Source organism: Moschus berezovskii, chromosome 1 (genome assembly GCF_049115385.1).
Source record: "Moschus berezovskii isolate FMDL1 chromosome 1, NW_MosBer_1.0, whole genome shotgun sequence".
Classification (NCBI taxonomy): domain Eukaryota; kingdom Metazoa; phylum Chordata; class Mammalia; order Artiodactyla; family Moschidae; genus Moschus; species Moschus berezovskii.
The window spans coordinates 92842736-92902098 of NC_142460.1; the positions used below are offsets into that span (position 1 = coordinate 92842736).

The 59363-nt window shown below is 38.7% G+C and overlaps 2 protein-coding genes and 1 pseudogene across 6 annotated transcripts; 1 reads left to right on the plus strand and 2 right to left on the minus strand.

The window, feature by feature from the left end:
* Window positions 1-24141: 24141 nt before the first annotated feature.
* Window positions 24142-30072, minus strand: CEP19 (centrosomal protein 19). Of its 5 annotated transcripts, XM_055404804.2 has the most exons (4): window positions 29733-30072; window positions 29535-29649; window positions 26194-26393; window positions 24142-25485 (listed from the first exon to the last, which is right to left on the minus strand). In XM_055404804.2, exons 3-4 carry the CDS (start codon window positions 26321-26323, stop codon window positions 25124-25126), a joined length of 492 nt encoding a protein of 163 aa, XP_055260779.1. In that variant the 5' UTR covers window positions 26324-26393; window positions 29535-29649; window positions 29733-30072; the 3' UTR covers window positions 24142-25123. The 5 variants fall into 5 exon arrangements, with proteins under 5 accessions (XP_055260779.1, XP_055260690.1, XP_055260567.1 ...); XM_055404715.2 differs by lacking the exon at window positions 29535-29649 and having other exon boundaries at window positions 26194-26390; XM_055404592.2 differs by lacking the exon at window positions 29535-29649.
* PIGX (phosphatidylinositol glycan anchor biosynthesis class X) lies at window positions 29501-54200 on the plus strand. Its single transcript, XM_088832264.1, has 7 exons — window positions 29501-30004; window positions 30060-30252; window positions 32772-32835; window positions 39762-39903; window positions 50236-50449; window positions 52028-52128; window positions 53201-54200. Exons 1-7 carry the CDS (start codon window positions 29501-29503, stop codon window positions 53342-53344), a joined length of 1362 nt encoding a protein of 453 aa, XP_088688390.1. The 3' UTR covers window positions 53345-54200.
* Window positions 35760-37431, minus strand: LOC148778772 (ras-related protein Rab-5A pseudogene; annotated as a pseudogene).
* Window positions 54201-59363: the final 5163 nt, after the last annotated feature.

A 59363-nucleotide genomic window follows, 5' to 3' on the forward strand; every position in this document is an offset into this window, starting at 1 on the left:
CTTGCCTCCTCAGTGCCTTTATATTACGATTAGTACAAACACACACTGCAGGAAGTTTCAGAAGTCAGCCAATTACCCTGGAGAGACCGTAGTCTATATATTTGTACTTTTCTTTCTCCTCCAGATCACAAGGATTTGGGGGGCATATCCATAATGTCTTATGTCTTTAGAATCCCTTTTTAGGAGATGTGACCCCAGAGTCAGAGCTGTGGGAGATATACAAAATCCAGCTGGAGGTCATTTAAATATCAAAACTTCTGGTACCAGCAGGTAGAGAAAATATGAAAATAATTTAGATTGAATGAAGCACTAAATAGATTAATTGGATTTAATTAAGAAGTGAAGCAATTGCTTAATCCAATCTTAATTATAAAAGGGAAAGAAGCTCAAATAATTAGGAAGACTTGTAATTGGAACCCAAAGGAATAGGATTATTACTCCAGCTCCATTGAAAAAACATATTTATTTTTTAAAGAATATCTTGCATTTTCCCACTTTTCCTGACTGTTAGTAATATGAATTTGGAATTGGAGTGGAAGAGGGAAGAAAAGAAGGAAGTGAAAAGCACTGGAGGAAGATCCTAGAAATGGGGGTGCAGTGGTAGTGAAGTCCTGGCAGGTCGATGCCACAGTCAACTCATCCTGCTCCTCAGCTGACTTGGGGCTAGTCCCTGGGCCTTCCTCCAGCTTGTGACTGGGCACCCTCACATTGTCTCTTGGTTGACCAGGGTTCCTGCTGTGGACATCTCTCAGTGGATCCTGGCCGGCGCCAGTTGCTACCCTTAATATTTAGATCTTTTGTTTGCTACTTTGTTCACTGATGCTGGCTCCAGCCTGTCTCTGAATAAGGTTGTGCTATAGCTGAGACATCAATATTTGGATGTGATTCAAGAGTCCTGGAAGGAGAATTGTGAGTTTTGGGTTCCAGCTCCAAATTGGTAAGTAACCAAGCCACGATCTTCTGGAGACTTGATTTCCTTATCTGTAAAATGAGTATGTCTATCTTCCCTAGCTCTACAAAGATTCGAATGTGTAAAATACATGGGCAAGTGCTTATAAAAGGTAAGACCTGTACCACTGTAAAGCGATGTCATTCATAGCTAGTTTATAACCTGCCACCTCCAGCTTTGCCCATGAGAACTCTATGGTGCTCTCAAGCAGTCTCCTTCCTCCATCTTTCCTTTTCCCTATCACAAGCTACTATTTGTATATAATTGCTATTTATACCTTGTTGTTGTTGTTCAGTCATGTCTGACTCTTTGCAACCCCATGGACTGCAGCACTCCAGGCCTCCCTGTCCTTCACCATCTCCCGGAGTTTGCCCAAGTTCATGTTCATTGCATCAGTGATGCCGTCCAGCCATCCCATCCTCTAATGCCCTCTCCTCCTTCTGCCCTCAATCTTTCCCAGCATCAGGAACTTTTCCAATAAGTCATCTGCGTGCATCAGATTACCAAAATACTGGAGCTTCAGCTTCAGCATCAGTCCTTCCGGTGAATATTCAGTGTTAATCTCCCTTAAAAACGACTGGTTTGATCTTCTTGGTGTCCAAGGGACTTTCAGGAGTCTTCTCCAGAACCCAGTTCAAAGGCATACTGCCTTCTTTATGATCCAGCTCTCACAACAATATGTGACCACTAGGAAGACCATAGCCTTGACTATACAGACCTTTGTCATCAGAGTAATGTCTCTGCTTTTCAATACATTGTCTAGGTTTGTCATTGCTTTCCTGTCAAGAAGTAATTGTTTTCTGAACTCTTGGCTACGATCATCATCCACAGTGCTTTTGGAGCCCAAGAAGAGGAAATCTGTCACTACTTCCACCTTTTCCCCTTCTATGTGCCGTGCAGTAATGGGCTGGATGCCATGACCTTACTTTTTTTTAATATTTAGCCTTAACCCTCTCCTTTCACTCTCCTCCTTCACCCTCATCAAGAGGCTCTTTAGTTCCTTTTCACTTTCTGCCATTCAGTGGTATCATCCATATATCCGAGGTTGTTGATGTTTGTCCCACCTATCTTGATTCTGGCTTGTAACTCATCCAGCCTGGCATTTCTCATGATGTGCTCAGCATATAAGTTAAACAAACAGGGTGACAGCAAATAGCCCTGTCATACTCCTTTCCCAATCTTGAACCAATCAGTTGTTGCGTACAGGGTTCTAACTGTTTCTTCTTGACTGGCATACAGGTTTCTCAGGAGGCAGGTAAGATGGGTATTCCCATTTCTTCAAGAGCTTTCCACAGTTTGTCATAAGCCACACAGTCAAAGGCTTTAGTGTAATCGATAAAACAGAGATAGATATTTTTCTGAAATTCCCTTGTTTTCTCTGCTGCTGCTGCTGGTAAGTCAGTTCAGTCGTGTCCGACTCTGTGTGACCCCATAGACGGAAGCCCACCAGGCTCCCCCGTCCCTGGGATTCTCCAGGCAAGAACACTGGAGTGGGTTGCCATTTCCTTCTCCAATGTGTGAAAGTGAAAAGTGAAAGTGAAGTCGCTCAGTCATGTCCGACCCTCAGCGACCCCACGGACTGCAGCCTACCAGGCTCCTCCATCCATGGGATTTTCTAGGCAAGAGTACTAGAGTGGCTTGCCATTGCCTTCTCTGCTTGTTTTCTCTATAACCCAGCAAATGTTGGCAATTTGATCTGTAGTCCCTTTTCCTTTTCTAAACCCAGCTTGGACATCTGGAGATTCTTGGTTCACATAATGCCGAAGCCTAGCATGCAAGATTTTAAGCATGACCTTACTAGCTTGGGAGATGAGTGTAATTATCTGATGGTTTGAACATTCTTTGGTTTGAACAATTCTTGAGAATTGGGATGAAGATTGACCTTTTCCAATTCTGTGGCCACTTCTGGGTCTTTCAGATTTGCTGACATAATGAATGCAAAACTTTGATGGCATCCTCCTCTAGGAATTTGAAGAGTTCTGCTGGAATTTCATCGCATTCACTAGCTTTATTCACAGCAGTGCTTCCTAAGGCCCACTTGACTTTACATTCCAGAATGTCTGGCTCTGCATGACTAACCACACCATCATAGTAATCTAGTTCCTTAAGATCTTTTTTATACAGTTCTTCCGTGTTTCTTTCTATCTCTTCTTGATCGCTTCAGCATCTCCTAGGTCTCTACCATTTTTATTCTTTATTGTGTCCATCTTTGGGTGGTTTCAGTCAGTTCAGTCCAGTCACTCAGTTATGTCCGACTCTTTGCGACCCCATGAGCTGCAGCACACCAGGCCTCCCTGTCCATCACCAACTCCCAGAGTCCACCCAAAGCCATGTCCATTGTGTCAGTCAGTGATGCCATCCAACCATCTCATCCTCTGTCGTCCTCTTCTCCTCTCACCCTCAATCTTCCCAGCATCAGGGTCTTTTCAAATGAGTCAGCTCTCCACATCAGGTGGCCAAAGTACTGGAGTTTCAGCTTCAACATCAGTCCCTCCAATGAACACCTAGGATCAATCTCCTCCAGGATGGACTGGCTGGATCTCCTTGCAGTCAAAGGGACTCTTCTCCAACACCACAATTCAAAAGCATCAATTCTTTGGTGCTCAGCTTTCTTTATAGTCCAACTCTCACATCCATACATGACCACTGGAAAAACCATAGCCTTGACTAGATGAACCTTTGTTGGCAAAGTAATGTCTGCTTTTTAATATGCTGTCTAGGCTGGTCATAACTTTCCTTCCAAGGAGCAAGCGTCTTTTAATTTCATGGCTTAATAATTGGGCAATTTATACCTTAATTATTATTAACTCAGAGATCTGGACAATTAAATCCAAGATAGTTATACCTTGTCCAGAGATATTTGCATGTTAAACCAAATAGGGTAGTAAAAACATTTTGTTCTTGTTTAAGAAATATTAACCAGCAGTTTGGGATAGAGAGGCAAGGCTTTCCTTTCTGAAATCACTTAATTCATACTTGAATTATCCCATCTGAGCTGGAAATTCAGAGTGAATCTTTGGATCAGTGTTCAAAGGATAACTTTAGAGACTTGAATTTCATTTGTTTTCTATGCATATGGTTTGTTTTTTAAACTGGGATCATTTTACAGTTATGGTTAACATCCAATGGCCCAACCTGGTCCACTGAGAGACAGAATAGTGAAGTGGTTTAATGCACAAATTCTGTAGCCAGGTGACCTCAGTTCAAATCCTAGCTTTCCTGTGTATTGCCTGGGTGTCCTTGGGTAGGCTATTTAACTGCTTTGTGCCTCACTAACTCTGTCTACAAAATAGGCTCATTGGGAGGATTAAATAAGTTAATAGGTCCTAAACACTTAGAACATGGGCATTCCCTGGTGGTCCAGTGGTTGGTACTCCATATTCTCACTGCTGAGGGCCACACAGCATGGGCAAAGAATCAAAGTAAAATTTAAAATTACATGTAAAAAGTCAAACCATTCAGATATTTATTTTTAAAAGCTAAAAAAAAAAATCACACTTAAGTTCCTCTGGACATAACTTAGCAATAAAACAACAACTCTCAAACTTCAGTTCCCTCTGCATAGGCAACGATTACAGTTAATGTGTCATGATCCTTTAAGAGTTTTTAACAGATTTTTTATAAAGTCATGGGAATATAATATACTTGCCAACTGGTTTTTCTCCCTTAACTGTGCAGCTGGGAGTTATTTCCAGATCCCTAGTCTACCTCCTTGTTCCTATGGGCTTCCCAATGTGCCACAGCTTGGACACTCCACAGTTCACTTAACCCATGACTTCCTGATGGATATTTGGTTTGTTTTCAATTCTCCATTATTATGTTCCCTTTTTACTCAATCTTTTCTTTTGGTAATTCAAAATCAACAAGTTGAAGCTTCCTTATTTCACCATCATAGCTCATTTCCTATTGAGCAAATCTTCTTCCTCAGGTCAGCTCTTGCCAAACCCTACAGGGGTGGGGGGCTTTTTCCACAGAAAGAAGAAGTGGAATTAACTCTCCTGGGCCTTAGGAGCAATATGCTCATCCCCTTGGCAGTGAGCCCACTCTGCCTGGGCCATGCAGCTCTGTTGCCCTTCAGGTTCCTGAACAGGTCAATAGCTTGAAATAACAAAATCAGTGTCACTTTGCCTCCAGTGTTGTTGATGGCACTTGATAAGTTGTAGTAGATGTGGAAACCGACAGGATGCCTTCTCATGACATACACCACCTCATGGAAGAGATGTGTGTTTCAGGGTGAGTCTGTTTCCTCAGCGTCATCCCAATACAGGCTCTTGCTTTCAGGGGTCACTGGCGATATGGCTCCCCTGTCAGAAATGCTCTTTCCTCTACCTTTGAAGATGAATTGAAATCTAACCGCTTTTGTGAAACTTTCCCAATTGCTGCGGCCTATGCTAGTACTTCCTTTCTCTGAATTTCTTCAGCAAGAGTGCCTTCTAAGAGCAGAACATCTTGCAAGGGTGAACCCCTGGGCCACAGAACCAGGAGGTGTGGGTAGATCTGAAATAGAAGGCCATCATATACCTGAATCTCATAGAAATAACGTGGTTATCAGAGGGGAGGCCTATAAGCAGAGAGACACTGTGGGATATAGTAGAATCATGTGAATGAAAGGGGAATGAGGGTTAGAAGCAGGAATACCAAGAACAAAAGAAAGCAAGAGTCTAGTGCAGTACTTCTCAAAATGCAGCCTGGGGACCTGGCTAGAAATGAAATCCTTAGACCCCATTGCAGACCTCCTGAGTCACAACCTCGAAGGGCAGTGGCCCTTCAGTCTGTATTAACAAGCCCTCCAGATGAGTCTAATTCACTCAGAAGTTTGAGAACCAGTGGGGTCACCTCAAAGTGTGAGACACAACTGAGCAGGCATGCACAATAGCAAAGAGGAGACTTTTGCAGCCGAAAGTCTCGGGAGAAGTAAACCAGCTAGAAGGGACCCCAGGTCTGCTCAGGCTTCACCCACTGTGGAATGTGGACCTGGTGGTAGGAAGTGGAGGAACAAATCTGAGTGACACATTGTCCTTCACTTTAAGATGGGACACATAAAGAAGACAGTAGCATACAAGGCAAGATGGGCTCCCTGCCAAAGTGATGGCTGAGACCAGTGGTTCGCCACTGGGGTGCCTGGGGAAACCTGTTATAAATGCAGATTCCTAGATCTCCACCCTGTTGTTGTTCAGTCGCTAAGGTCGTGTCTGACTCTTTAATACCCCATGAACTGCAGCATGCCAACCTTCTCTGTCCTTCACTATCTCCCAGAGTTTGCTCAAACTCACGTCCATCAAGTCGGTGATGCTATCCAACTATCTCATCTTCTGTCATCCCCTTCTCCTCTTGCCCTCAATCTTTCCCATCATCAGGGTCTTTTCCAATGAGTCACCCTGAGAGATTCTGATTCAGATTTGAGGATTGACTGAATCTATACTTTTAAAAGGTGCTCGACCTTTTATGATAACTATTAAGAGAAGACTTATTTGGGAAGCCTTGATATAAATAGTGGTAACAAGGAGGTTTGAGTAGGGAGGAAAGAACTCAAGCCTGGGGTGGCAGGGAAACCCAGCTAGCAGGAAGGGGAGAGCTCTCCGTTAAGGGCTCATGCCGGTCCCGCGTCTCCTGGAGGGCCCGCTGGGGCAGGAGAAGCACCAATGTCTGGGGCTAGATTTCTGTCTGAAACTTGGCCCAAGGAACTCTCTCCTCTTTGACAGAGGTGGAGACTGATGGAGGAGGCAAGACAGGAGGAAGATCTTTGGGAAAAGACAAGCCCAAAATGGGAGGGGGCATATGATGAAAGCTTAAAGGTTAATGCTAAGTATCCAGCCCTAGAACTTTTGCATAGCAAACACCCTCTTCCAACAACACAAGAGAAGACTCTACACATGGACATCACCAGATGGTCAATACCGAAATCAGATTGATTATATTCTTTGCAGCCAAAGATGGAGAAGCTCTATACAGTCAGCAAAAACAAGACCGGGAGATGACTGTGGCTCAGATCATGAACTCTTTATTGCCAAATTCAGACTTAAATTGAAGAAAGTAGGGAAAACCACCAGCCCATTCAGGTATGACCTAAATCACATCCTTTATGATTATACAGTGGAAGTGACAAATAGATTCAAGGGGTTAGATCTGATAAACAAAATCTCTGAAGAACTGTGAACAGAGGTTCACGACATCGTACAGGAGGCAGTGATCAAGACCATCCCCAAGAAGAAATGCAAAAAGGCAAAATGTTTATCTGAAGAGACCTTACAAATAGCTGAGAAAAGAAGAGAGGCTAAAGGCAAAGGAGAAAAAGATAAATCCAGTTGAATGCAGCATTCCAAAGAATAGCAAGGAGAGATAAGAAAGCCTTCCTCAGTCATCAATGCAAAGCAACAGAGGAAAACAATAGAATGGGAAAGATTAATGATCTCTTCAAGAAAATTAGAGATACCAAGGGAACATGTCATGCAAAGATGGGCACAATAAAGGACAAAACGGTATGGACCTAATAGAAGCAGAAGATATTAAGAAGGGTGGCAAGAATACACAGAAGAACTGTACAAAAAAGATCTTAATGACCCAGATAACCCAGATCACATGATGGTGTGATCACTCACCTACAGCAAGACATCTTGGAATGCAAAGTCAAGTGGGCCTTAGGAAGCATGACTATGAACAAAGCTAGTGGAGGTGATGGAATTCCAGCTGAATTTCAATTTGAAATCCTAAAAGATGATGCTGTGAAAGTGCTGCACTCAATATGGCAGCAAATTTGGAAAACTCAGCAGTGGCCGCAGGACTGGAAAAGATCAGTTTTCATTCCAATTCCAAAGAAAGGCAATGCCAAAGAATGTTCAAACTACCACACAATTGCACTCATCTCACATGCTAGCAAAGTAATTCTCAAAATTCTCCAAGCTCGGTTTCAACAGTATGTGAACCGAGAACTTCCAGATGTTCAAACTGGAGTTAGAAAAGGCAGAGGAACCAGAGATCAAGTTGCCAACATCCGTTGGATTATGGAAAAAGCAAGAGAATCTAGAAGAACATCTATTTCTGCTTCGTTGACTAGGCTAAAGGCTTTGACTGTGTGGATCGTAACAAACTGTGGAAAATTCTAAAAGAGATGGGAATACCAGATCACCTTACCAGCCTCCTGAGAAGTCTGTATGCAGGTCAAGAAGCAACAGTTAGAACTGGAGATGGAACAACAGACTGGCTCCAAATTGGGAAAGGAGTACGTCAAGGCTGTATATTGTCACCCTGTTTGTTTAACTTATATGCAGAGTACATCATGTGAAATGCTGGACTGGATGAAGCACAAGCTGGAATCAAGGTTGCCAGGAGAACTATCAATAACCTCTGATATGCAGATGACACCACCCTTATGGCAGAAAGCAAAAAGAAAAAGAGCCTCTTGTTGAAAGTGAAAGAGGAGAGTGAAAAAGCTGGCCTAAAACTCAACATTCTAAAAACAAAGATCATGGCATCCGGTCCCACACTTTATGGCAAATAGATGGGGAAACAATGGAAACAGTGACAGACTTTATTTACTTGGGCTCTAAAATCACTGCAGATGGTGACTGCAGCCATGAAATTAAAAGACGCTTGCTCCTTGGAAGAAAAACTATGACCTATCTAGACAGCAGGCAGCATATTAAAAAGCAGAAATATTACTTTGCTGACAAAGGTCCATATAGTCAAACCTATGGTTTTTCCAGTACTCTTGTGTGTGAGAGTTGGACTGTGAAGAAAGCTGAATGCCAAAGAATTGATGTTTTTGAACTGTTGGAGAAGACTCTTGAGAGTCCCTTGGACAACAAGGAGATCAAAACAGTCAATCTCAAAGGAAATCAGTCCTGCATATTCATTGGAAGGACTGATGTTGAAGCTGAAGCTCTAATACTTTGGCCACCTGATGCGAAGAGCCGATTCATTGGAAAAGACCCTGATGCTGGGAAAGACTGAGGGCAGGAGGAGAAGGGGATGACAGAGGATGAGATGGTTTGATGGCATCACTGACTGGATGGACACGAGTTTGCGCAAGCTCCAGGAGTTGGTGATAGATAGGGAAACCTGGCGTGCTGCAATCCATGGGATTGCAAAGAGTCGGACATGACTGAGCGATTGAACTAAACTGAACTGGTATATCCAGCCAGTTGTCAAGCCTTCTCAAAGCTTACTACCAAAAGATCGAGACTGCTTTTAAAAATAAATAAATAAGTGAGGTGGGAGAGATAATTTAGAAAGCTATAGAAGTGACTCAGCTCAGACTAAGCTAGGATTTTTCTAGTCTCTGCTCTAGACTGCTCTCTGATAGCGGTGGTTTTAAGAGAGTGGGTATTTGGTGACCACCTAGTTCAGTTCAGTTCAGTTGCTCAGTTATGTCTGGCTCTTTGCAACCCCATGGATTGCAGCACGCGTCTTCTCTGTGCATTGCCAACTTGCTCAAACTCATGTTCATCCAGTCGGTGATGCCATCCAACCGTCTCACCCTTTGTTGTCCCCTTCTCCTCCTGCCTTCAGTCTTTCCCAGCATCAGAGTCGTTTCCAGTGAGTCAGTTCGTCTCATCAGATGGCCAAAGTATTGGAGCTAAAGCTTCAGCATCAGTCCTTCCAATGAATATTCAGGACTGATTTTCTTTGGGATTGACTGGTTTGATCTTGTTGTCCAAGGGACTCTCAAGAGTCTTCTCCAACACCACAGTTAAAAACTATCAGTTCTTCGGCACTCAGCTTTCTTTATTGTCCAACTCTCACATCCATACATGACTACTGGAAGAACTATAGCTTTGACTCTACATACATTTGTCAGCAAAGTAATGTCTCTGCTTTTTAGTATGTTGTCTAGGTTTGTCATAGCTTTTCTTCTAAGAAAAGCTTCCAAGCGTCTTTTAATTTCATGGCTGCAGTCACCATCTGCAGTGATTTTGGAGCCCAAGAAAATAAAGTCTGTCACTGTTTCCATTGTTTCCCCATCTATCTGCCATGAATTGATGGGACCAGATGCCATGATCTTTGTTTTTAGAATGTTGAGTTTTAGGCCAGCTTTTTTACTCTCCTCTTTCACTTTCATCAAGAGGCTCTTTAGTGCTTTTTTGCTTTCTGCCATAAGGGTGGTGTCATCTGCATATCTGTGGTTATTGATAGTTCTCCCAGCAATCTTGATTCCAGCTTGTGCTTCATCCGGTCTGGCATTTCGCATGATGTACTCTGCATATAAGTTAAGTAGCAGGGTACAATATACAGCCTTGACGTACTCCTTTCCCAATTTGGAACCAGTCCATTCTTCCATGTACAAAGGCATCATCTCCAGTGGTTTTCAAAATTTGGTTTTAGTAGAAGAGTTTTAAGAAATGTCTCAAGAGGCACTCGGAAATGGGTTAAACTTAAAAACATGAGGACTGAGCTGCTGTGGTTTGACTGAGAGTCCAGTTTAAGTCCTAGGTCTCCTTCCTTTCAGTCTCCTGGGAACAATTAACATTCCCTGCCCACCCCCCAACCCCAGCTGCCAAGGATGACACTCCATAGAGAGCAGGTTGAAAAACACTGGTCTGATTAACCTCCCATCCAGAGCCTCGTTAGATTGCTTTCAGGGTCAGCCAGATCACTACTTCACAAAGCCATCCGTCCTGTTGCTAGATGCTTTGATCCTCAGAAAGTTCTTCCTTTTATTGAGGTGAGAATTGCTCCCTAAATTTTCATCTACTGTGCCTTATTTTTCCCTCTGGAAGTCTTGGTACATTCTTCCACATGAAATGTCATTAAATAAATGTTCATTGAGAACATCCTCTCTTTTCCAGGCAAAACCCTCATCACATCTTCCAATAGATTCTCTTGTGACATGGTCATTCCCTGTGGGACATGCTCCAATTTGTTGATGTCTCTTTTAAGATTAGACTCCTGGAAGAGACCACGGCTCCAGACAGGATCTGGCCTGGGTGGTGTGCATGAGGGCCGGGCCTCCCCTTGATCTGGACATTAAGCCTCAATTAGTGCAGTGTGGGATTACATTAGCTCCCTTGGCAGACACTCTCCAGTCTCTTCATACTGAATCTGCTGTCTATGAAACTCCCTCTGTTTCACATTAATTGGCTATTAAGTGAATTCTTTCCCATCCTGTGCTCTTGCAAGCTGACATTTCTTAATGTAAGTGCTGGACTTTACTTTTGGCTCCTTAGTATTTCATCCTGTTGGTTTTAGTCCAGTCATGAAAAATATTATAAAATCTTGATTTTGTTTCTCAATGGCTATTACTTCCCAGCCTTAGTTGCCTTGGATTTTAGAGTTAATTTTGTACATCAGGAAGACTGCTAACATGTATCTGGAGCTTGGGTGAGAGGTGGAGGTGAGAGACATTTTTAACTTCCATTTATTGAGTACACTATCTTATTTAATCTTTCATCTTTATACTGGCCCGGTGGACAGAGACATTAATACTGCATGTTACAAAGGAGGAAACTAAGGGGAAGGGAGGAAAATGAAGATCTTCGCCAGTTATCAGTCTCAGTGACTACTGGCCTTGCAGCTGCTTCTATGTACACAAGTTACAGAAGCTCCACTCTGTGGTCTTAGGGGAAGGTTTGGTCTCAGCTATGGCTGAAAGGCTGTGGACTAAAGGAAGGTGAGAAGAAAAAATAACTCTGGGGTCCTTCTTCAGAGAGTGACATCTCATTAGCCTTTTGAAGAAAATGAAGTCAAACGTAAGAATGGATAAAAATTGAAAACAGGTGGAAAAAAATGACAACTTATAAAAATAAAATTTATTGAGCATATAATGCTATAAAATGTGACTTGGTCATATGGGTGTTTTAGTTACATGATCTTGAAATCTGCATGTGTGGCTTTATCAGGCTGATAGAATTTTTCCCCTTGTCTTTTTAGATCTGTGGGAGGAAGTGATGATTAAGTGAAGGATTATCTCCATGTCACCCTACATTAATTGATCTGCACAGCATTTATGATCATATGTTACTTTTCTTATTTACTTATTTCTCGCCACTGAAATGTAAGCTTCATAAAAGCAGGGTCCTGTCTGCCTATTCTCCTCTGTATCCCTATTACCTAGAATAGTGCTGGGCACATATTAAGTGTTTAAAATGAATGAATCTAAATATAACAGACAAAACCTAGCATTTTAAAAAGATTATTTAAAAAGAATGTATTAAAAGGCTGAGTAAGGCTCACTCCGCACTCACCCTGGATGTAGATGTAGGCACATTGTTTAAATTTTAAGAAAATACTGCTAACATCCTTCCAGGGTCAAGTCAAAGCTATTTTGGATAAATTAAAAAATATATACTGCCCTCTGATGGTAGTGGGGGTTTTAGTTTTAATTTTAGCAGCACTGGTTAACCTCCTAGTTCCCTTAGAGTCAAACTATGGTTTGGGGGAATGGCAGAGCCAAGGTGCCTCTATATATACAGCCAAGGGCCTATACAATACAAAATGTTTGTTATTCATCTTCAAGACAGTTCTCCTAGCTATTACCCCTACCTACCCCTACCTTTCCAACCATATTGCTGCCCCCAGCCCTCTTATTCTGGGGTCCCACTTGTCAATTTGGCAGTGCGAGGGTGGGTCTGTTCAGAGATGGGGGTAGAAAGATAGTGACACTACGTGCTTGCTTGAGCCTGCTGGGACCCAAAGAGGGGTGACCCCTCATATGGCAATTGTTTTTTTAGTTGTCTAACTTCTTAACTTGGCCTCTTTTGTTTTTGCCTCAAACTTTCTACTTTTTCCTGCCTCCTGTTCCGACTCCTCTCATAGGTGGAAATGTCAAATTTGAAAGTTTAAAAAATGTAAGCCCATTATATAAAAAGCATGCCTCAAAAGATGTTCTAAAAATATATTAATCCTTTTATCATATGGGCTATCAGATGTCAAAGTATAATTTTCAAAATTTAAAAAATATAATTCTCATAACCAATATAAAATGAAGATATGCTAACACTAATTAACTCATTGATGAAGGGCACCACTAAGGTGGTAAAGCTGGTTCCAAAAATATTTTGAGGGACTAAGTGTTTATAGGTTTTCACAGAAAATGTTAGGATAAGATGGCTAAGTTAGAAGATACAAAAATGGTTAATGTCCTATAGGCAAATAAACCTATAGGTTATCTTCTCTACTGGGCAGAAATTTTCAAGTTAATGGTGTCTGGGTTCTAATCAAATAATAAACCTCAAACACAGATACATTGTCCTAGAAAATTGAACAATTTTTAGAAAAGATTTTAAACAATACTTAATATTGCAAAAAACATTTGGCTCTCATGCTTTGCCTTATTTTAAGTTTTGGATAAGTTTTCATAACACAAGTTTTTTCATATATATATATAAAATTTATATGTATTTCTCACATTAGTCTTTTCCTGTTTTGGAGTGTGTGCTTATTTTAATATTTTCAAATATTAAATAGTGGATACAAGAGAGAAAAAACGTAAATCTCACAAGATTTCTTTTGTTACTATTTGACAACTTTAATTTCAGGGTGAAAGTGTTTGGTATAGAATGGAGGAAAAAGGTAAAATGAGAAGAGTTTAAAGGTTTTGTATAAAATGAACTTGAGGGTTACATTAGGATTTTACTTTATCCATTTTATTATGGTCCATTATCAGAAATAATGGATGCCTCTAAGTATCTTTTCGTTGAAGAATCTATCAGATCCCAAATATGAAAATTATGTAGTACCCAGTGTCTAATAACAGGGAAGATGAACAGTAGAATCAACAGATATTTAATAACCATGACGACAAATGCTTGGCTCTAGTTAAGATTTCCTTTTCAGCATTGAGTCACGTGGTAATTTCACTGCCCCAGCTATGTAATGCAACTATTAACAAGGGCAAGATGGCAGCCCTAATGGAATTTGCCAACATAAGAGTTTCTACCAGAAACTGAAAGATTTCTGGATCCAAAATCACACGTATCTAGGTTAGGAACAAGGATCATTCATTCAATTTAAAGAAAATCCTGTCTTGAACACACACTGCCAATTTTTTGTTTTGTTTTTATTTTCTTCTGGTGAAACACATACAGGAACTTTTTTCTGACTTAAAAAAATCATACGCTCTAATCTTTTATCACTTTTGTCCTCTGTACCTTTTCTCTCCCTCTTTCTAAACATATAATATTAATTCCACCCTTTTACATTTTCTTCTTCAAATTATTAATGCAACTGGCCAAAACCATAGTAAGCATTTCACACCTACACAAATGATTTTAGGATCCGGCCGAGTTTCTTCTCCCTGTTGTCCCGTATCAGTCAGTGTTCCCAGGATCTTTCAACACCTGAGCTACTGCTCCTCCAGACTCCTTAGTTTCACAAGGCTTCATAGCTTTTTTGATTTTGTGGACTTCGTCTCTATCAGTCTTAGTCTGTAAAGTTCGGATGCTGGGTCTCATCATCACTGGGACTTACTAAACTTCCGAGACCTTTTCACTCAGCATTTCCCTTCGCTAACCTAACTGCTCTATTGTTTTCTCCCAAGCACACCTGTCACAACTTGCCAGACCTTCCTTCTGATGCCATTCTTTCTAGTACTTTTAATTGCTCAGCCCCTCCTGTTTGACTCAGCTTCCCCCAGGCTCCACAGGACTCCACCCAGCCTTAGATTCCAAAGTCCACGGCTTTGTGCTGCCCTTGCCAGTTGCCTACCCTTCCTCAGTCTCTTGTACTTTGCTCTGTCCACTGTATCAATCTCTTCCAGAGATCTTTGGGTCTATCCTTAAAACACACATGGTCCCTACTGGGTCCAGAAATGAAAGAGACCAATGAAAGAGGTTTGTTCTGTTGTTAAGAGGAATTTGGGGCTGGGGAAATTTGTTATTTCAGGTAACAAAATGTCCAAAGGTAGGACAGGCTCTATTTGCAGTACACCAGGGCACTGTCTCCATCTTTCTGTGCTTCTCTTTGTTCTATCCTCATTACGATCAGCATCATCCTCAGGCCGGCCAGAAAGTGACTGCAGTTTCCAGGTGTCATTTTCAGATACAACCGTGTCCAGAGAAACAGAGACTTCTTTTCTCCAAAGAATAGCGGACGCCTTTCTCAGGTCCTCGTAGACCCCCCTTCACCTCTCATTGGCCGGAACTGGGTGAGATGCCTATCTCTAAACCAGTCACTGACAATGAAATTCAATCACTGGAATTTATTGAGACCTAACAGGGTTTGCCTCTAGACCTGAGACTTGTGTGGGAAGGATGATATCTGAACAGACAGTACTGAGCCTCTGCAGGAAATGAAAGAAGTAAAAGGGTGCTGAGTAGATAGTCTGCTATGTAACTGTATCTTTTACAGTATGAAATGGTGAACCATTGAGAGGACTTTGTAGACATAAAGGCTAAAAATTTTGAACTTGAATGTTGATTGGTCATTCAGCCATTAACACTCTTGTAGACTTGACGAGGAGTTCTTTTGTTAGTTTGTTTCTAGGAGAGAGGAGGTGAGGATAGGGGAGATCCTTTTCAGTTTGTGACCCTTGGATTGTAGGTTTTCATGAAAGTCCCCACAGTCTACTTTTTCCATCTCTGCTGACCACATCCAACCTGACCCTTCCATCTGAACAAAGCTCCTTCTTTCTAATAAAATAAGAATTCACATTTTGAGGCAAGACAAGAAAAAAGTAAACAATTTTTTTCTGTCTGTTGGGCCTCCTCCCTCCCCTCTAGTGTGAATTGTGCATCTGCATTAAGTGTTAACCAGACCTCCCCCATGGCAGAAGTACCTCCTTAACCATAAAGATCATTTTTTCCCCTTCTGTTGCCAGCCATATAACTCCTTAGAAGATAACATTTCTTTCTCAGTCCTGTAAAGGGTCATGTTGGCCCCACACTTGACTTCTATGTGAAACATCTTCAATGAACTTTATGTACAATGCCAATATATTATTTCCCCTAAAGATAGTGATTGGTCAGGGAACTATACTCAATATTTTGTAATAAGCTATATGGGAAAAGAATCTGAAAAAAAAAAAATCCGTGCACATTGTCATACACTTGAAACTAAAACAACATTGTAAATCAACTATACTTCAACAAACAAATAAATATTAAGAATAAAAAACAGTGATTGATGCAGAACAGACTCGTCAGACAACCTAGGGAGTAACTGGGCCATACCTCATGGAAGTCCTTAGCTAAATTACTTACTTGTGATCTTATTAACGATACTAGCTATATTATTTGTATTCTGCCTATATTACAAGATTATTTCTTGCATTACCAAATGTGTGACTGAGCCTAAGATAAAAATGATGCCCAAGTGACCTGAAATGACTGACCAAATATATAAGACCAGTGATTATAATAGTGTAGCTCTAGATATGGGAAGAAGTAATAAGAGGGAGGCATTCTCTGGACCATAATAGACTAGAAAGACAGGCAATCCAGAGACTTTTGGCTCTTTCGTTAACAGGGCCTAGTCCAGTAACAGCACTTCGAGTAGCCTATCAATGAAATCCTCACCCGACCTGGGAATGAGCATTCCTAGTGTCCTAGAATGAATTGGTCACAAAATGCCTCCCAAATCTCGGTTAAAATTAAGATTGGGGATTTCCTGGGTGGTCCAGTGGCTAAGATTCTGTGCTTACAATGGAGGGGCCTGGGTTCGATTGCTGGTTAGAGAACTAGATCTCACATGCTGTAACTGAGACTCAATGCAACCAAATAAAATAAATAAAATATATTAAAAAAAATTAAGACTGAAAGGGAAGTGATCAAAAAATAAAGAATGTTGCCCACTGTCAAGTTCAAGAATCAAGTCCTTAACCACTGCAGTCGCTGACCTACAGTACCCCTTGAAAGGAATTCGGGGCAAAAGATACCCGCTTCACCAAAATTAAATGTGTACTGACCTCCCCCTTTACTCTTCCAAACAGTTCTCAGATCTCTCTGAGAGACTGCCTCCCAGGTTATAACCCTGAGTTTGGTTCAAATAAAATTTTCCATTTCTTTCTTAGATGGATTATGGATTAATTCACCCTAACTCTTCACTCTTATCCCAGCTTCTCCTCAGTCTCACTATAATCTGATGGCTCTGCCTGGCTCATTAATAAGACTGAAATCATGAACCTACCCCTGGTATCATAACTGCCCTATCTCCAGTCTTCTCTCTTAATCTTCCCTTTCCTTTATTTTTTAAATTTTTTATTGGATTATAGTTGATTTACCATGTTGTGTTAGTTTCAGATGCACAGCAAAGTGAATCAGTTAAACATATATGTATCCACTCTTTTAAAAATAATTTTCCCATATAGATCATGACAGAGTACTGAGCAGAATACTGTGCTATATGGTAGATCCTTATTAGTTATCTATTTTATATATAATAGCGTATATATGCACTCCAGTACTCTTTCCTAGAAAATCCCATGGATGGAGGAGCCTGGTAGGCTGCAGTCCATGGGGTCGCTAAGGGTCGGACACGACTGAATGACTTCACTTTCACTTTCACACATTGGAGAAGGAAATGGCAACCCACTCCAGTGTTCTTGCCTGGAGAATCCCAGGGACTGAGGAGCCTGGTGGGCTTCCGTCTATGGGGTCACACAGAATCGGACACGACTGAAGTGACTTAGCAGCAGCAGCAGCGTATATATGTCAATCCCAAACTCTCAATTTATCCTCCCCCATCCACTTTCCCCCAAGTAACCATAAGTTTTTTGCTAACTGTATAGAGCTTCTCCATCTTTGGCTGCAAAGAATATAATCAATCTGATTTCGGTGTTGACCATCTGGTGATGTCCATGTGTAGAGTCTTCTCTTGTGTTGTTGGAAGAGGATGTTTGCTATGACCAGTGTGTTCTTTTGACAAAACTCTATTATCCTTTGCCCTGCTTCATTCTGTGCTCCAAGGCCAAATTTGCCTGTTACTCCAAGTGTTTCTTGACTTCCTACTTTTGCATTCCAGTCCCCTATAATGAAAAGGACATCTTTTTTGGGTGTTAGTTCTAAAAGGTCTTCATAGAACTGTTCAACTTCGGCTTCTTCAGCGTTACTGGTTGGAGCATAGGCTTGGATTACTGTAATATTGAATGGTTTGCCTTGGAAACGAACAGAAATCATTCTGTCGTTTTTAAGATTGCATCCAAGTACTGCATTTCGGACTCTTGATGACCATGATGGCTACTCCATTTCTTCTAAGGGATTCCTGCCCACAGTAGTAGATATAATGGTCATCTGAGTTAAATTCACCCATTCCAGTCCATTTTAATTCACTGATTCCTAGAATGTCGATGTTCACTCTTGCCATCTCCTGTTTGACCACTTCCAATTTGCCTTGATTCATGGACCTAACATTCCAGGTTCCTATGCAATATTGCTCTTTACAGCACCGGACCTTGCTTCTATCATCGGTCACATCGACAACTGGGTATTGGTTTTGCTTTTGCTCCATCCCTTTATTCCTTCTAGAGTTACTTCTCCACTGATCTCCAGTGGCATACTGGGCACCTACCGACCTGGGAAATTCCTCATTCAGTATCCTATCATTTTGCCCTTTGATACTGTTCATGGGGTTCTCAAGGCAAGTATACTGAAGTGGTTTGCCATTCCCTTCTCCAGTGGACCACATTCAGCTGTGGTCCATGTGATCAGATCGACTAATTTCCTGTGATTATGATTTCAGTGTGTCTGCCCTCTGATGCCCCCTCGCAATACCTACCGTCTTATTTGGGTTTCTCTTACCTCCAAAATCACTGCAGATGCTGATTGCAGCCATGAAATTAAAAGACGCTTACTCCTTGGAAGGAAAGTTATGACCAACCTTGATAGTATATTAAAAAGCAGAGACATTACTTTGCCAACCAAGGTCCGTCTAGTCAAGGCTATGGTTTTTCCCGTGGTCATGTATGGATGTGAGAGTTGGACTGTGAAGAAAGCTGATCGCCGAAGAATTGATGCTTTTGAACTGTGGTGTTGGAGAAGACTCTTGAGAGTCCCTTGTACCGCAAGGAGATCCAACCAGTCCATTCTAAGGGAGATCGATCCTGGGTGTTCATTGGAAGGACTGATGCTAAAGCTGAAACTGCAATACTTTGGCCACCTCATGCGACGAGTTGACTCACTGGAAAAGACTCTGATGCTGGGAAAGGTTGGGGGCGGGAGGAGAAGGGGACGACCGAGAATGAGATGGCTGGATGGCATCACCGACTCTGTGTACATGAGTTTGAGTGAACTCCGGGAGTTGGTGATGGACAGGGAGGCCTGGCGTGCTGTGATTCACGGGGTCGCGGAGAGTCGGACACGACTGAGCGACTGAACTGAACTGAACTGAACCATAAGTTTTTTCCCTACATCTGTGACTCTCTGTTTTTTAATACATTCATTTGCACTTTTTTTTTAAGATTTCACATATAAGCAATATCATATGATATTTGTCTTTCTCTGACTTACTTCACTCAATATGACAGTCTCTAGGTCCATTCATGTTTCTGCAAATGGGATTATTTCATTCTTTTTTATGGCTGAGAAATAATCCATTGTATATATGTCCCACATTCCTCTGTTGATGGACATTTAGGTTGCTTCCATATCCTGGCTATTGTAGATAGTGCTGCATTGAACACTGGGGTGCAAATATCTTTTTGAATTAGGGTTTTCTTCCGATATATGCCCAGCAGGATCACATGGTATCTCTATTTTTAGTTTTTTAAGGAACCTCCCTATAGTGGCTGTGCCAATTTACATTCCCACCAGCAGTACTAGAGGGTTCCCTTTTCTCCAAGCCTTCTCCAGCATTTATTGTTTGTAGAATTTTTGACTGGTCCATTTTGACTGGTGTGATACTTCATTGTATACATTGTCCAAGATCAGGGTGTCAGAATGTTCTGTTTCTGGTGAGAACCCGCCTCCAGTTTGCAGACTGTCAACCTCTTGTAATATCTTCACATGGTGGAGAACAGAGCAGAGCAAGCAAGCTCTCTTCTGACTCTTTTCAGGTCACTAATCCACTCATGAGAGCTTCACCCTTATGACTTCATCTGATCCTTATCACCTCCCCCAAAAACCCCACCTCCTAATACCATCACATTGAGGGGTAGATTCTCAACAAATTAATTTTGGAAAGGCAGAATCATTCAGTTTATTCAACATTCAGTTCATAACACTTAGGTTAGGCGAAGAGTTCTTAGAATTGACACCAAAAATAAAACTTTTAAAAGAAAAAACCCGATATATTTGACTTCATAGAAACTTTTAAATTTTGTGCTTCAAAGACAACACTGATAATATTTTTTAAAATCCACAGAAAAATATCTGCAGGTCCTATATTTGAAAAAGAACTTGTATTCAGTGTATATAAAGAGTTCTTCAGTTCAGTTCAGTTCAGTCGCTCAGTGGTGTCCAAATCTTTGTGACCCCATGAATCACAGCACGCCAGGCCTCCCTGTCCATCACCAACTCCCAGAGTTCACTCAAACTCATGTCCATCGAGTCGGTGATGCCATCCAGCCATCTCATTCTCTGTCGTCCCCTTCTCCCGCCCCCAATCCCTCCCAGCATTAGAGTCTTTTCCAGTGAGTCAACTCGTCGCATGAGGTAGCCGAAGTATTGGAGTTTCAGCTTCAACATCAGTCCTTCCAATGAACACCCAGGACTGATCTTCTTTAGAATGGACTGGTTGGATCTCCTTGCGGTACAAGGGACTCTCAAGAGTCTTCTCCAACACCACAGTTCAAAAGCATCAATTCTTTGGCACTCAGGTTTCTTCACAGTCCAACTCTCACATCCATACATGACCACGGGAAAAACCATAGCCTTGACTAGACGGACCTTGGTTGGCAAAGTAATGTCTCTGCTTTTTAATATACAACTCATCAATAAGAGAGACAATCCAGTTTTTAAATAAGCAAAAGATTTTCATAGATATGTCTTCAAAATATCTTATTTCGTGGACTTAAAAACAGGTGAATTTTGCGACTTTCTTGGCGGTCCAACAATTAAGAATCCATGCTTCCACTGCAAGGGGCATGGGTTCTATCCCTGGTCAAGGAAATAAGATCCCACGTGCTGTGTAGTGGAATCTTATTTCCCACAAACAAAAAACAAGTGAATTCTATGGTACGTATATTGAAATAAATAAGTTATACCTCAGTAAAGCTGTTTAAAAAATAGGAAATGGAACAGAATCAATATCTACAGTTCATGTGTTCTAAGAATGAACAAGAAGGGTGAAAGATAAGTGCAAAATTTCATCAAACCCAAATAGAGATGGAGATTGAAAAAGGTTGGAGAAGGGATGGAATAAATTCATTCATGCAATAAACAGTTTTTGAGTATTTACTCTGGGGAAGTTCCTCAAGACATTTGGAAAGGGGCAGCTTTAAAAGAAAGGGAAAGCTCATGCATATCAAAAAATAAACCCAATAAAAATAAATGAGCAGAAGCTCTAAAAAGACATTTCTCTAGATAAGACAGATGGTCCAAAAGCACTTGAAAAGATGCTTAACATCACAAATTATTAGAGAAATGGAAATCAAAGCTATAATGAAGTATCACGCCAGTCAAAATGGACCAGTCTACAGTAAGATTAGAGCCAGATCAGCACTGAAGGGGACTGGGGTGGGGGTTAGATTTATTTAACAAGCTAAATGAGCTAAAATTTGGTTACATACTGTATTAGATAAAGAGAGACATGGCGATATGTCTTCTTTTAACATGCTGGAGGCGTGTGTATGTTTACAGACTGCAGAGAAAGCCAGCAGAGAATGAAGCTGAAAATGAGACAGACAGAGGCAGAGAGAGAGAAAGAAGAATTGATGAAGTCAGCTCATAAGAGAAGATGGAATCCAGGGCCATCTAGGAAAGCCAATTTCTCTGCAGAGTGGGAATTGAGAGACAGTGAGGGAAAAATATTCTCATTTCACTTTTACACTCTGGGATTTGTCTAAAAATTTAAGATAGTGAATATGCATTAACTTTATAATGGAAAAACACTTAAAAGAATTCAGCAGAATAATTTAACTTCGAACAAGATACATGGAGGAAAAAACTTGAAACTACTCAGCTCATATGATCTCCCCCTTCTGCCCTAGTTACAGTCCTCTGTTGCACATGTGTTAGTTTTGTTGCTTTGGTTGAACTATGTTAACAACTCAAAGGTAAAAGTTGTAGCTCATTTTGTACTTTTCTAATGCTCTTAATTTAGTGAACATAGGAGCTGTGCTCCACAAGCATAAAAAAACCCAAAACATGGATTGGGAAATATGAGGCAGAATACAGTAACGTAATCAAAAGATAATTATTTTGATACATATGAAAACTTAGTATATGATGTGTATGCTCACTCAGTCCTGTCTGACTCTTCATGACCCATGAACTCTATCCTGCCAGGTTCCTCCGTCCAGAGGATTTTCCAGGTAGGAATACTGGAGTGAATTACCATTTTTTCCTCCAAGGGATCTTCCCGACCCAGGGATCGAGCGCACATCTCTTGTGTCTCCGTTTCAGCAGGCGGATTCTTTACCACTGCACCACTTGGGAAGCCCCTAGTATATAATAAAGGACGCATTTCAAGTCAGTGTAGGGAAAGATAGGTAATTCACTAGACAATGGTGTTGGTATAGTTGGATAGGCACCTGGAAAAAAGTAATCTCATATTTTACAGCAAAATTAATTCCTGTATAGAAAAAATCATGGGATTAAAACAAAAAGTCTTGGAGTGAAAAATTCCTTTTTAAGTATGACACAAAATGCAGAAGCATACAGAAAAATATTGATCAAAAATTCTTTCTGGAAAAAATATCATAAACAAAGTGAAAAAAAAACCATATGACAAGGTGGAAATATCTGAAACTCATATAATAGATCATGGACTACTTTCTTTGATAAATAACTTTTTACCAACCCATAAGAAAAAGACCAGTGATCGAACAGAAAAATGAGTGAAGGACGTAACATTTTTTATTTCATTAAAAAAAGGCTTATCTCATAGTGTATGAAGTCACTCTGTCTCACTCATAATAAAAGCAATGCAAATTAAAACTATGGCGATACCATTTTTAAATTATAAAATTGACAAAGACCAAGTTTGATAACTCTTTCAATGAGCATGTGGGGAAAATAGGTACTCTTATATACTGCTGATAGTTTAAATTGCTACCTTACTACAAAAATGTACTTACTGTGCATTGGTAATATACACTCTACTTCATCTCCTACCATTTTCCTTTTGCTCAATCTGTTTTAGCCACATTGGCCTCTTTGCTGCTGCTGCTGCTGCTAAGTCGCTTCAGTCGTGTCCGACTCTGTGTGACCCCATAGACGGCAGCCGACCAGGCTCCGCCGTCCCTGGGATTCTCCAGGCAAGAACACTGGAGTGGGTTGCCATTTCCTTCTCCAATGTGTGAAAGTGAAAAGTGAAAGTGAAGTCGCTCAGTCGTGTCCGACCCTTAGCGACCCCACGGACTGCAGCCTTCCAGGCTCCTCTGTCTATGGGATTTTTCGCAAGAGTACTAGAGTGGCTTGCCATTGCCTTCTCCGGCCTCTTTACACTTCCTCAAATATATCAAGCACAATCCAGCCTTGGGGACCTATGTACGTCCCATTCTCCACTACCCCTACCCACTATAAATTTTTCCTTACCTCCTTCAAGCCTTTGCTCAAAAGTCACCTTTTCAGTGAGGCCTTCTCTGAAGTCCCTCTCAAAAACAGCGGCACCCATACCATCATTCTCTTTTTACCCTGTTTTTAACTCTGAGCAGCCGTCATATGACATTATTCCACGTATGTTTGTTGTCTCTCCCCTCCAAGCAGACTGTAGTTTATCAAAGGCTGCGCACCCAGACTCCTTAACAGTAGAGGCTCAGCATGTTGCAGGTACTCAGCAAGCACTGAATGAATGAACGGGACTCTTTGGCAGACCATCTAGCATATCTATTAAAATCCGGATGCACAAACCCAGCAATCCCCCTCCAGGCGTCATTTACAGTTCTGCAAGATGGGGAGTGTACAAGGTTATTTACTGTGGTACTGTGCATTACAGTGAAAGGGGAAAACAACACCAGGCCAACTTTTGAAGTAGATCATCTACACAGTGAAGTAACACGCAGTTATGGTAGGATCTCCAGCTCTGAAAGTTCTTTTGCTCCCTTTGGCAAATAAACATTTGAGACATGGCCATCTTAAATCCTTGGTGATACCACTATAAGAATGATCTTTTTAATGAGACTTTTAATGCTCAAGAGAGTAGAGATGGACAGGTAGAAAGAGTAATTTTTACAACTTTATTTAATGAGTACTAATTTCCTTGCAGAAAACAGAGGATTTCTACCAATTAAATAATATTCTAATATGAAGAAAGATGTATCCGTACATATATAACCATGTACAACAAAGATCTTCTCTTTGTAGATACAAACTCATGAATAGGCCTAAACTGGCAGTACTGATATTCACTTATTATGGGTAGATTTCCCATTTTATGAACAAACTTCTTATTTATGAGAAGAGGTTCAGGTTTCAGAATGTCTTGAGTATATATTTCCTGATTCTAGGGCACGGAGAGGGACCAGAATTCCCCTGCTGTCCATCAAATTATATCCATTTGCAGCTACAGAGCATTCTACAGGGGTTCTCATCTACTCCAGAGTTAAATACATACAAAGATAATATATACAGGATAATCCCCTCCTCCAATATTATCACATTATAATTTGTTTACTGTTCCTCAAATAAAATATTCTAATTCCTAGTCTTTACCAATCCCCCACAACATCCCTCTTTTTTTCCTCCCAATTTCTCTAATCAGGAATCCTACCTAAGCTTCCATCCAAATACTACCATCTCAAGGGCCAGCAAAATACCATTTTGCCATTGAAGGACAAAGTCCTTCCTGACTATTCTACCCTACAGTAATCTAGGTTCTGATCCTCTGGAGCCCTTATCAAACATTTGGAACTAATCTTTTTGCTGCCTAATATCATTAAATTAGCTTTTCACAAGCTTTTGACTTATCTTCCAATTAGACTGTAAGCTTCTTAAAGGCAGATACCTATATTTTGTTTTCCTGTATTCCACATGCACCTACATAGTAGATGCTATACATATCCTGGTTTGGAAAAGTAACACTGTAAATCCAAATGTGACCTAATACGTACACTGTTCTTTACAGATTTTTCTACAATCAATCTATGGTCTTGTATAAATATGCATTTTCTACTACTCAGTAATTTTTTTTTCCAGTTTTTGGTTATCAGAACTCTTCAGCTGACTCTGTGTCCCAGCCACAGGACTGTAGCTGTTCATCCTGTGGGAACTCCACTTCAATATCATAGATAAAATTTGGATCATCCTTCTTCTTCTGATTTTTCTCAAAAAGTTCATCCATGATGCTCTTCCTTTTGGCAAGTTCCTTGTCATCTAGTTTGTTCAGGTCTTCCTCAGGATCAATGGTTGTTTCCCGCTGAATCTGTTCCATTGTTTCTGCCAGACTCTGCCCCCACAAGTTACCTCGTAAAAAGCTGAATAACTTCTCTAGCTGCTTCAGGGATACCTGTTCCAGGTAACCCTTGTGTCGTGGATTATTCTTTAATTGTTCAGCAGCTCTGCTGCAATCTAGGAGCAAGAAACAAAATTATTATACCACACACAATACCACAGACTATTGAGGCCCCACAAAGTACTGAAAGCATTACCTAACATTATAGTCAAGTAGCTAAGTGACTTTTGGGAATGAATTAAGTTACAGACCTATTTCTTTACATCCAGCTTTGAGTGTGATGGGGGAAGGATCGATATATATTTTTATTTCTGTAACTTAAAATCACTTTGAGGAGATGTTAAGTACTTTCAACTGAAGAAAATGTCTGAGAAGAAAAATTAGTATTACAGCTTTAGATATTAGAATTGGTACTAAGAAAATATCAAGACTGCAAATTAAAAAAACACATTTGGAGGAGGAGAAGGGAATTAATATTCTTGAATAATGCTATCTCATTTAACCCACACTGCCCAGGGACGGAGGAGCCTGGTGGGCTGCTGTCTACGGGGTCGCACAGAGTTGGCCATGACTGAAGCGACTTAGCAGCAGCTGCAGCAGCTGACCTGAAAGAGTGGGATTATCTATTTCCTTTAACAGATTAGGAAATGCTCACCAAGATTAAGTGATTTAGCCAAATTTACACACCCACCCTGACAGTCATGATTTGAACCTTGGTCTGTCTAACTGAAGTCCATATCACTCCATTACATGAGACTCAAATCGTTCTTATAAGCTGATTCAGATAATATTTATGATAAGAGGCAAGACAAAACATAAGATACCTGAATATTTGGAAAAGTTTCGGACTGGCATGATGCGCTGGCGACTTTTCCCCTTCATTTCATTCTCATAGATTAAGATAATAGCCGGAGGCTGGAACCTAATTCCACATTTTTTGGCAGTGCACATCATTCTCACATACGCTTCATGGTAAATCAGAGGAAATCTGATGACAATGTGTTAGTCACATAATGACTTCCTGCTAAAGGGGAAAAAAAGTTAAGTGCTGGGTAAATCACATCCCTCCCTGCTTTTCCTCCCTGGTAAATCTGGCTCTAGTCCAGTTCTGGAGATACATGGTCAGTTCAAGCTCAGTATTTGAAGAGCTATCTTGAAAGTTCAGTTTGGCCCTGGGTTATCCTTAATCTGTAGAATCCCTGGTTCACTGAGGGATGTAGGCTGGTTCACACATGAGCCCAAAATGCAATTCAGTTTGGATCTTTTAGTGCACTGTACTTTTAACCAAAGACTGTAGGAACCCCTAACTCAGCCCAAGAATCAACTTACAGGATCTTTTTTTGTTTACCGATTTGACAAGTATGTACAAGCACCCCTCAATGTCAAGGTACTAAGAGTTTTTTTAAATCTTTTAAGTACATTATGTCCTGAGAGGTTCCTCAGACCAGACCTCCCCCTTCTGTGCTTCCCCAATCATTTTACTCATTGAGGTGTTTTTAGTTTGTTTTGTTTTTCACTGTACTGGGTCTTCATTGCAGTGTCTGGGCCTCTGCTAGCTGCAGTGCACAGGTATGTAGGCTCTTAAGTTCCTTGACCAGGGAGCAAACTTGCGTCTCCTGCATTAGAAGGCAGATTCTTAACCACTGAACTGGCAGGGAAGTCCTTCATTGAGTTTCTTGCCTTTTTTTTCCTCATTGAGTTTTTGGTAACTACTTATTTAATCACCTATCTTTTTCCCTTCTATTCTGTATGCTCCTTGAGGGCTGGAAACATGTCCAAAGTTCACCACACTATCCCCAACACAATATCTGGATTAGGGTTCCATTGTTTGATTCAGTGTATTAAAAAAAGACACAGTCCCTGTACATTCTCTAAGTGATGGCAGTCCAGGTGTCTGATCAAGAAGGCAGATCCGATGCAGAATCAGCCTTCACATTTTCATGGCAATAAAGCTTATATGGCTTTTATTTCAACCTATTTGTCTCACTACATGATGTTTTTTCAGTTACAAGAAAAAGTTATTTTAAAGGTTAATATTTTTCATTCCCTCTTCTCTGCTCTCAATGCAAAAATATATTTAATTATAGGGAATGCTTTAGATGTGACTACGGTATTCTCAGGAAGATTTGCAAATGTCAAAGTACGTAGAGGTGAAGTAGCAAAGGGATGATACCTTCATAAATTCAGTTCTGCCAGAAAATCACAATAGAAACAGGGTTACTTAATAGATGTTTATCGTAGAGTTGGGACGGAGGAGGAAGAAACATACAAAATAATAATCATCCCAGATTCCTTCCAGTCTTTTTTCTAGGCATAGTTTTAGTATGTTTTTATACTGATACATACTATTTCCTGCCTTTTAAATTTTTAAAAAAATTTATCTTGCTGAAAGTGAAGTCGCGTCCGACTCTTTGCTACTTCATGGACTGTAGCCCACCAGGCTTCTCCATCCATGGGGTTTTCCAGACAAGAATACTGGAATGGGTTGCCATTTCCTTCTCCAGAGGAATCTTCCCCACCCAGGGGTCGAAACCAGGTCTCCTGCATTGCAGGCAGATGCTTTACCCTCTGAGCCAGCAGAGTGGATTTACAATGTTGCATTAATTTCTGCTTTATAGCAAAGTGACTCAGTTATAAACATATATACACATATACAGTCTTTTTTATATTCTTTTCTATGGTTTATCACAGGATATTGAATATAGTTCCTTATGCTATACAGTAGGACCTTATTATCCTTTCTATATATGACAGTTTGCATCTGCTAATCTCAAACTCCCAATCATCCCTCCCCCAAACACCCTCCCTCTTCGCAACCACAAATTTGTTCTCTATGTCTATGAGTCTGTTTCTATTTTGTAGATAAGTTCATTTGTGTCATACTTTAGATTTCACATACACTGTATTATATGGTATTTGTCTTTCTCTTTCTTACTTCACTTAGTATGATAATCTCTAGGTCCATCCATGTTGCTTCAAATGGCATTATTTCATTCTTTTCTATGTCCTCTCTTTTCAATTTAACAACCCATGTAATTTTGTCTTTAAATGCAAACTTAATGTCTTTCTAAAATGCAAACTTATATTACAACTGCAAATGTTTTGTTCTATGGATATACCATAATCTATATTATTTAGCTCTTACTGTTGGACTGAGAATTTTTACTCTTAGGAAATGGATCGTATATAAAGAACAGTTTTGTCAAATTATTGTGTTCTGTCTCTGATTTGATGCAGTGATCCCATCCCACCCCTTCTTTCTTCTTTTCCTTCTCCTCCTCCTTCTTCTCCATCTTTTTCCTTTCTTTCCTTTTTTTTTAAACAAATACTTCTCCCAGTTCGCCTCACTAAAATTTGTTAGTAAACTTTCTAGAAGATCCTAGTGAGCACAATATAAATTCCACACACTTATGTGACTGTATTAATAAATAATGCATACAAGTGATGTTCAATAATGAAGTTTTATGACTATACTCTTTTCTTTCTTTTTAAAATTTTTATTTTTACTAAAGTATTGTTTGTATTCTGTTTAAAATGTAACATAATTTTATGAGGCTCATAACAAAGAACTGTTAGAGGTAATCAGTTTCAATTTTTTTAAATGTTTCTTCCAAAACCTATCTCTATATTTCTTAACAGCATGCTTATATCGCTATATTGAATTTTAGGTAGTATCCAGGTGGCATTAGTGGTAAAGAACCTGCCTCCCAATGCCGAAGACACAGGCGACACGGGTTCGATCCCTGGGTCGGGAAGATCCCCTGGAGAAGGAAATGGCAACCCACTTCAGTATTCTTGCCTGGAGAATCCCATGGACAGAGGAACCTGAGGGGCTACAGTCCATGGGATCGCGGATTCGGACACGACTGAAGCGAATGAGTTCTGACATCTCTCGTCTTTAAGACATCCATCCTAGGGCCCTCCGTTCTGCTCCAATCTGCACCTGATACTCTCCAGGTCTGCTTACATATTCAATTCATGAAGACAGACGACACATTTACCAAGTTTTTCTTCTAGACATTAATACTTTCCTCCCCAGGGATCAATGACTGGCATATCTTGCCAAGCATCGCCCACAGCATCTAAGAATGTACGGATTTTGCCATCAGGTAGACGATCCTCTCCCTATCTATGCCCCCTACTAGTGCAAGGCTGACTTTCTTACCCACAGAGAAGTACAGAAGATGCATCTTCTGCAGGTCAACGTTTAAAACCTGTCCACCAACCGTAGTGCACCTAGGAGCACTTAACTTCACTTTAAGGCCAGGCAAAGCCTGGCGCTGCAGAAAAAGACGACAGCCACAGCTTAGCAGACGTGACTGTAGGGTGAATTCTCCGGCAGGAAGATCGCATCAGCAAATACCTGGAAGTGGAGGAGAATGCCGGGAGCTCGGCTGGGCGGTTCCCAGGACAGCGTGCGGGGGTCAGTGTCAGACTCGGGGTCCATGGAGCTGTCCGCAGAGCAACAGCCCTGGTGGACGTCACTGCGCTTGCGCCAGTCCTCGCTCCGCCCCCGACCGTGAGGGCAAGGGGCGGGGCGACAAAGGGGCGGGGCGACGAAGGTGCCGGACGACGGCCTACCGCGGCCCCGGAACATTTAGGGGCGGGGAGCCGGGAAACTGCTGGATCGCAGGCGTGCGCGCAGCGAATCTTCCTTCCGGGTCCCAAACTCCGTGACAGTGCGCTCTAGGAGCGGTGTGGACCTTGTGCACGTTCCTCCGATCGCATTTTATCCCCGCGTGCTCTTCTGGGGCGCGCGTTCTCCGGCGTCCTGGCTGCCCCAGCGGTGGCCGTCAGGGCAGTGGCCTGGCTGCTTCTCTGGGAGGCGGCTGGGTTCACCTGCTCGCCAGCCACAACATTCAACAATACCCACTTCGTCGCCGGTAAGGGGCGGAGCTGGGCCTCGGGAGTGGGGCAGGGTTAGGTCTGAGAGCGTGGGGAGCCCTCGAGGTTCCCGAGACCTCTCAGTTCCTCCCTTTGCAAACGTTCTTCTAGCGACCCTAGAACTGTAGGGTGAGTAGCAGGAGGTTAAAAACAAAGGCTGCAAGTTCCTGCACCTCCCACCGCCCCCGCCTTGATTCTTTGTGGCCAGTCCTGGTTCTCTGGAGAGGCAGGCTTTGTCTTTCTGAGGAGGGACTTGCAGCACTATTACTAAAACGTTGTGAAGTACAGCCGTGAAGCATTTTGGGGTGCTATCGGGATGCATGAAGCTTCTGACCACTGCGGGACCAACAAAGCCTAAGTGCCCTGTGAGGACCCCAATCTAGAATACCTACACTCGGGGAGCGTGGAAAGGGGAGGACGACTTATTTATTTTGTTTTACAAACATGTTTGATAATAAACTGGATTGGGCTAGGGTTTCTTTATGACTCCGGGCTGGGCGAGCGAGTCGATCCACTTCTTTGTGCTCAAGTTCGTGGGCAGAAGTGCTGTGCTAGGTGCTGTGAATCCAGCCCTCGTGGAGTTCGCAATGTAGTAGGGGAGATGGGTAAGTGCAGTAGTAGTTACAATAAAGTGATAACGTTTGATAGGGAAAGAAAAGTCAGAAAAACCAGTACCGAAGCTGTCTTTAAAACCAGGATATTAGATTAGTATCTGTCAATCAGTGCAGTTCTGCTTTTGTGTGTTTATATATTAGGTTCTCAAATTTATTTGAAGAAGGAATTATTAGGCCAAAAATAATTTTCAAACAACTGGGCTTATTGATAACTAAAGACTTTACAGCAATTTGTAAAGTAAAATTTAAGAGTAAAAATCTTGAAAGTGAATTCATATGCAACAAATTCATTTTGAAAATGGTACCTTTGCCTTAAGAATCATAAATAATCTAGTATCTAGTATTTGCTATACTGTTTGTAAATTAGCTTTTCTATCATCCCAAGATAAATGAAATTTATCATTCTCTAGTCTGTACTGCATAGAATTTAAGCCTGTTAATCTGACCTTTTTTCTAATTTAATTTATAGGCAGATATAAACCCTTCCCACACCTCTGTTAAAATTAAATATTGAAAAAATGTCTGAATTTTTACAAGAGATATTCTATAGTTATTTGTTTGGGAAGAGATGATATATGCTTCTCCAAAATAATTAAGGATTTTGTTAAATAGCAAGAAGAGCTGAAATACCTTAGGCTTTAAAAGTCAGGCAAATCTTACTTGTAATCAGTGACTTACCTAGTTGTATGACCTAGACAGTTAGTATTTACTCCTGTGTTGGAGAGGGAAATGGCAACCCACTCCAGTACTCTTGCCTGGAAAATCCCATGGGCAGAGGAGCCTGGTAGGCTACAATCCATGGAGTCACAGAGTTAGACATGACTGAGTGGCTTCACTTTACTCCTGTGTACAAATGGCAGTAATTTTGCTGGCCTATTTCTCTAGATCATGAAAGTTAAAATACATGTGAAAACCCCAAGAAGAGAATCTGTCATATAAATATTATTTAATAAATGTTATCTTTCATTAGTTTCCCCCTTCCTTCCCTCTCTGGTATATTTCAATTGTTTCCTTTCCACCTCATTTTTTGGGGGCCTTCTCAGGAATACATCTAATGGAATTCACAACATACAATAATGTGTGGTTTTTCTGTGTGTTTGTTTTAATGTTCTCACACATTTCCAGCTTTTCAAAATGGTGTAAAATTCCATAGCAAGGTGCCTGGGCTGATTTGGTAATCATTAGTAGCTGAATTTTAAAATTTTATGAAACTGACACTGAGTAACAGTTTTAATGTCTAAGTTCTGCATGGAGTCAGATTAGTGAAATTTCGGGTTATTCTAAGTTTATAAAAGAACCCTTTGAACCTTTGAAAAGCCTCCAGTTTTTGTTTTTTCTTTAAACCCTATCATTGTCTACACACTGCATAAATGTACCTTCTTTTTTCTACTTGTGGATGATAGAATATAGAAGTTGCCAATTTGTATCTGATACTGTTTCAGTGAGCTAGGATTAAAATTGAGGTTTCCTGGCTCTTTTGCTGTTCTGTTCTTTTTGATGTCCAGTGATCATCTGAATAAAGTAATATAAATAACAAACACTTACACAGAGTGGGTGCTCTGTGGTTGACCCTGTTCCAAGTGCTTCTACATATATTAAATTCTCATGACAACTAGCAAAGAGAGAAACTGTCTTCTTCAACGTCACACAGCTATTAAGTGACAGACTGTGGTTTGAAATTAGCCAATCTAACACCAAAGTCAAGGCTTTTAACCCCTATGCTACACTAGAAATAGATTTATATGTAGCACAGATTGCTCAAGTTTTAAGGGTGTTTGTTTTGTTTTAGGTTGGTTAGATTTTCCAATCAGTTAAAGTCTATTCAAATAATTATTTTCTAATTATTTAAATATTCTTTCATTTAGTGCTTATTTTATTTAAAAAAAAACTTTTCATTCTTATAGGCATAAGGGCCACTTGTTCTGAAATTATTTTGAGACAAGAAGTCTTGAAAGATGGTTTCCACAGGTAAGTTGCCCATTGACTTATATCAAAATACAATTTCATGTAATTTAAAACCAAAAATTGATACCTGAAAAGTGGATAAACTGAAAAAAATCACTTGCATTCTTAAAGTTACAACTGACGGATAAGCGGTTCATAGTTTGAAACAGTGATTAAAATAACATTGGAGAAGAGAAGGAGAAAACAAACATTTATTATTTACTGTACATATCTATTATTTATTTACATAGACAGAAGCTATATATACATATTCCATTTAATCTTCACAATGGTTGTAAGGTAGATGATACCTTTCTTGTATTTCAGATGAGGGAACTAGGGCTCAGGGACTTTAAGTAGAGTTTAGAGTGGTAGCGCTCTGATAGAAATTTAGGACTATCATACTCCAAAGCCATAGTTTCATGTACTAAGTAAGATACCACCCTAAATCACTATTTCTGATTTATTTCTGGGTTCCAAAGCCCAAACTATTTCCAAAATAGAAACTATTCTCAAAAATGAATATTGCCAATATTGAAGATATTTAAAAGACTGGTAAAAAGTTGTGCTCCTTGGAAGGAAAGTTATGACCAACCTTGATAGTATATTAAAAAGCAGAGACATTACTTTGCCAACCAAGGTCCGTCTAGTCAAGGCTATGGTTTTTCCCGTGGTCATGTATGGATGTGAGAGTTGGACTGTGAAGAAAGCTGATCGCCGAAGAATCGATGCTTTTGAACTGTGGTGTTGGAGAAGACTCTTGAGAGTCCCTTATACTGCAAGGAGATCCAACCAGTCCATTCTAAAGGAGATCAATCCTGGATGTTCATTGGAGGGACTGATGCTAAAACTGAAGCTGCAATACTTTGGCCACCTCATGCGACGAGTTGACTCACTGGAAAAGACTCTGATGCTGGGAAAGGTTGGGGGCGGGAGGAGAAGGGGACGACGGAGAATGAGATGGCTGGATGGCATCACCGACTCTGTGGACATGAGTTTGAGTGTACTCCGGGAGTTGGTGATGGACAGGGAGGCCTGGCGTGCTGTAATTCATGGGGTCGCGGAGAGTCGGACACGACTGAGCAACTGAACTGAACTGAACTGAACTGAAAAAGTTGTGGAAGCTGTTCCATAAGAGATTCCCAAACTTTAAAGCCTCTCAAAGTGGTTACTTTGAAGTTATTCTCAGATATTTGATTTATAAATTCTGATACATTTAGTTTTTAAATCCCTTCATTTTATACATCACCTTAAACTAAAATACCTCACTCTCCTCACTCTTCAACTTTAGGCTACATGTGAATGGCTAGGAGGTATAGTAGAAAGAACTTGGTTTTTCTGTTTGTTTGCTTGTTTTTAATTCAAATAAATTTGGACTAACAATGTAGCTCTATTATTTAGTATATGTGTACTCTTAGTCAAGTTACTTTAAGTCTTTGTTACCTTACTGATGAAATTAGATAATGAAAGTATTTCCTTATTAGGGTTGTGAGGATTAGATCAGAGAATATGTGGCAAGTTCCTTAATGTAGTGCTTGTCACACAGCACATACTCAGGAAATGTTAGCTTTTGTTATTAGTAATTGAGATAGGTGATCAATCTGTGCAATATAGTTTCAAAGAAGAGATGTAACTATAAAGTATAGAACTGCTTTTGGGAGAGAATTCACTTCTGAAAGGAAGTTTTTGATAGCGTTCCCGATACATTTTAAGCAATATCAGGGTGATTATGCCAAGTATATATAAATTCTTTCTTTAACATAATTGGGAAGTATCTTCAAGAGGAATGGGAAATAACTGATTCCAAAAAGGAAGAAAGAAGTACCTGAGGAGACTTATCAGGACAACAAAAGTAGCTGTCCATTTCTAAGTACTGAGGATAAAAAGCAGTGTTAAAAGCAACAGCAAAGAGTGACAGAACCCACGAGAATAGCTTCAGAAACTAGAAATCTCAGTTATTTGAGACCTTCAGAAAATGCCAACAATCATGTTTTTTTTTTTTAAAAAAAAGGCTTTTTTTGTTTTGTTTTGTTTTTAGTTATGTTTTTAGCGGGTATAGTCTTGCTAAGAGGATGGATGAGGACATATTAACATATCATAGAAGGTAGAATTTGTGGTCCCTCTTATTTTTGTCTTCTTGGTCAAGAAGACTAATTCCCACTTTGGAAAGGTCAAGCAGTTGTTAGTAGTAGAAAATTGTATAAAAGGGCCTTTATGACTGTAAATGAATTTAGAGTCTCCCCTCTCTGATGAATTATATCTCTTTGAAGTAGGAGAACTTGCTTAAACCATTGCTGAACTTGTTTATAATCTTCGGTTAATCTGGAAGTTAGTTAGTTGTTATAGATTCTGGGCAGAATTCTAGGCCAGATTACTAAAACGGTGGTTTGTGAGCACAGGATAGAAATTGTTTGTCTCTGGAAACTGTATTCTGGCCTGGAGAATTCCATGTACTTATAGTCCATGGGGTCGCAAAGAGTCAGACGTGACTGAGAGACTTTTACTTTCTATTTCTTGTATAGAGTTACTGGATAAGTGGATCAGAGGATACTATAGTTGTAGTATATTTGATTTTCCACAAGTCTTTTAGTGAAATTTATGTGTTCTATTTGTGAGCAGAATGAAGAATGTGAACTGGAAGGTAATACAGGTGAATAACTTTATAAAGATTAACTAAAACATCCAACGTGTTTTGGTTGGTTGATTGGTTGAATGTTATCTTCAAGGGAGGTTCTGAAGATCTCTGTCTTTTAAAATATATGTTTTTTCTGATGATAAGATGTTGCATGTTCACTGTTGTTCATTCGCTAAGTCGTGTCCAGCTCTTTGTCCTTAACTGTCTCCTGAGTTTGCTCAAACTCACGTCCATTGAGTTGGTGATGCCATCCAACTGTCTCATTCTCTGCCGCCCCCCTCTCCTCCTGCGCTCAATCTTTCCCAGTAAAATATTACGGCCCTTTCCTTTCAAAGGGGGAGAAAAGGAAAAAATTTAACTGTTTTAGTAACTATATATTTGCATACTTTTAAGCAGCTCTTTAAGTATTACAGAAGAGTAATAAACATGGTTGGATGACATCACTAATTCAATAGACGTGAGTTTGAGCAAACTCCAAAAGATAGTGAACAACAGGGAAACCTGGAATGCTATAGTTCATGGGGTTGCAAAGAGTCGGACACGAGTTAGCAACTGAACATGGAAACTACAATGTATTATGCTACTTACAGCACAGCTGAAGATGGACTTTAAAAAAAATAAGTGTGAATGTTCGTAATTGTTAGTATATTGACTATTATGTCCAGTGGGTGCAAAAGCTCCTTCTCTGCCACTAAACAACAAAACCTATGTAATGGCTAGCAGTGATTAAAAAGAATCGCAGACACCTGATTTATTTCAGTTTTGTTGATAAGCTCACATGTCTGAGGGGACACGATTCATTAAATGCACTTATTTTTCATATTCCTAAAACAAGATGGGTTTACATTTGATTTTTCATTTAAAAATAATAGGTCTGGACATAGTTTAGATACTATTGATGTTCATTTTTTCCCCTTGAAGATACGGGGCTATTTTCTTTTGAATAATTTGTTAAAATGTGGAATGTACACTTTAAATATAGATACTAGGAAAAATTACTGTTAGCCTGAATACTGTGGCTAAGTATAAATATCTTTAGACTCTCCTTCTAAATAAAGAATGTTTCTGGAGTGTTCCAGATCTTTTTCATAGAACTGTGGATTCTGGTTCACTGTGGGTCCAGTCACTTACTGTATCTCTGGTGATGAGAAATGATTCCCCCTAATGTGCCAGTGAGATAGGTGAGCACACAGCTCTCATTCTCTCCGTCTGTTTCTGAAATATTCATCAGGGACACGTGCATGTTATTAAAAATGAAGTTAAAAACACTTAAAATAATTCTGTATTAGAAACTTGACTCTATTATAAGTCATACTAAACTTGTTTAATGCTCCAATTCCCCTGCTAACATTTAGAAAGCAGAAGAATATTCTATCTACCACTGACCTCTGGTTGACTGTAATGGGTTCAGAAAGGTCTGCTGCTCTTGCTCTGGCAGAATTTGGTCCTGGATTCTGTAGTTTATTCCTTGGCAACTTTTTAGCTATTACTGTGAATATTTTATTTACATTCATTGTTGTTTGAGGTGATGTCTTCATTAATACCTTGTCATTTTCACAGGACTGCGCTTCCTGGAAATCTCAACCCAATTTTCTAGATCGACCTACTTTCCTGATAAAGTTATGACAGTGTTAGGACTCACTTCCCTCTGAAGTAATTTAACCTAGTTTTTTGTTCTTGCAAAGAAAGGACTCCTCATTTGCACTATCATATGCAACTAATGGCTGCCAGTACTCCTTTGTAGTAATTGTTGCTGGGCTGTGATAATCATTCTTGACCAATTGTATCCCATGTCCCATATTTCATACAGCTTAGAAAAACAGCCTTAATGGCATTCTCTTGAAAGTCATGAAGTTGGCCCTTCACAAAATGAAGCACCAGGCTTGATTTGCCAACAGCAGGCTCTCCCAGAAATACTAGTTTGAACTGGCATATTTTATTTCCACTATTGAACCCTTGGGTTTTGTTGCTCCTTGATTAACCATGTTCAAATTTGAAAGAAGTCCCCAATTTCAGTCTCTTACATCAATTTCCAGGTTGCAGGGTGTCAGTTTTTCTTTCTGGAGGTAAAGAAACCTGAGACCATACATGCCGGTCTGTGGAACCAAAGGCTACCTGGCAGCAGTTCCCATGCATAGTCTGAAGGACAAGAGAGGCTGAGGCTGTGGCTTGGAGGAGGCCGTATCTCCTCCTCCTGTTGATTCCCAATTTAATGCCAAGTTGTTAAGAGACCATATTCTGCTTGATTTCAGTTCTTTTAAACTTTTAGAGACTTCTTTTAATGCTCAGCATATAGTTTTTTTATGCTCTTAGAATGTTCTATTACTATAATTGTCAGATCAACTAAACTGAAGGTTGTTCACGTTTTCTGTATCTTTACTGATTTTCTCTCTACTGTTCTGTCCATTACTGAGAGAAGGGTATCAGAATCTTTTGTAATTGTGGATTTGTCTGATTATCCTTATAGTGCTACCAGTTTTTACTATGACGTAAAATACAGGAATATTTGAAGCTCTGTTATTGGGTGCACACAGTTATATTTTATATATGAATTATTATTATATTTTATTTTCTTGTTATATTTTCTTGATGATTGACCCTTTTATCTTTGTGTGGTATTCTTCTTTATCCATGGCAATATTCCTTGTCCTAAAGCCTTCTTTTTCAGTATTATTATAGCCACTCTATAGTATTATTAATATTTGCATACATTTTTCCATCCTTCTACTTTTATCTGTGTTTATATTTGCCATTTCTTGTAGACAGCATATAGTTAAGTGTTGCTATTTTATCCAGTCTGTCAATCTCTATATTTTAACTGGAGTGATTAGACGTATACTTTTAATGTTAATATAGATTTGGTTGGTTTGGTTTAAATATACTCATCTTGCTACTTCTTTTCTATATATTTTTCTATTTGTACCATCTAATCTTTTTTCTTGCCTTATTTTGGATAAATGGAATATTTTTTGATCATTCCATTTTATCTCAATTTTTGGCTTATTAACTATACCTCTCTCTTTTTAAAAAATTAGTTGCTTTAGGGTTTACAATTTTAACTTATCACAGACTACCTTCAGATAATACTGTTTCATACCATGAATAATGCATGAATCTTATAGCAGAATAGTTCATTTCTTTCTCCTCCCCTTTATGCTATTCTTGCCATTCATTAATTAACTTTATGCGTTTTTGCTTATGCTATAAACCTGCCATATATTGTCGTTACTTTTGCTCTGATCAGTCATATATTTTTTTACACTATTATTTATTTTAATTGTGGTAAAATATCTGTAACATAAAATATGCTGTCCTAACCGTTTTAAATTGTACACTTTAGTGGCATTAAGGACATTCCCATTGTTGTGTTACCATTATTACTAACTGTCCATAGACTGCTCTTCATCTTAACAAAACTGAAATCTGTACCTCTTAACAGTAACGCCTCATCCCCATCCCCCAACCACCTGCCCCTGGCAACTGTTATTCTTCTCTATCTCAGTGGGATCTATATTGAACTTTGGTTTCTGTCCTTTGGGTGGTGGAATGCAGTGTCTTTGTGAAATTTCAGAATTTCTTATCTTTCAGTTCCTTGGTAATTCCTTGTCCAGTCGTGTGGAGTTACATATTACTCATGTTTATTTTAGTATTCAATAATAATTCAAGAGGACCCCAATTCAGACTTCTAGAACTCTTTGTACAAAGATCCCTCCTCTCTGGAACGCAGTGCTGTGACTTCTAGCTCTTAAGCCTCCCTTACCTTCCATCCCTGTTTCCTCACTTAAGCAAAACCGCCATGCTTTAGACCTCCTTCTCTGCACTTGGTCCAAAATAAGCCTCCAGAGAGAAAGCTGAGACAAATCTACGTTTACGTTTATAACCTATTTTAGATTAATACTTGTAGTATGGTATGAGGTAGAGGTCACAGTTCAGTTTTTTCTATATACACAGTTGTTTCAGCACTGTTTGTTGAAAAGATAACCTTTTCCCCATCAAATTACATTGGCACCTTTATTTTTAAAAAGTATGTGTCTGTTTCTGGACTCCATCCTTTCCCATTGATGTTTGTCTGTTTTCACACTAATACTGTACTGTGACTATGACATGAATTTATGAAAGATCTAATGAGTGATTCTGATGTGATATAAATATTTCATTTGACTTTATTATCTTCTTTTGAAAAACTAATTTGAAATATAATATTTGTACTAATTTAAATATAGGTTTGTTATATTAGCTTCTTTAAAAATTGAATGAATTCTTAAGAAAAAACAATTGAATGAAGATATTTACTTAAAACATACTTGTCTTACAGAGACCTGTTAACAAAAGTGAAGTTTGGAGAAAGCATTGAGGACTTACAGACCTGCCGACTCTTAATTAAACAGTACATCCCAACAGGACTTTTTGTGGATCCGTATGAGTTGGCTTCATTACGAGAGAGAAACATAACAGAGGTACAACTGTAAGAGGGTTTTTTTGAGAGGGACATTATTGTAGAAATGTTGTAATTGAATGAAGGGAAAATAGATAAGATGACATTGTAGTATTTTTTAATTCATTTTGTTAAGTGTATATAAAAGATAGGATGGAGTATTCTTTGTCCTACTTGTCTGTAATAAGTCAGCTAAAGTGACGTTTATATTAAAACTTGTCTTTGAAAAGATTAGTGGTTAATAAATACTGCTTCAACAACAACTTTGTTAAAATTTGACATATACCCCAACATCTGTATAAGTTGGGTATGGGAGGAAAGGAAACAAATATTTATTGGATATCTATATAACAGGATTTTTTTTTAAGGAAGCAAGATAAAATTAAGCATTTAAGAAAGATTATGTCCCACACCCTTTACATAGATTAATCTTTATAGCCTCCTTGGAAAGATTCCATTTTCTAGATAGGGAAACAGGAACAAAGGGTCCGAATAACTTATCCCGGATCACATAGGTAAATGGAAAAGCCAAGAAATGAATCCAAGATTGTCTAATTACAGAGTTGTTGTTCTTTTGGGAAATAAATCTTACTCCTTAGTTAAGAGTTTGCCTAACTTTGATAAGAATCACCAGGGGGTGTTTTTGGTGCAGATTATTGTCTTTCTGAGAAAGCTTAATTCAGCAAATCATATTGGATCCCCAAATCTGTTAATGACTGAAATGATTCCTATTAAGAAATTTTGGGAAACTGTTTTAGTTCATTCTATATATGAATTTGAAAAAGGCAAAATACACTTGGATACACTTGGAGTCATTTAGGATGGTGGTTTATTTCTAATTGTGATTTAGTCCAATTTCTTCACCTGTTTTATTTACATTTGTTTTTGAGTAGGTAATTATATCCTCATGGTTCATAATTCAGGGAGTATAAAAAATATACAATGCTAAGCTTTTACCTATTTTAACCCCTAGTTACTATTTCTTACTGTTTCTGGTTTTGTATGGCAGTTTAGGTACACATGTTCACATATATGGCAGTTTAGATACATATGTGGGAAGATTCCTTTTTTTTGTTTGTTTCTTTTTTTCACTGAGCATGAATTCTGAATGAGTCTTTTTAATTTTTACACGATATGTCTCGGGAATTCCCTGGCAGTACAGTGGTTAGGACTCCACACTTTCACTGCCAAGGGCCTAGGTTCAGTCCCTGGTTTGGGAATTACGATCCTGCAAGCTGAATGGTACAGCCAAAAATAAAGTACATTTCAAATTTAAATACAGTTCTTGGCTTGTACTGACATGGATTGGAATCATATTTGAATTTACTTAATAAAATGATCTGCTGCTGCTGCTGCTAAGTCACTTCAGTCGTGTCCGACTCGGTGCGACCCCATAGACGGCAGCCCACCAGGCTCCCCTGTCCCTGGGATTCTCCAGGCAAGAACACTGGAGTGGGTTGCTATTTCCTTCTCTAGTGCATGAAAGTGAAGTCGCTCAGTTGTGTCCGACTCTTAGCGACCCCATGGACTGCAGCCTACCAGGCTCCTCCGTCCATGGGATTCTCCAGGTACCCAAAAAGAGGTCACATGACCACATACCCATACCTGTGGTTTGGATGAGATAAGGCTGTGTGCAGGTTGACTATAATGAGAAAATAAGGTGGGTAAAGGGTCCTACTATAGATTGCTTGACAGGTTTCTCTTTATCTTGATTTTCTGCTTCCTAATTCTCTAATATCTAATTACAAGTCCTTTAAGTGAATTTACTTTTTCATTTTGGAAGCGTCTAGAAAAATAGATGTCTTGTTGTATAATTAGAAGTTGATTTCTTGATATATTAGATGCTATTTCCTTCTGCTTACCTGGGTTGAGACTGTGGCCCCAGTTCTTTGTGCTGAGAAACTTTGTCATGAGATGTGGTATTCTTTGGTGAGTTTAACTAGATAGAAGAGAATTTATACATAGGGAATGATTGATGCTTATATATCTTGACTCTATTAGATAAGACAAAATTTTTGACTGTATGGATGATATGGCAACAAAATGTTTTTAAAGGAGTTTATGATAGCTTCTGAGCGATTTGAAAATAAAAACAACTCTTAACTAGTTTCATTGTAGATTTTTAATCAAAATCGCTCACATTCTTTGGAAACAGCATAATATTAGATTGAAACATAAGAAACTGACATTTTATAGGTAAAAATGGAAATGTTTTTGAAATTGCAAGTTTCACTCAGTCAAAATGTGTTAGGACTTCTGCCTTGGCCAAGTTGAAGAACAGGGAACACATTTGATTTCCACTTGAAACAACCAAGAAACAGACAAAATATAAGAAAGAATGGAAAAAATAATTGAATATCAAGCAGTGAAATCTTAGAGATGAGAAATAAATAAGGTTAGCCCTTCAGTTGTCCTAGTTTATTACATGAGAGTTCAGACTGTAGTACAGGGAGGGTGAACCTAAGCAGAGCCTAGTGGACTTCTTGAGTTAAGGAGATAAAGGTAAGATTTAGGAAAGACCAGAGTCACTAGAAGTGCTTTCCAGGTGACACTAGTGGTAAAGAACCTGCCTGCCAATGCAGGAGACAGATGCAGGTTTGATCCCTGGGTTGGGAAGATTCCCTGGAGGAGGGTATGGCATGGCAACCCACTCCAGTATTCTTGTCTGGAGAATCCCATGAACAGTTCATAGGGTCTCACAGAGTTAAACACGACTGAAATGACTTAGCATGCATGCACACAGAGTCACTAGAATTCACAAACAGTGTATCAGAGAAGAGAGAACTGCATAGAGACAAATTCCAGAGATCCACAGAGGTTCCCCTGAATGCACAGTGGAGTATTAATTAATGCATGCGTGTGAGGAAACTGCTTGATGCTGGGAAAAGAACTATATGAAAAAATTAGAGGTAATAGTGTCTCACACAGGTCTAGCTGTGGTACCTGTTTCCAACCAGACTGGGAAAATCCTTGTAATTCACTAGGCTTTGGATAGAGTAAACAGAAGAACTCAGTAGTGGGGAATACTAAGTCCTAGAGTGAACATTACTTCAGTCCTACCTAACAAATTTCAAAACCAAGACCTTACAAAAATCAGACAGTTGCAAGTAACCTTACAGCATTACAAACAAAGCTCAAGCATATTTATAGGAATGCAGAAATATCTAGTACCCAACAGGATCAAAATGTCTTGACTCTAATAATAGTTTTGCAAGGATGCAAGGATGTGGGAAAATACGACCTGTAATGAGGAGGTAAATGATTCAGTCAATGCTGATCATAGCTGTATTCCTTGTGTTCAGAAAGGTAAATAGAGAAATGGAAAATACTTGAAAGGACAGTTGACCTTTTAAAAATTAAGACTACAAAGTATGAGATGGAAAATATTCTGGATGGAATTAATGGCAGATCAATGCAGAAGAAAAGATTAATGAACTTGAAATCATAGCAATAGAAACTACCAAAAATATAAAATAGATAAAGAAATGTATAAAGTGAGTAGAACATTAGTGAGTTGTGGAACAACTTCATGTGACCTACCATAAGTCTAATTGGGTTATTTCTAAGAGATACCTGCATCCTCACGTTCATTACAGCATTATTTACAATAGCCAGGATATGGAAGCAACCTAAGCATCCATCAATAGGTGAATGGACAAAGAAAATGTGAGATATGTATTTCTGAAACTGAGCTGTGTATAAATGTGTATATATTTGTGTGTATTTGTGTATATCTGTGTATATACACATGTGTGTATACCCATACACAGAGACACACACAATGGAATGTTACAAACATTAAAAAAAAGAGAAATTCTGACATTTGCAACAAAACACATGAACTTTGAAAGTGTTATGCTAGGTAAAATAAGTCAAAGAAAGACAAATACTGTATGATCTTGCTTATATGGGGAATATAGGAAAAACTGAACTCAGAGAGTAGATTGGTCATTGCCAGGGGTGAGAATGTAGGAGAAATGGGTGAAGGTAGTCAGAAAGTTGGAGAAGGCAATGGCAAGCCACTCCAGTACTCTTGCCTAGAAAATCACATGGACAGAGTAGCCTGGTGGACTGCAGTCCATGGGGTCGCTACTAGTTGGACACGACTGAGCTACTTCACTTTCACTTTTCACTTTCACACATTGGAGAAGGAAATGGCAACCCACTCCAGTGTTCTTGCCTGGAGAATCCCAGGGACAGCGGAGCCTGGTCGGCTGCCGTCTGTGGGGTCGCACAGAGTCGGACATGACTGAAGCGACTTAGCAGCAGCAGCAGCAGCAGTCAGAAAGTACAAGCTTCTAGTTATGAGTTAAGTTCTGAAGATCTAATGTATAGCATGGTGACTGCAGTTAACAAACTGTATTGCTAAGAGAGTATACCTTAAATGTTCTCACTGTGCATACACACAGAAAGGTAACTGTGTGAGGTGATGGACATTTTAACTAATGTTATTATGGTAATTATTTTTCAAAATATACATATATCAGATCTTCATGTGATATACCTTAAACCTATACAATGTTATATGTTATATCTCAATAAAACTGAGCAGGGGAGGTGTAACTGAAATCCCCAAGGAGAGATGAAAGAGATGGAGGTGGAAAAAAATATTTGAAGAAATAATGGCTGAGAAAATTTCAGATTTGATGGAAACTGCAAACCCACATATCTATGATGCTCAAGTGCAAGAAATATGAAAGAAACTATATCAAGGTACAAGATAATAAAATTGTTTAAAACAATGATAATGAGAAAATCTTAAAAGCATCAAGATGAAAAAGAAAACACCACATAAAATACAGAGGACCAAAGGTAAGAATAACAGCAGATTTCTTGTCAAAAATAATGCAAACAAGAAAATGGAGCAGCAGCATCTTTAAAATATAGAAAGAAAAAAAAATGTGTGAATTTAGAATTCTTTATACAGTGAAAATGCCTTTCAAGGTGAAGGTGAAATAAAGACTTTTTCAGACATAAAGGCTGAAAGAATTCATCACCATCAGACCTCCAATACCAGAAATGTTAGAAGAGATCCTTCAGGCAGAAGGAAAATGATACCAGATGAAATCTGTATCTACACCAAGGAAAGAAGAACACTTGAAATGGTAACTACATGAGTAAAAATAAGATTTTTTTCCATAGTATGTAAATTTTTCCAAGATAATTGACTAAAACTAACAATGTAGTGTAGCATCCATACCATGTCTAAGAATAAAATGTATGATAGCACTATCACAAGGTTGGGAAGTGAAAAATGAAATACACTTTAGTAAGGTTGTTACACTAAATGTAAGGTAGTTTAATGCCACTTGAGAGTAGACTGATACAGTAAAGATGTTTACTATAAACTCTGAAGTAACTACAAAAATAACAGAGTCGTAGTTAATATTCCAGCACAGCAGATTAAATGGAACTATAAAAAAATTCAGTCTATTGGAGAGAAGGCAGAGAAAGAAGATAAAGGGAACAAAAAATAAAGATACAGAGAACAAGATGAATTAAAGTTAGCCATATTAATAATCATATTAAATGTAAATGTCTAAATATCTCCATTAAAAGGCTGAGATTTTCAGATTGGATAAGAAGGCAAGACCTAACTGTATATTGCATATGAGAAATGAACTTTAACTTTTAAAACAAAAGATAAGACATCACACTGATCAAAGGAAAGATGATGTGGTTATATTAATATTAGGCAAAGGGATTCAAGAGCAAAGATTGTCACAAGTGCTAAAGACTATCACCATTTTGATAAAGGGATCAATTAATCAGCAGGAAATAATAATTCTAAACATTTATGTCACTAATAACAGATTCAAAATGCAAAGAAAAATTGGTAGAACTGTAAGGTGGAATACATGAATCCACACTTATAGTTGGAGATTTCAGTACCCTTCTCTCAATAATTGATGTAAAAAGTAGACAGAAAGTTGGTAAGGATATGAAAGATTTGAACAAAACTATGAACCAACTCCCTGATCTAATTGGCATTTATGGACCATTCCACCCAACAACAGTGGAATACATGTTCTTTATAAGTATACATGCAGTATTTATCAAGATAGATCATTCTAGGCTATAAAACAAGCCTCAATAAATTTAGAATTCAAGTCTTACAAAGAATATTCTTGACTGCAGAGGAACTCAATTAGAAATAAAGAATAGAAAGATCTTTAGAAAATCTTCAAATATTTGGAAACTAATTAACACACTTCTAAGTAATCCATGGGTCAAAAGAAGAAATCAGAAGGGAAATAAAGTATTTTGAACTGAATGAAAATGAAAACATAGCATACCAGAACTAATGGGATACTGCTAAATTGTGTTTAGAGGGAAATTTGTAGCATTAAAATGCCTATTTATTTTGAAAGGAAATCTCAATTAACGTTTTCAGCTAAGCCTCCTTTATCTATGATGAGCACGTGAAACCATATGATGAGCACGTGAAACCACAGTAGAAGGATGGAAATAATGAAGGTCACAGCAGAAATTAATGAACCAGAAACAGACACACACAGTAGGGAAAGCTGGTGAAACCAAAAACTTGTAGTTTAAGATGGATAAAATTGATAAACTCTTTAGCCAGACTGATTAGAAAAAAATAGGTACTGTTAGAATTAACATCCCGGGGCTTCCCTGACAGTACTGTGGTTAAGAATCTACCTGCCAATGCTGAGGACACGGATTCAATCCCTAGTCCAGGAAGATCCCACACACCTCAGAGCAGCTAACCCCGTGCATCACAACTGCTGAAGCTCGAGCTCTAGAGCCCCCAAGCTGCAACAAGAAGCCTCCACAACGATAAGCCCACTTACTGCAATGAAGAGTAGCCACCACTTTCCACAACAAGAGAAAACTAGCACACAGCAATGAAGACAGTGAGACCAAAAATAAAAATACTTAAGTAATTAAAAAGAATTAACATCCCAGTGTCAGAAAAGTATTTGTTATACATTTCATTTTTATAGTTTTACAGTTTTAGATTGCATAATTTATTCAAAGATACCAATTACTGTGTCTTAATTGGGAAATGCTTTAGATTTTTTTCTTATTGTTTTGAATTTTTTTTTTGATAGAGCTCTAGTCTAGGGGAGAAAGATTTGTTGAGTGTTACAGTTACGGTACAAAAATTTTATTGCTTAATTCATTTAATTTTGCTAAGGTGGTTTTTGATATGTGTAGTTTAGTGTCGTCATGGAAAAGTATAGGTCCATGTCTGTTAACCAGTGGGTCTTAGTTACAGCATGAGAAGAACTCTTTGCAGCATGTGGGATCCAGTTCCTTGACCAGGGATCGAACCTGGCCCCCTGCATTCAGAGCACAGTCTTAGCCACTGGACCACCAGGGAAGTCCCTAAGGCTGATTTTTGAGATTCAGATACCCAGAATAAAAGTTTTTGAACTATCACCAAATAACCCTTTGAGTAATAGAGCCATCTCTGAAGGCCAAAATGCCACTTAGAGCAGTTTGCCTTATTTTCATTATATTCTAGTTTAAATTCATGCTAAAAATATTCTCAATTTTTGGGAAGTTTCCATATTTTTATTTCTATGGAAAATAAGCAGTAAACAAAAACTCATTAATTAGAGAAGCTGAAGATCATAATGGCATCATAAATTCTGAATAGCACTATCAGGAATATACTTTGTGTTAGTTCTACTTATACTTAATTTTCAACTAGATAAATATTAGCTATCTTATTTAACCTAACTGAATAGGGGAATCTCTTTGACCTGGCTTTGACTCTTGTCTCCTCTTCTTACTAACTACTATATTGTTTATCCATCTGGATACTTTGTTTACACATTTGTGTAACAGGACTAAGAGTTCCTACCTGATAGGGATCTTGTGAAAATTAAAGAAGCGAATGTATATAAACTACTGAGCTTAATTGGTACTCAAAGAAAGTTACCTTTATTATTACCAGGTCATTCTGTACATCTTTGTTGACAAGATAGAAAATATGTGTTATTTTGATTTATATTTGCTGCTGCTGCTGCGTCACTTCAGTCATGTCCGACTCTGTGTGACCTCATAGACGGAAGCCCACCAGGCTCCCCCGTCCCTGGGATTCTCCAGGCAAGAACACTGGAGTGGGTTGCCATTTCCTTCTCCAATGTGTGAAAGTGAAAAGTGAAAGTGAAGTCACTCAGTCGTGTCTGACCCTTAGCGACTTCACGGACTGCAGCCTACCAGGCTCCTCCATCCATGGGATTTTGTAGACAATAGTACTGGAGTGGCTTGCCATTGCCTTCTCCGTTGATTTATATCTAGTTGTATGCAAAGAGAGTGCATTAATAAACTTCTACCAGAAGGTCTCTAGTAAAATTTCTGAGGGATTTGCTGTTGTAATCTTCTTGGTCAACATTTTTATACTTAGATAAAATACAGAAGATATAGTTATCAAGTTCGTAAATGTCACAAAAATGGTTGACAGATTGGGATTTCAGTTAAATCTCAACAGCCTAGAAAAAAATGGACAATAGCCAGAAAGATAAAATTTAATAGAGATAAATATAAGTCCCTGGATTTAGTTAGTGAAAAGTCAATTACTTGAAAAAATTGGATGGGAGTTACTTAAAAGTTTTGTGCAAAAAGTTCAAATGAAAAATATAAGGATGAATAGGCAGAGTACTGAGTCATTGAAACTACTCAGTATGATACGTGTCATTTTATATTTGTCAAAATCCACAGGCTATACAACATAAAGATTGAACCCTAACTTAAACTATAGACTGTAGTTAATAATAATGTATCAGTGTTGGCTTAATGAATTGTAACAAATGTACCAAACTGATTTTAATAATAGAGAAAACTGTGAGTGTGTTTGGGAGGGATGGGGGTATGTGGGAATGCTATATTTTCTGCTCAATTTTTCTGTACCTAAAGTTGCTCTAAAAGATGAAGTCTATTAGTTTTAAAAAATTATATATATATATATCTCACACTGAAATGAGGCTGCTGAAAAGTTAATGCAATTTTTAAACCTAGAAACTGGAAGAAAGTAATGTAATTTTTGCTAAAGAAGATAGTATTGCTACTATTTTCTCTGAGTATTTCAAAAGGCAACTGATAGGATGAATGGTTTGGAAAACCATGTCTTGAGAAGCCAAGAAAACTGTACGTATTTCTTTGGGGAGGAGAAAACATATGGAGGAGGGTGGTTGCCTTCTAAGTTATGAGGGACCCTTAGTAAAACAAATAACATATTTTTTGCAAATATTGTAAGCATGGACAATTGGTGAATTGTTATGGGTCAGAGAATCAAGCTTCTACTAATAAAAAGGGAATAAATTTAACAGTATATTAAATGAGATGACTTAAAATAATGAATTTCCTTCCAACGATTGAAAGCATTAAAACAGTGGCTGGATATTTGAAAAATACTCTCATTGGAACAGTGGTTTAAATTGATCACTTCTCAAGTTCCTTATGAGTCAGAAGATTATAATTCTTTGACCTTTGCTAGTAAGTTCTGTTACTCCTGTGATGAACAGGGCAGAAACAACATGTGAAAATACAGCACTTGGTGTCACTGTCAAATAGAAGAATTAGGATGCTAGCTCTGGTGGGTAGAAATTAATGCTGGTTTTTTTCTCCTTGTGTAAGTGTATCTGAAGAAAACGTGCATGTGTGTATGCATACACACGCACACATATTATGTATATAATGTTCATATGCATGTGTATGTGTGTGTGTGTATGTGTGTGATTTTATAAATAAATATGTATATGTGGATACATTTATAATGTAAGACTAGTTTCTGCCACGTGTGCATTTTTACTTTTGGCATAAATCATATTAAAAATTTTTTTTTTACCATATTATTTTTTAAAAGAATCGTTACCATTTTTTTCCATTAACTCTTTGTATCCAAAAAAGAGTGCTGACCTTTGCTTTGACTTCCTGCCCGCAGTGCTCTATCTTACTCACTACCATCTTACTCGCTTCTTTGAAGAACAGGAAATTACCAGAATGATACCTATCATTTTAACCCAATACTGGGTTAACTGTTTTTATCATAGTTTTCATGCTTATTGAATAATGCTGTATTTATTCCTGAAGTTTTTTTTCTTGGTACCTGTTTTGTTACCAAAGCAAAGGTTGATAAGGAATTTACAGAGAAATTTTTATTATGAGGAAATTTCACACCTCAGAGTGTAATTTCTTCAGTTTGCTTTTAGTAAGCTTCTATTAAACACAGATCACATCTTGTGTTTTCTACTTAAAACTGAGGATGGAAGAGGAATGAAAATTGTTTATAAGGGGTGGTGTGTTTGACATTTTTTTTCATTTATATAGCAGTCTTCCTCATTCATTTCTTCTGGACTAATATTTGTATTCTTTTTGACAGGCAGTGATGGTTTCAGAAAATTTTAATATAGAGGCTCCCAACTATTTGTCCAAGGAATCTGAAGTTCTCATTTATGCTAGACAAGATTCACAGTGCATTGATTGTTTCCAAGCTTTTTTGCCTGTGCACTATCGCTATCATCGGCCACATAGTAAAGATGGAGAAATTTTTATTGTGATTCATAACCCTGATTTATTGATGTATTGTGACCAAGGTAAGGGTTACAAATCTTTCTGGAGAGTTGAAAATAAGAGTAAAGGTATGGTGGTAAGTCAAGGACAGTGATAACAGAGTCATGTTTCTTTTTTCTTTCTGTTAAACTTTTTGATTGTAAAATAAAGCACTGATATAGAAATACTTCACAAATATATAGTTTAGTGAATTGTTAGAGGGGAAATAGCCATGTAACTACCACCCAGGTCAAGAAACAACTTTGCCAGTCAGCATAGCAGCAGCCCCACAGGTCCTGTCCCAGTCTCCTTTCCTGTAAGAGTAACCCACTCTCTTGACTTTTAATCACTTCCTTATGTTTCTTTTATACTTTTATCACTCAAGTGGGCATTCTTGGACACAATAGCTTAGTTCTTGCCCATTAGGAAAATGTTATTTCCGTTAAGTCTATTAATTACAGATTTCCCCTCTATTTCATTCTTTAAAGAAAATTTTATCTGTTGAAGATCCAGGGTCATTTGAGACTGTGTCGTTGTTGAGGTTTGGATGACTATACTCATTAGTTCATCTGACTTCTTCATTACTTGGAAATTGGTAGCTAGCTTGAGAGGTGTGATCAGATTCAGGTTAGATTCTTTTGATAAGACTATAGGTGGGGCTGTGCTCTTTTATGAGTGGGCATACAATCCGTGGTGGTTCTTTTTTCAGCCATTGATGCCTCTGCTGCTTTCTGTTTCTTCATATTGATATTGCAGGATTGCATACTGATATTGTAGCTGTTCGTGCTTTGTGTCCACTTGTATGTATTTTAGGGATACTTTATCACCTAGTTTTGTTGTAAAAGTTGTCTCTGAGTTATTGGTTTTGTGTAGAACTGTTCTCCTTTTATGTGTGGATTTCAGCAAATTAAAAAACTGCTCTCATCATTTTCAGTCTTCCAAGAATCAAAACTTTAGGAAGTCCCTTTCAGATTTTGGGGTTCTTTGTATCTCCAAATTTGGGCTGATTAAAATGTTTACAGAATTCAGTAGCACTGTTACTAAAGACTGACAGGAAGCTTTTAATCACACATTTGCTGTCATCACCTGTTTCATGATTAGAAAAGTAAAACAGTATTCAACTGTGTTAACTTTGTACATCCAACCGAGTTTACTGTTTCTTTTAATGGTTCCTTTTACTTACCCTAAATAAAGTTTGGAAAAGTGCCCCCTCCCAAGAGAGCATTTGGGGTTCTGGAATTGTTCATTTTTTGGTCTTAGAGTTCTTCCCATGGCTGTGTTTTGTCTATGGAAATTTATCTGGTTGTAGGTTTATGATCTGTTCATTTTTCTGAGATATGTTATACTTCAAGAAAAGTTTAAGTTAAAAAAAATGGCCCCTGGTGTAGTGGGATTTGTTAAGAAGTCATGCTCAACTTCTTCACAGTCTTTGTAATTTTATAATTTTCTAAGCATCCACTTAGAACAGGCTGTTAAAATAAAATAGCACATGATAGCTGAGTCCAAATCATGTACGTTGTGTATTAAAATGTTTGAATAATCATATCCCAACATGATAGACTGACTTGGCTGCTAGTCCAGATACAGGTTTTCTGATATGATTTTCTACCACTTTTTCTCAGAGTTTCCAGTCTTGAAATGCTGGGCTCAGTCAGAGGTGACAGCTCCTTGTGCTTTGAACAGTAAGGATATCTGCCAGTGGAACACTATGAAATATAAATCAGTAAGTTAATATTTTGGAGAAGGAAATGGCAAACCACTGCAGTATTCTTGCCTGGAGAATCCCATGGACAGAGGAGCCTGGTGGGGTACAGTCCATGAGGTTCAAAGTGCTGGACACATCTGAGCGACTAAACAACGACGACAGCAAAGTTAATGCTTCATGTTGTTTTAGGTCATGCGTCCTCATATGAAACTCCTTCTATAATGCTTCTGCCACGTTTAAGGGGTGATTATTTTATATTCTACCATAGGAAGCTGTTTTGTATTTGTTTTTAATGTTTCTTTGTTGCTGTTGGCAGTAGTCATAGAATCCTTTAATTTGCAGGCATGGAGATTGAGAGTTAGTCCCATGCCTCCTTGATCCAGGGCTAAGTGTAGTTGATGTGCTTATTAAAAGTGTGCAATGGCAAAAAAAATAGTGGTGTGTCCATCTGATTTTATTTAATCAGTAAAACCTCACTATATTTAGAACTTTTTTACTAATTTTAAGGCAACAAAATGAATTAGTTAAGTTCATTATATTACACAGAACAAGTGAACAAAGGAAAGTAAAACTGTAAAGTTGTGTCATTTCAACTGTGATTAAGTTTCTGGACAGTAATATTGTTATTATAAATCTAAATCTAGGCTGATGCAGGCCATTTTTAGAGTTTTAACCTCCCAACTTATTTTCGGTTATTAAATTGAGTAAGTATTAGTAGCTCATTAACACTGACTTGGTCAGAAGTAGAGACACAGATGTAGAGAATGGGTGTATGGATACCAGGAGTGGGTATTAGAGAGGGTGGGATGAATTGGGAGATTGGGATTGACATATATGTACTGCTATGTATAAAACAGATAACTGATGAGGGCCTCTTGCATAGCAAAGAGAAATTAATGAGTCTGATTCTGTTACATTAACTGAAATGTTGAATCTAAAAGAATCATTCAGATAGTGTTACATGTAAGTATAGCAATGGTGAAAGGTATTTAAAAGAAAAAAGAGAAAGTTAAAGTAAAAATCAAAGAAGTAATGGTTTCATCTTAGGAGGCTGATCTTAAATGTATCTAACTTCTGTCTCTCTCCCAAGGTATACAAGAATTTGACTCTACAAGTTCCAGTGGGACTGACCATACATACCTATTTAGTATGTTCTGTGACTCTGCTCATTACCATCCTGTGTTCTACTTTGATCCTTGTGGCTGTTTTCAAATATGGCCATTTTTCCCTATGAATTTTATGCAGTTAAATACTTTCCATAAACCTAAATAAGACCAAATCATTTGTGTCTAGAAGTGTTCTTCTAGAATTATGTCATTACTTTTGCCTTTTGTCTTCATTTATAGCTAATATGTTTACTAGAGGAAATTCTAGATCATTCTCAACTAATTTCAAAATTCAGCGCTCTATTGTGTAGACCTCTAATAATCCTCAAGCATCAGGGGTCAATACAGGAAACTTAATTCTGTTAAATTAATATTGTTTATGAGAAGTGACTTAATCTTCATTTGGGTTATAAATAAGCACTTTATTAGAGACAAATTATTGCTAAAAATTGAGAAAATTGTTATGAATAAGACTAATTTGGATGAATCAGAGTTTATTTAAATGTTAGTTTTATAAGAATATTAATTTGTGCAGTTTCAAAGGAAATCATTAAAGTAGGTCTTCTAAGAAATTAATATCAAAATTGATTATTCCTTGAAATTTTTCCATTCTCTTTTTATAATATTGCTTTTGAATATATGAATTGGCAAAGGATTGATGGAGTTAAGTACTAATATTAAAAAGTATATTTTAATAAGTTGTATGGTTACAAAAGTTTTTGAATCTTCAGGTGGTTTTTTTAAAGAACAAAAGGTCTTGGGTTTATTGTTTTTCTTTGGAAAAATTAGAAAATAAAGCAAATGCATAAGCTAATTAAAAATAAAAGGGCAAGCATCTTCCAAAACAGAAGCCAGTAAACGAGGGTATGTTTTGTATAGCATAATGGGATATGATATACTTTATATATGCTATCACTGGTTAATTTCCTAAAACATTCTGGTATTTTTTAATGGGAATAAATATTTTCTAATTTTCCATGTTAACATGTTTTCCAGGTATTTTTTTCTCAGTGGGATTAATATAGTGGCATTTAAATAGAATTATATATTAGTTAAAATTCAGTACCATTAACACCATTTTGGAATACAGTTAGTCAGGTGGGGGAACCCGGTACTGTTTAACCTCTTAAGTGTGTTTCTATGTATGTGTATGTATGTAATAGTCATTTTTTTTTTTGCATATCAAAGCCAAGTTCCTCAGTATTTAATAAATGTTTTCATTTCAGTTAATATTTGAAATGGTGGCCTGGGTTATGATTCAGCGATTTTTTCATTTATATGGGTATTCAGAAGTGTAACAAAAGTGAATGTGAGTAAAGATACTTTAATATGAGTTTTTTTGCCTGATAAATGCTGGCAGATGATATCACTTTGATGCAACAGAGCATTTTGAAATCTTTATATTGTCTTCTTTGGATTACTTTAAAAAATGACAGTTACTTTACTTTTTAAATCAGTTTCTCAAAGAAAACAGGTACTGTTCTCCTGGTCATTGTGTTCCAGTATTGTTCCGCTTGTATGGTTTGTTTTCTTAAAGTATCATGTAATGTTCTCTGGGTGAAAATAACAAAGATTACCTCAACTAAGTGTGGTGGTGGGGTAGAGATTGTTTTGTGTGTGTGCCTTTCAGCCACTCTAGTAGGAACGTAGATTATTTAGTTAGATCTAATGGAGGATAGTACATTCATGACTTGGGAACTGAGAAGATTTATTTCTGCTGTAATGATTTCAGAAAGTAATGAGTTTAAGGATTACTCTAGTCAAATAGTCTATTCATCTCGTGTTACTCATCTATATTTTGATGATTGATGGTAATTGATACGATGTGAAGATAAAGAATGTAAGGTGAAGTGACTAACACCTATCTGTGCATGCATGCTCAGTCATGTCCCACTCATTGCGACCCCATGGAGCCTGCCAGGCTCCACTGTCTGTGGGATTTCCCAGGCAAGAATACTGGAGTGAGTTACCATTTCCTTCTCTAATGGATCTTCCTGACCCAGGGATTGAACCCAAGTTTCCTGCATCTCCTGCCTTGGCAGGCAGATTCTTTACCACTGTGCCACCTGGGAAGCCGCACACCTATCTGTATTATCCATCAAATTTATATACTACCAGCAGATAGTTGAATATAAGATTTGGTAGACTGTGAGAGAGTGAAATAATATAGAGGATTGTCCTAGACCATGATATGTTGGTAGGTTTAACTATCTATCTGATTTCTTGCACCTTACTTCTGGGATTACTTTCCTCCTGAAGTGTATCTTTAAGATGTTCCTTTAGTAGGTCTCTCTGGTTTGTAACATCTCTGTGGTTAGTGATATCTCTGTTTTTGCTTGATGATATATTTATTTCACCCTCACTTTTGTTACTAAGAGTTTAACAAGGTATGTACTATTAAGTTCAGTTACTTTCTTTCAGTTCAGTTCAGTCGCTCAGTCGTGTCTGACTCTTTGCGACCCCATGAATCACAGCACGCCAGGCCTCCCTGTCCATCACCAACTCCCGGAGTTCACTCAAACTCAGGTCCATCGAGTCGTTCACTCAAACTCATGTCCATCGAGTCAGTGATGCCATCCAGCCATCTCATTCTCTGTCGTCCCCTTTTCCTCCTGCCCTCAATCCCTCCCAGCATCAGAGTTTTTTCCAGTGAGTCAACTCATCGCATGAGGTGGCCAAAGTATTGGAGTTTCAGCTTCAATATCAGTCCTTCCAGTGAACACCCAGGATCGATCTCCTTTAGAATGGACTGGTTGGATCTCCTTGCAGTCCAAGGGACTCTCAAGAGTCTTCTCCAACACCACAGTTCAAAAGCATCAATTCTTCGGCGATCAGCTTTCTTCACAGTCCAACTCTCACATCCGTACATGACCACGGGAAAAACCATAGCCTTGACTAGGCGGACCTTGGTTGGCAAAGTAATGTCTCTGCTTTTTAATGTACTATCTAGGCTGGTCATAACTTTCCTTCCAAGGAGTAAGCGTCTTTTAATTTCATGGCTGCAGTCAGCATCCTCAGTGATTTTGGAGCCCCCAAAAATAAAGTCTGACACTGTTTCCACTGTTTCCCCATCTATTTCCCATGAAGTGATGGGACCAGATGCCATGATCTTCGTTTTCTGAATGTTGAGCTTCAAGCCAAACTTTTCACTCTCCTCTTTCACTTTCATCAAGAGGCTTGTTAGTTCCTCTTCACTTTCTGCTATAAGGGAGGTGTCATCTGCATATCTGAGGTTATTGATATTTCTCCCGGCAATCTTGATTCCAGCTTACTTTCTTTAGGTAGTTTGAAAATATTTTTCCATTGTCAGATGGCACACATTGTTGCAGTTACGAAATCTGCTAAATTTAATAGTTGTTTCTTTGCAGGGCATGTCTTTTCTTTCTGGGTTCTTTATCTTTGGTATTCTGCAGTTTCACTTTGATGTGTTTCAGATTTCCTTTACTTATCCTGTTTGGGATTCACTTTGCTTCCTGAATCTGAAGGGGCTTGTCTTTAATCAATTCTGGAAAATTCTAAGCCATTATCTCATCATATACTGCTTCTTTTGTTTTTTTCTCTTTTTCTCATTATGCATACAGTAAACCTGCACAATCTATCCCCATGTCTCTCAACTTTCCTTTCATATTTCCTTTCTCTTTGGGTTGCTATCAGTAATTTCTTTAGATCTGTTTCCAGTTTATTAATTCTCTCTTTAACTGTGTGTAATGTACTATTTAATCCAAACATTGGCTTTGGTTTTAGTTACATTTTTTATTTCTAGAAGTTTTACTTGATTCCTTTTCAAAGTTGCTTGGTGATTTTTTAAAAAATAGTATCTTGTTTCTTGCTCCTGTTTTACTTTCCTTAATCATTTTAATAAACTTATGTTATATTCTGTAATAAATAATCCCAAAATCTAAACTTCATGAACTTCATTATTCTCTTTGTGGTTTCTGTTGATTCATTTCTGGCTTATTTTCTCAGATGTATTGTAGTTTTATTTTGGGTGCTCATGTGTACCTTTTGACAGCCTGTTTATTTATGGGAATCCTTTCAGTCCTGTGTTGAGAGTGACCCTGTGCAATAAGGATATGAATTTGTTTCTTCTAGACCTCCAAGTGTTACCAGCCTGGGAGACTTACTTGACTTGAGGTTTCCTGGACAGTGTAGGTACTATAAATTTGAACTTTCAGACCTATGTGATGGAAAATTTGTGGTTATGAATTCTAAAGGGAAAGTTTTTTTCCCCTTGATGCCAAAATCCAGGCTAAATATATCCACATATTGGCCTGGGTTGGTACAGGGGATTTTTTCTCCTAGTCTATTCTCAGAGGGTATATAGTCTTCTGAATTTTCCAGCCTTGTGCGGGATTATAGTCCCAACTCTTTCTACAGGCTCATAGCCTTGTCTTTGGTCTCTTGTCTCCTGCGTCCAGGAAAACCATAGAGATTTGAGGTAAGTAGGTTCTTTCAACACAGCACAACAGGCTTCATTGACTTGGTTACTACTTTGGTTTCTTGCTCCTCCTTTGGGTTGAATGTGAAGTTTGGAAGTCCATCAGAGGTATTCCTCTCTCTTTAATTGGAGGATGATTGCTTTATAATATTGTGTTGATGTCTGCCATATATAAACGTGAATCAGCCACAGGTATATACATGTCCCCTCCCTCCTGAACCCTGCTCCTATCTCCCACCCCATGCCACCCCTCTACATTGTCACAGAGCACAGAGATATTTTTCTGGGCTCCAAAATCACTGTAGATGGTGATCGCAGCCGTGAAATTAAAAGACGCTTACTCCTTGGAAGGAAAGTTATGACCAACCTAGACAGCATATTCGGAGAAGGTAATGGCACCCCACTCCAGTACTCTTGCCTGGAAAATCCCATGGATGGAGGAGCCTGGTAGGCTGCAGTCATGGGGTCACTAAGAGTTGGACACGACTGAGCAACTTCACTTTCACTTTTCACTTTGATGCATTGGAGAAGGAAATGGCAACCCACTCCAGTGTTCTTGCCTGGAGAATCCCAGCGACAAGGGAGCCTGATGGCCTGCCGTCTATGGGGTCACACAGAGTTGGACACGACTGAAGCAGCTTAGCAGCAGCAGCAGACAGCATATTAAAAAGCAGAGACATCACTTGGTCAACAAAGGTCCGTCTAGTCAAGGCTGTGGTTTTTCCAGTACTCATGTATGGATGTGAGAGTTGGACTATAAAGAATGCTGAGCACCGAAGAATTGATGCTTTTGAACTGTGGTGTTGGAGAAGACTCTTGAGAGTCCCTTGAACTGCAAGAAGATCCAACCAGTCCATCCTAAAGGAGATCAGTCCTGGGTGTTCATTGGAAGGACTGATGTTGAAGCTGAAACTCCAATACTTGGCCACCTAATGCGAAGAGCTGACTCATTTGAAAAGACCCTGATGCTGGGAAAGATTGAGGGCAGGAGGAGAAGGGGATGACAGAGGATAAGATGGTTGGATGGCATCACTGACTTAATGGACATGGGTTTGGGTGAACTCCGGGAGTTGGTGATAGACAGGGAGGCCTGGCGTGCTGCGGTTCTGAGCGACTGAACTGAACTGGGTTGAGCTTATGCCTTTGAAAAGATGTTCTATTTTATCCAGTATTATGTATATTTAATAGTGGGAATGTTTTTCAAGTTACCTAATAGTGTGCCCTATTGCTCCTTGAATCCCTTTTCTCATATTCTCCATATCAATTTTTTTGCTCTACGTCTATTGATAAGAACAATTTGGCTTCCTATATCTACTTCCATTGCTATTACTCTAGCATCAGTCATGATTAATGCCTCCCTAATTCATTCCTTTCTCTTTGTGCATCTCAAAACTCCATTCTCCATGTAGCAATCTAGTATAAACCACGTAACATCACTTCCCTGCTTACAACTATTTAATAACTTCTTGGAATAAAGTCCAGCCTCCTTACCATGTCATTTAAGATCCTTCCTAACCTGAATCTTGTCTTCTCTAGTGTTTTGCCATACTATGCTACTCTTCTTGCACTAAACTGCAGTTACGCAGGCCTTTTTAACTGACCTTAGCAAGTTCTTTTCTTCCTTCCTCTGCTTGTAACGCTCCTGAAAGCTTCTCATGGCTCTCTCTTTGGTTCTTAGCTTAAACGTCACCTCCTTAAAGATGCTTTCA

What these genes read in the sequence shown, in the direction of transcription:
- CEP19 (XM_055404715.2), bottom strand. Translation starts at nt 26,323, where the DNA reads ATGATGTGCACTGCCAAAAAATGTGGAATTAGGTTCCAGCCTCCGGCT. An exon ending in AAACTTTTCCAAATATTCAG is followed by an intron (nt 25,486 to 26,193) that starts GTATCTTATGTT and finishes TCTTGCTCCTAG; the next exon opens with ATTGCAGCAGAGCTGCTGAA.
- PIGX (XM_088832264.1), top strand. Translation starts at nt 29,501, where the DNA reads ATGCCCCCTACTAGTGCAAGGCTGACTTTCTTACCCACAGAGAAGTAC. An exon ending in GAAACTGCTGGATCGCAGGC is followed by an intron (nt 30,005 to 30,059) that starts GTGCGCGCAGCG and finishes AGTGCGCTCTAG; the next exon opens with GAGCGGTGTGGACCTTGTGC. An exon ending in TTGAAAGATGGTTTCCACAG is followed by an intron (nt 32,836 to 39,761) that starts GTAAGTTGCCCA and finishes CTTGTCTTACAG; the next exon opens with AGACCTGTTAACAAAAGTGA.